The sequence below is a fragment of the Thunnus maccoyii genome, chromosome 17 (genome assembly GCF_910596095.1).
Source record: "Thunnus maccoyii chromosome 17, fThuMac1.1, whole genome shotgun sequence".
NCBI lineage: Eukaryota > Metazoa > Chordata > Actinopteri > Scombriformes > Scombridae > Thunnus > Thunnus maccoyii.
The window spans coordinates 12,577,271-12,649,359 of NC_056549.1; the positions used below are offsets into that span (position 1 = coordinate 12,577,271).

At 38.7% G+C, this 72,089-nt stretch overlaps 1 protein-coding gene and 1 long non-coding RNA gene across 4 annotated transcripts; one reads left to right on the top strand and one right to left on the bottom strand.

The window, feature by feature from the left end:
- Positions 1 to 500: 500 nt before the first annotated feature.
- syndig1l (synapse differentiation inducing 1-like) lies at positions 501 to 37,781 on the bottom strand. Of its 3 annotated transcripts, none has more exons than XM_042389630.1 (4): positions 37,754 to 37,781; positions 29,565 to 30,227; positions 11,441 to 11,578; positions 501 to 3,354 (listed from the first exon to the last, which is right to left on the bottom strand). In XM_042389630.1, the coding sequence occupies exons 2-4, from the start codon at positions 30,075 to 30,077 to the stop codon at positions 3,196 to 3,198; spliced, it is 810 nt and encodes a 269-aa protein (XP_042245564.1). In that variant the 5' UTR covers positions 30,078 to 30,227; positions 37,754 to 37,781; the 3' UTR covers positions 501 to 3,195. The 3 variants fall into 3 exon arrangements, with proteins under 3 accessions (XP_042245564.1, XP_042245562.1, XP_042245563.1); XM_042389628.1 differs by lacking the exon at positions 37,754 to 37,781 and adding an exon at positions 36,231 to 36,655; XM_042389629.1 differs by lacking the exon at positions 37,754 to 37,781 and adding an exon at positions 30,347 to 30,409.
- A 1,576-nt stretch (positions 37,782 to 39,357) lies between these two features.
- On the top strand, positions 39,358 to 47,010 carry LOC121882661. The gene is made up of 3 exons (XR_006092140.1): positions 39,358 to 39,397; positions 44,393 to 44,520; positions 46,200 to 47,010. It is a non-coding gene; the product is annotated as an uncharacterized LOC121882661 (long non-coding RNA).
- The last annotated feature ends 25,079 nt before the right edge of the window (positions 47,011 to 72,089 follow it).

The window sequence follows — 72,089 nt, forward strand, 5'->3', positions numbered from 1 at the left end:
AGTGTTTTGCAGATAATAGGCTGCATACCTGACAATCCGAGCACACTAAAACATAATCGCTGCTCTGTTAGACTGTGTGAATGCAGCTATCAGTATAATATTAAGGCACAGTGTGAAATGTCAGTTTGTCCTGTACTTTTATTGTTCAGTGTGACATGTAACATTGAGCAGAGTGCAGCTCTACATTTATGCTCAATGACCATGATGGTGACAGCACAAAGAAAGGTGTACTTTGCTGCACGCAGCTATGAGAGCACCGCAGCTACAAATTTCTGAGCTGCTCCTCCGACTTTTTCTGGCAAAACCACCTACACTCCATGACTCAGTCTGTTTGCCTTTGCTTTAAGGACAACTCAAGCATCTCAATTACTCAGCTCATTCTCTCAGGCTGTGGAGATTTTTTTTTTTTTCAGATTTGAACCGTCATGTTATATAAACCACAGAGAAAAACAAATTTTGCTTTTAAGAAAGGCCATCCTTCCTTTCTGATTTATTTGTCATTACATTTGAACATGTCTTTATTTGCATTATGTACATGTTGCCTTCACACACACAAAAAAAATAATCCCAAAACAGAAATGTAAATTAAAAAAACAGAAGTCTTCTTCTTTAATTTCGGCTTAAGAGCACGACACAGAGAGAACACTATCACCCTGGCATTGAGGAACGCATCAGCAAATGTCTTTGTCGCGTGGATGTGTACATCAGCTCATCACAGTGAGGAAAAAAAAAAAGCATTGAAAACCACATACTGTTGTGACACATCGCACAATACCAGGTTGCCAAAGAAGCCAGATAAAAATACATCATTTGAATGGCACGCTACATAACACAAAGCATGTTCATCATTATCAGCGATAAAACGTTCTCCAAGAGATGAAAGCAAACATACAGAGTCTTTTAGTTTAGTTACAGTGATGGTCATGATTTGTACGCACACTGTTGTGGAATCATGAGTTAACACTGGAACATGTGGTCAGAAGGGGTCAGCGTTTAAAAGGCCAAACATATACAGTGTAATAACCAGGAATAACGAGCTTTTCAGATGACCAGATACTCAATGAGGTGAATGCGATGGCTCCGAGCAAATGCCTAGAAATCAATCAGCGTTCAGCTCATCGAGGTCTTTATCTGACTGCCTTTAATCAAAAGACAACTGGATGTTTACTCACAAAGGCAGCAAAAAAAAAAAAAAGAAAGAAAAAAAGAAAAAAAAAAGCTTGAAGTCGTAGCTGCAGTTTTTATTTAAGCAAAGCACACTTTGAAATGTCCCCTCGTGGAGAATATGGGCAATATTCACTCTTCATTAGCACAAGAGAACTGACTTACATGTTTATTTTAAAATGTTCACAGAGCTGGGGATGTGTAAATGGATTGTTTACTTGCAGGGTCTGACTGCAAGCGGTGATGCCAAAAGTGGGCTTATTAGTGAAATTAATGTGGTTGTGCTATTTTAGGGCTATGCTCCAGACAGTACACATTCCTTCAGAAAAAGCCATTACGGGGAGCTAATTGTGCACCATAAATGTCAGGTATGACTAATGCGGGACGTGTGCAGGGAAACCAAGTGTATAATGTCACCTCTTGAGGCTTCACTGCTTGAACTAGCATCTGCCTGGCTTTAATTTTACATTATTTAAAAGAAACACAAACCAAAACATCGGTAATCAATAAGCCCTTCATAGAAAGATTCAATGAATTTGTCTGCATGAGTGTCTGTTTCCAAACTTGCGTGGGAATTCTTGAAAAAGTGTGAGGAAACAAATAGAAATGTCTCAGCATTTTATTACTGTAGAATGCTATTTGTGTTAATAGCTTAATTGAGGAATGTTGGTTAAAATACTGCCAAAAATATGACCCCCTTCACAGCCTGATCAATTTTAATTGAAACTTTTTTTTATGATCTGACAAAAACAAGTTCTAAATCCAATCAATCATGCGTAGCAGTATACTGCTGGCATAGCTAGAGTCATGCAAAGAATAACTGATCACAGCTAAATTCAAAGCTGTCAGATTGTAACACTTTTGTTTATATGTGCAGCCCCAGAGGATACGTAAGGCCTGCCTTTTAATGACATTATCTACCTGATTTATAACATTTATAACATCCTCGTTTGCTGCATCCAGAAACATGCAGCAAACGTGTGAGACGCTGGACACCGTTCCCCTGAATTTCTGACCATCTGGCCACTGCACATCTGTGCTTTACTTCAAAGGCTATAAATGAACATTACTTAAAGCGAGATTAATCAAGGTGCCTTTAGACAGCAGGGAGCGCAAAAAGACAAACGTAAAAACAAAACACATTTGTATTCATATAGGCAAACCCTGTCTGGTATGATTTTGTTAGATTTCAGGTCTTCAATGGTTGGATAGTAACGCCCTCTTAGAGGTAAAGCACAGGCTTGAGATTCTTGTAATTCATGCCACTGCATATTGTTCGATGAGAAAGAAACAGTCTCTGCAAATCTTATTTGATCATTTTTTTTCCACCTCTCAGAGTTTTATTCTTTAATGATAACATTATTGTCAGCACAGTAGTTCTGTACATTTTGAAAGTTTCTCTGGAAATGTAAGCACTCCTTTGTCAAGATGGATTAACGTGATACGTTAAATACTGTCCTGGGAGGCAAACTGAGATGACGGGAAACAGGAGGAGACAGGACTCCACAGAGACGCTCTGGGTTTTACTGCAGACAACATACACGTGGTTTGAGTGTGATACTGTGTTGATTTCTAACTCTCTTCGACCTCTGCTAATTGCTCAAAAGTTTAAGGAACTAATATTGTCTCAGTTTTTTCTCCTCAAAGTCTCTGCAGGGGTCTTGGAAGTTAAAAAACAGCCAACCATAAGAAGATGAAGCCAACAGGGATTTATGTCAATGGGATGCAAACTGGGCTCCAACATGGAATACTTCCATTACTCAAACCCACTCCCTGCCTCAAAAAAAAGAAAAAACTTAGTCTATCCCCAATTCCCCCTCTTCTCACCCTCCAGCTTGACCTCTCTCCAGTCACTGTGGCTAATCTCGGTTGACAGAGGGCCTGTGGGGAGAGAAGACTGGAAAGAAAGGAAGGTGGAGGGAAAAACTGTACATCTCCAAAAAACTTTCTTTGAAACCTGCAGGAGCAATGCTGTTCCCGAGAGGTTCTCTTCCTGGGCTCCCTGGAGTGTGTGGCGGGAAAGTGTGGCTGCTATATGTGTCCTGGTTTCGAAAGGTAGGCAATGAGAGCAACCACCACCCCCACATACACACCAGTGCCTATAGTGATGGAGAGGGCAGCTAGGAACAAAGCGCGTCGGGAGGCGATGTTGGCCAGTGGAAAGTCACCTTTGTGCACCGCCTTGGTGGTCTGGAAAAGAGAAAATACAAGAAAAGAAGAAAGTCAGATAGAGATTGGGGTCCTCAGGAGAAAGAACTCATTTCTCAAAAGAACCACAGTTTCAGAAGCTGTTTATTATTTCTGTGGCAGTGTGAAAAAAAAAGGAAATGGAATTGGAGGATGGGAATATTGAACAAGCAGCTCAGTGTAACCCAGGAGAGCTCATCATGCATGGCAGGACTAAAAAATGACAATTAGTGTGAAAATGTCAAGGACTTGAGGTTACGGTCATATGACCTGCTTGCACTGAATGATAAATGGCACATGATTAAAGCAGATTTATCAAAATTTGTCATAAAAAACTCAACAAAGAGCAGGAGAGATTATGCTACATCTTTCAAGACTCAAGTAAATGAGAAAAATTGTCAACAACTACTTTATATTCACAAGTAAAAGCTAAAAAAAAAAATCTTGAAGTTGGTTATTTAATAAGCAGGTTCATTGTGTACTAACATTGCTTTTTTGCATGGAGAGGTTTTATTCTTCAACAACCCTTTTATCAGCATGACCCAGTTACTGTGTATTTAAAGTTATAGTGCATTTTTACAGCCCACTATAGGCACATATAGATCCTCTCTGTGTTGTTGTGTTAACTGTTCTGCTTATATAAGAATTGCTTTCGAACACTAGTATAAAACTGAAAGTCCTTCTTGTCACTGGAACACAGTATCACACATGACTGACAATCTTGCAATCAAAATGTTGAAATTGTGAATAATTTATTTTGTCCTGTGAAATGACTTTGTCAGCATGAAGTGCATTGCTGATACAAATGTTTAACCTCTATTAAAACCATAACACTAAAACAAAACACTATCTGTTGTTTTTAATCACCTGCACCATCTAAACTAAAAATCCCATCTCTAGAGAAATTGAATTGAGATTATGAACAAGACCAGAGTCACTATGTTTTTCCTCTCGGTTTTTTATGGAATTGGTCCTTCCTCTGATGACTCTTAGAAATGGTTTGGTGATTCAAAAAGGCACAGAGCCACAGCTGCACAAGCTTTCACAACATAATCAACCAGCACACTAAAAAAAAACATTCACTAATAAATAATGAGATACTTATTATTTAATATTGTGTTACATCATGAAATGGTTAATTCAATATTTGCATAGTCTAAATAAAGTATTCATGATTAATAAACAAATTATTTTAAGTTTCACAGCCAGCACATCCAGCAGATACGAAGCAACATTAGCATTATTTTGGATTAATGTTTGTGTCCATCAGACAAATGTAATTCTAATATTCACTCTCATTATAGTTCTGTTTATCTCTCCACCAATTCTTGAGGGAACTATCCAGCTCACACATTAATTGGAATTTTCTTTTGCCAATATTCTGGAAATAGGGTTTGGGGTTAGGGGTTTAGGAGGTTTAGGGTTAGGGGAATTAGGGTTAGGGTTGCTTAAAACTTATGAGCGACACCTTTCACATTACATGTAGTAATTTGATCCATTGCTGATGTAAATATATTGATTTGATCAGCTTTAATAATTTGTTACTTGAGTTAAAAACAAATGATTAAGTTGGAACTGATGTTCACAATGCAAAACAAGCAATCTTAAACAGAAATGAACAAAGCTTGTGACTACATTAAACAGTCTATTTTCTAGTATTTAATACTATTAAGACAATTAAATACAGCATCACTGGATGTCTCTGTTAATGAGCTAGACAAAGTAAACACGATCCTCCTGGACTGATGTTTATTAATTAGCCAGATGGTAACATCAACTATTTAACTGGTTATAAAAAGGGTATTTGCTTCTTATATCATTCCATACTGCCTGGAAATAATACAACAATGAATAGTGGTCGAATAGTGGTTTATCTTGTTTATCCTGGCCATTGTTGATGTGTTTACAGTGTGGCTTCTGCTGTGTATCCTCTTGCTATATTACTATTTGAATGGACTTGTTTGCCAGGGGGGAAATGGAAAGAAGAGAGACACCTATTTTGATTTGCTGTTTTCATTCACATCGCCAAATGGAGGTCAGCACTGAAGCAGAAACAACACACATGCAGACAAAAGTAGAATGTGTTACAGTGGCTGTCTCCATTATCTTCACCCAAACTTATTTCTCTTCTGTTTTGTTACAAACGCTGCCACATATTAATCTATTAATTTGTTTTCTCTTGTTGATGATTCATCGGTGCCAACAGATCAGCAACAGTTGCTGAATTGCAACCACAATTTATTGTCAGATTATTGTGCTGCATCTCTGCCAGCACAGTTTGAAATGCAGCATGTGAGTGTGTGAAATGACCTTCATTGTTTTGTTTAATCAATTCTAATAATGATGGAACTGATCTGTGATGTGTGTGAGTGAGATGAAGTATGTATCAGGGTTAGTACTCCCTACTCTAAGACCACAGTTTTCTCATAATAAAAGTTTGGGAGTGAGCTGCTGCTCCAGGACGAGTTTATGGTTTTTTATTCATCACTGGGTCAAGAGGGATTGTGACACTGACTGCAAGTTAGGTGCACCATCTGCAATGATGCTGACTTTGTATGTAACTGTGTGTGAACAGAAAAATAAACACCAAAGCATGGCTCCTCACAAATCCATGAGAACATGGATTTCACCTTTGCTCACAAGCTCTCAGACTGTGGATAAAAAGAGTTTTCTTTTCCTTTTTCTTCATAAAAGAGTGAGAATCTCATAAATCTGGGAGGACTTAGGAATCAAGCTACTGCTTTTCCTCATTGAGAAGACCTGCTTGGGTTTGGCACCTGACCTCATGGCGCCTTTCTTTTTTAAGAGGGCTTTATATGGCTAACTGAAGGGAGAGCCTGAGGCAAAAATACGCACTGAGACTAAAACTCCCAGCTGAAGCACATGGACATTCCCCAAGAGGAGCTAGAGGATGTAACACTTTTGGCATTGTGATCCTGAGCCAAATAAGCAGCTACAAAATAACAGTTGGACTGATAAGGAGGTGAATTTTAATTAACCAAATGCTTTTGTATTTCACAAACCTAGTGATAGTCAAACAGAAGTATAATAGTCAGGTAACACTGCAGTAAAAATCAGGTAGATTTCACAATAGTAATATCAAACAGATCAAAGGCTGCATGTCAAAGTTTTCCCCCTTTAAAGTTTGCATCACGTAGGGCTACACCTAATTTAACCTTTTGTAATTTAAAAAAAAAAAATCTATATGCCAGCCGTACCCTTTTCTTGGTATTCATACAGATGTTTTTCCCCTTTTTTATAAATACTGAATGCTTACTGATGCCTTTTCATCTATACTTTGTATGTACAATTGTGAAAAATGCTCTATTATTCATAGTCTCTGCCTATTTATACCACATTCTAGTGGAATCAGCGTTGAAAAGTCAGTTCATTACGACAGATGCAAATGACAAAGTATGATGTGTTCAGTCTGTCATTAGCCTATAATATTGGAATAATAAGACATGCGGTGGCACATATATTATTGCTAAGCAAAGCGAATGATCTAATTAGTATCTGTCCTTCCTGCATTACCTTAGGAAGCATCATTGCATAATGGCTATTTACTCATTTCAAGTGGATTGTTATGTTCATTGTAGTGGAATGAAATGCAAGTTCTTGATTATGTTGTTTGTATTCCACCATATTAGAGTTGTCTTTAAGATGCTCTGAGTGCATCCAAAATGGAGATGTTTTTTAGCTAAAGATCTCTCAGCATCTGTAACTACAGTGCTTTCATCAACTGAATAATGAATAAATTCATAACCTAACTCCATTTACCTTTTATGAGTGACGGTTGTTACTACTGAAAGAAAACTATGAGTAGGGTCTTTCCGCTGTGCACAAAGTGTTTCATTAGTGCCAAAAAGGATTTTAGAAGACAATGTTTAATAGTCCAAGACAAAGACAGCCAGATGAGAGCCAGAAAGAAAGACTCCTTACACAAATGCCTCCAAAGGTCAAGAAGCAAATCTACAGTATACAAAGGACATGTATTCAAGACAGGGCCTTTAGCTTCCACGCTGTAATTATTGAAACAAAAGCACTGTTTTGAAGGCCTTATGGGAAATTAGGTTTGAGTTTTCTTTCAAAAAGAGACAGAGAACATTCTCTTTTTGAGGATGTATTACACCCCCCAGCAAGGTCTTTAAGTCTCTCTATAAACTGGCAGGAAACTGCAGTTGAAGGGCGTATGCTTGTCATTTCATTCCTCCAGTGAAAATAATGGTTAAACACACCTTGATTTATCCTTTTTTTTTCTCCACTTCACACAGATAATTAAATGAATGCATGTTTTGGGTCTCCCTGAGGAACAGGATTCTGAAAGACTAGATATAACTATGTGGAAAAACAGATGAGGGTAGTCGGTTGAAAGTGTGTGTGTGCTTATTCTCTCATTGAGCATCAGCTGTGTATAACCTATATGTCAATGTGTGGAAATTTTCCTTGAATATCCTTGAGAGGGAGATGGTTAGAAGCATTAAGGCATTATCTCTACAACCTTGACAAAATGATTGAAATGTGGTGTCATAGAAAAAAGATAACATCTCAGACTTAGCTACATTGAGGCTCATATTGCGATGCGCTATTGGAAGTCAATTCAGCACACCTCAACAGGTTTTTCTTCCAAATAAACGACACATAAAGCCCTAAATCGCTCCCTTTCTCTTTCTCGCTCTCTGTGTCTGTCTCTCAACCTCCCTCACGCCGACACACACACTAATACATAAACTGTTCCACAATAATTAGCTCATTCATTTTCATCCATTATGACGACGTGTACGCCGTAAGATAACTTCAGGGGAGTCCTATTTGCATAATCGTGAAAGGAATCGCTGCGGCTTCTCAACTCTCTGCACTTGCCAGCGCAGATGTCTCAGAGCAGAGAGAAACATTTATCAGCATCTCCAAACAAAACACTCACCCTATTAGTGGCAATAATTGAAACTCAATTCCGCTTCCCAATCAAATGTTCAAAGCTAATTTTCCCCAGACATTCATGGTATTCTAGTCATTACCAGTTGTGTGTGTGTATGTGGGCGGTTAAGGCTGAATTCTGTGCAGCACTGTTTACCATGAAGACATTACATTGAATGAAAGATGTAGTCTTTGGCAAATAGGATACACTCGATTTGAAGCAGTGCATGAATGCATGTCTGTTTTCTCTGTGTGTGTTCACTGACAATGATACACACATTCAACTCCTGTCCTTGAGAAGCCAGCAGCTCTCTGTTTGACTAGGCCTGACCTTCCAGTGGGACAAAAACACTATTGATCTGCCTTCCACAGACTCTGTTACAGTGGCTAACCTGTTTGCTTGTAAATGTCCTGGGAGTAAGTGGCGAAGTTGATGTGCTATCATTTCTAAACTCAGGGATGCCAAGTTAGGACTTCAGCTTGGAGTGAGATTTGTTCCCCTGGGGGTCAGTGTGGGGGATTTGTCTCCCCCAGAAAAAAGATTGTAATTTAAAACAAATTTCCTGCATTTCTACACTACCTCAACTCTTCGATTAAGCCAATAAACATGCACCTGCACTAGTCTAGATTAGTTAGATTGAGGGTGCTATGAAAACCAAGAATGCATCAAGAACAATATAGAAGAGCCGCTAACTGAGATTACTCTGAGCAGCATGCATAAATGCATAAATTACAATAAAATAGATTTTACTTTAAATTAAATAAATTTCACCTTCTGTTTTTTCACATTTTTACACATTCCTAAGGCATATTCATTTTTTATATGATAAAACAAATGTCAAAAAGTTAGAATCTGACAAAAGTTGACCAAATAAGTAAGCCAGTTACTGCATTTTGGCATTTTTGTTGGGCAGTACATATCCCACTCTTCTCAGAGCAGCATAGAAATTTATACAGATAATCAAATTACAGCCCATGTTCTGCTAAAAATGTACAATATCCTCGCACTAACTCCTACAGAATTCATTTGTTTAGTTTAGTGGCTTCCTGAACGACTGAATGAAATGAAGACCAGTGAAGTGGGTTATTGAGCTATAAAATGAAGCAATCCCAGACTCCCACCATATCTTTTCCTGACAGCTCTTCTGGACTGCACCTTCTAAAGGAGGGAGATTGGCAGAAAAGCCATCCATCCCTAAACACAACCATCACTTTCCCATAATTACCCAGGAAGAATCAAATTAGCTCCTGACAAGATAATTCACTGACTGCCTTCATGTGTCTCGGACTACTTGTGCCCACAGATAAGACAGCTAAATGCTCAAGCTTTTGATAAGAATTTATAGTAAAAGGCGGAGCAATTTACAGAAAAGCTTCACAGTTGCCTGTCTCTAGCATGTGTGTGCATACAATGTGCATGTGCTTTTAAACATACACTGTATGTCTGTGTGTGCTCCAATATGCTCCTTGTATTGATGGTGCATCTAAGAGAGACAGAATTGATTAGTGGCAAGACAAGCGGCAATCCCTGTGCTCTTTGCTTGACTGACACATCATCATCGAAATTGTTTCCTACAGAATTGAAAAGACAGTGGGAGTCCAGTTGGAATCCATTACACAACCATTATGTGCAGTTTGTCAATGTTACCGGCTAAAAACATAGCCTTGTCATACACTGACAGAACTTCAAAATCACATGGGCTTGTTTTCTTTGGAAATTGCTGCTGTCTCTACACTTCAACAAACACTATACACATTGATTCCTGTTGTAAAAAGACCTCTTAGGATTTCTTCTACTACACCTTGGTGATTGTTGTCTGACAGATTTAAGGTGAGCAGAAGCAACATACAGTATATGAACCAAAACATGATGTGAATTTCAAATGATCAACACATCTGAAATATATGTCTATATGTCTATATGTGTCTACATAATAATGTGACATCACCTTTACATCAAAGTAAATACTGTATCTCTGGAAAGATAGTTTCCAAGAGCCTTATCTCGATTAATATACAATGTTGAATGCCAATCTATTACCTATCAAGGAATTTAACATGCAAGCTCTGAATATAAGGAATGATACTTTTATCATTAAAGCACTACCTCTGTTTTACTTCTCTGAATTTGTGCATGGAAGCCAGAAAGATAACTGAACCAGAAAGACAGCTCCTTTTTAGACCTACAATAGGGGAATTAGGGGGAAAATGGTTTTCAGAAGGCATACGCCAGATATTTAATATTGCACTTCCATAAAGCTGAAGACTTATGAGAGACAGTTTAAAAAAAGAATAGTCAGAACTTGCGAAGCAGAGGCCCAAATATCCTGACTTGTAGCCCCTAGTGTGCTCCAAAAATGCTGGATCCTGCATTTCCCATAATGCAACTCAGAAGCCTCTTTCTTTAGACACTCCCCTGATAACATTGTCAAGGTTATTTTCTCAGAGATTTTTAGACAGCTTCCTCCAAAGCCAAAGGAAACATTATACAGATGTTTTTGCAGGCTGAGTAGAGCCCCTCACACTGAGTAAACTGAAATTCATGTGTAAAATCGGTGAAGTGGCCCTTTAAAACAATGTCTTTAGTGTGGTTTCATGCATCTCTTCCCACAAATCATGCGTTTCAAACATCAACTATATTGATCTGACAAAGCTGTTAAATGTTTCTGAGAGTTCATCACTTTTAATATGCCAGCACACCTGTAATTGGGTCCAAAATCATTTCCTCTGAAGACGCCACTAGTTCAAAGGCCCTCTCTCATCTTTGTATTTTGAACACTGAGCCTTGAAAGTGATTTATATAATCTTGAAAGCCGGCTTTCAACCTGTTTACAGAACATCAAGCAGCCATTACAGATTGGCCTTGAGTTATTGATGGGCAGCTCAGTAAAAAATGGCCTTGGATCGGCAGTAGGAGAGTCTGCTGACATTCCGTTTTTATGTGTGATAGCCCTTAATCTTCTGATGATGATGAGTCATACATACACCTGAGTGTGTTCAAGTGTGTTTGTGTGTTCCCATGTCTACTTATTTATGAAAATATGTGCGTATGTGTGGGTAGATGCACCTGTTTTATGTTACACCTCTACAAACAGATGCTGCATCATTCATGTGTGACAGACCACAACTTAGGAGGTATGTGCATTGCATGCTGTTGTGTTTGTGTCCTCACCCCCTGTGAGAAGTAAAATGCTGCGATTCCCAAGGGCCAGAAACAGCAGAGCATGGAGAAGATAGCCAGACCCAGGTGGTCTCGAGGAGGGACGACTATGAAGTTGTCCTCACTCTCACTGTCGCTGGAGCAGTCTGTCTGCACAGAGAACAACAACTCAGGTCAAAACATGCACACATTTTGTTTCCTGTACATGGACAAAAGGTATAATTCATGACTAGTAATGTAGCAGCGACTACATTTATACAATGAACAATTAGAACAATCAATTTCAGCTTTCACATCTGACCTGTTGTTTTTCAAACCTGTTGGGAACTGTTGGGTGTGCTTGTCCATTTGCTTCATTTAGGCTGGTGTGAAAGCTGTCAATCGAACTATGGTGTTTACTATACAACTGCACTGAGACCACCTGAAAAAGTTTGCTTGGAAGCAAACTTTGGTACGTTTGTGATATGAAAGCAAAACGGACCAACTACAGGACTGAGTGACAGTAGATACAGTATGTGATTTTAATATGAATTCAAAAGCTAAATTACTTAAGGAAGTGATCTTTTGACCAATCTGGTCGTCATTATTCATAAAATGAGGTTTAGTTGAAGTCTCATAATCACGTATTTCTTCATGAGCCCTTTGGTACGCCAGTGTACATATATACACATGTAAGGTTCAATAAAATGCAGCATGACCTGGTGTCAGTCATCATAGTTTAATTTTCCACACAGTGCTGATGATACAGGACAAAACTGCTTAAGGAATGAGTTACCTGTCAGTCTGTAAAACTTCAGTCATTCATATAAAGCCTGTGTAAATGTGAATTGGACCAGAACTAACAGCAATCAATATATAATTTTTTTTGTTGGTCTGGACCTACTGAAAAATCAAAAGTGACCTCAATGTCAAACACCCTCATCCTATATAGTTTGGCAATTTGAGAGAATCATTGTTCTCCACAACCCTGAAATGTCACATCTAAGACTGTGACTAACAATTATTTTTACTGACTAATTGATTCATAAACTAATTGTTTATGAGTCACCAGTCACATCCCAATGAATAATAATATAATATAATATTCGCAGCGCCTCTTTGAGTCAATCAGTAATGAGTAAATTAAAGACTGATCGGTGCATCCATCTCCTGAAAGTTTGGGTTGAATTTTATAATTAGTAAAGTATATGTGCAGTAGCAGTGTGCCATATTGTATTGTTCACGATAATATCGGTATAATTTTTAATATGACATAAAAAAGTCATATCATGATAATGGCAATATTTTGACTTGTTGACGTAATGACGTCATACGGTTACGCACAGCAACAACGAGCAGGGCTGAAAGTGAAAGTAACATTGTCTATTGGCTCCACGGTAGAGGAGTTAGTTCTAAAAAGGGGAGCGACTTCAGTAGTGTGGAAGTGGTTTAAGATCAGATAGACAACAAACCATGGTAATATGTAAGAAGTGCGATATCATTATCGCAGAAATACCTTGAAATATTGTGATATTTTACGGCCATATCATCCACCCTTAATGTGCAGACGGACTGGTAGGTTGGAGAAACTTTTAAAATAAAAGTTTTTCTTTGTACAGTAAACAACATGAACACAGGTAGAGGAGATTTTCAAGTCAACTGGGTGGGGAAAGAATCTGCATTCACCGAAAAAGAAAAAAAGGCATTTGTGTAATGGAAAACAAAACACTGACGAGTCACTGCATGCAGGATCATTTGCTTCCACGTAATGCCACAGCTCGTATTCATGGACTTTTTGTGATGGCCCATTAGTTTCTCATTAGTTTTGAGATATGCAGATTCATTTTGGCATCTAAACAACAGATGGCATTAAAAAAAAGCTATGGTTGAACGTACTCTTCATTTCAGATGTGAAATAGTTATGAATCAAACACTCCTCCTCCCAAAAGCTTTGTGAAACTATTTCACGCTCTGTGCAACATTCCTCACATAGAACAGCAAGACCTTCAGCAAAAGAGAACAGACATACATCTGCATACTGTTTAGTTGTTAACAGATTCTCAGTCCACACCAGAAAATACCAGTGTGCATTACAATTTCAAATTTGGGTTTGTTATGACCGCATCTGGCCTAATAACCTATAACATCAATACACATTTACAGTACTGCATACAGCATCTTCCCCACCAAAAAATAGTAAGACCAAGAACAGAGATTTATTTTCTACAGTGCCTGTAATAAAAAAGAAATCAAAGATTGAGGCCACGGTTTCTGTATGAGCCATTAAGCTGCATCCTTCACACATCATCCTGTTTGAAGGATGATCCAGCATGAGGGTGGAACACAATAAAATAAATGAAAAAAAAAATCAAGGCTAACAATATATCGTTGCGCCAAAGAAATTGTGTTCAATGTTACGATTAATATTTCAACCAAAGAGATAATACTAAAATGTCAAATCATCACATTTAAGATGGTAATATGAAAAATAAAATGCCTGTAACAACATAAGGCTTTTCCTACATTTCCATTGAACAACTGGACATCTTGTCATGATGTAATCCTTATTTTTGTAAGCATTTTTAGGGGGTTTATATCTCTTAATCCGTGTTTTTGTGGTTGTGGTGTACCCAATGAATTTGAATACAGCGTTTCTCCCACACCATAGTTTAATATCTTACCAAGGTAAGATGAAGCACCACTCTCTGTATTGTATTTTGAGTCAAGCTGCATCCCACCCTGATGTGTGCTGTGTTGGCCTCAGGCCTGCACTGGCCATGTCAATGTTAGATGGAGGTGCTGTTTTTTCTGGGGCTGGTGTTGTTGCTCTAAAAACAAGACACTTTCACCTGACTTGCATTGGGCTCAAGACTCCAGTTACTCATTTTTTTCAGACTTCTGTAGGTTAAATGTGTGCTGCAGAATCCCAACCAGCGAACAAGCTCAGTCACATGAAAGTACTAGTAGTCTGATCTTAAAATAAATCATCATTGTTCCAAACTGGTCTTGAATTTTGAGTGATACATTTGACTTGTTGAATTTAAAGGTGCATTTTAGGAAAAGTGCTACTAGAGGTAATTATAACTGGTCAGCTTCATACAAAGGCACAATTTTGTGAAGGACTATTTTGAATACAGACTACTCTCTTAAAAATGTAATTTTGTTGTATGAGTGTTTTATTACAATAAGTATGAGTTCAAATTACTGGTGTTTGCCTTGTATTACACATTAAATTACTGCAACTGAGACTGACTGAATATATTTGCTTTGTGGGGAGGGGTCGGGGGTGGGGGTGAAATGGTTTTCAATTCATTTTAATAACGTGCACCTCTTATAGTCATGTTGCCTGATTGATGATGGGGATTAGTAGGTGGGTGGTTGAGATTTGTGGGGCCCTGCCCACTAATGTTAGGCTGATTAATTTACTCCAAAAATAGACTCTATGGAAAACAAAACAAGTATATTAATCTCAAAAAGTGATAGAGCAAGCAAAACCTGCAAATGCAGACAATGCCGCTCTGTGTCATCAAGCTGTACTTATGAACCTGTTAAAAGCAGTGAACACAGGCCCCCGCTGCGATGATCGATATATTTTTCATTCTCTTCATAACACAATGCTGAGGCAAAGAAAAAAAAAAAAGGTCATAATACATTAGCATAATGCAGCCTACATTTTGCATAATGTTATTCTGCCTTCATGGCCTTAAGCAAGCACTATAGAGCAATCTCTGCAGAGCCAGCCCTGCTCTGCTGTGCCTTAGAGCTCACTGACAATATCTGCACAGCCTTCTGGCTGTTTGGAGAATGAAAACACACATCATCCAGGGATCCTGGCTGTTTGGTCGGCTTAGGTTACCAGGGAAGAGAGAAAGAGAAGTTCAAAAGGCAGAGGAGGTCAGTCAAACAAGCAAACAATGAGGTTGTTGCTAGAGTCAGTACAGATTTGCAGACAGGTCTACATGTACAGGAAGCCACAAGTAGGACTGGGCAATATACTGATATTATATCAACATGTGATATGAGACTAGATATCATCTTAGATATTGGATATTGTAATATCATGATATGTGTTGTCTTTTCCTGGTTTTAAAGGCTGTGTTACAGTAAAGTGATGTAATTTTCTGAACTTACCAGACTGTTCTAACTGTTCTATTATTTGCATTTACCCACTTGGTCGTTATATCCACATTACTGATGATTATTTATCAAAAATCTCATTGTGTAAATATTTTGTGAACCACCACCAATAATCAACCCTACAAAATTGTTGCATTATTGATATTGTTATATTTGATTTTGTCCGTAGCTGCAAGCAGACCTGTCTGGGTGTGCAGGCAGGTCATTATTCATGAGATCCAAAGCGGATGACAACAGGCCACCAATCCCTCTGCAAAGCTGTCTCATGGAGCAATTACCAGAGTGTGATTATACCATTATCTTTAATTTTTCCCATAAATCCATGTATGAATTCAAATGACACTCTCAATAACCTGTGAACTAAAAGTTACAGGTCATGAAACTGCTCAGTCACTGACAGGCTTTGAATTTCCTGAGCTGAATTTCATTTTAAGTAAACAGAATTTTGTTTACCAATTTTTTATCTGACTTTTAATGAGCATGTGTGTGTCTGTGTTTGTCATTCGTTCGCCACCATCCCTATAGTAGAGAGTCATAATGACTATGCATGCCTGTGCTGCTAGCTGCGCTCAGATATGTCATGTGGGGCGTAAATCCTGTCAACATGAGGCAACAGGATGACAGGTAACAAAGAGCTAATGGATGGTTTCACCACTCTGCCATGACAGCATAACCAGGACGAGGGCTTGTATAATTTATCTGTTGCCAAATTGCCTCCACAGCAGACAGGAAATGTGCCCCTGTCCACTTTCTTACCCCCTGTTCTCCATTCTCCCAACCTTTGTTTTTTAAATTTTTCTTAATTCAGATTTTATATCAGTTACTGTAAATGTTTCATACCATGACTCCTGTGTGTACTTGGAAAGCAGGTAATCATATGAGGATGGCACTGCATGAATTTTGATGTATCTTTTAATTGAACTACTTGGTACAAAGTGTCTCACGGGTTGTCACAGCATTTATTTAATTTTCTTTTTTGTGTGCGGTGCTAATACAGTATGTGGCATGTCTACAAATTTCAACTAAGCAGTATGAGCAGGAGATGATCCTTGCACATAACTCATGGTAGTAAAATAAATAATTTAAAAAAGGCTTTGCACTCAGTCCACATGTTGCGGCTGGAGAAATGACACTGAGCAAATCTGGCTAGAGGTCACAGAGCTGTCAGAGCACATTTACAGCACATTTTGTAATTTTTTAGGCTACATCCAGGTTTAGAAGAACCCTGCATACAATCCTGGGGCCTCAATTATAACCGTTGCGCATGCACAAAATGGGACTTGCCCATGTCCAAGTATGCCACATCCCACGAAAAAGTTGTGATTTATAAAGACAAACTTAACAGAAGAATGAGCACATTTGTTCGGAAACTCTGACCCAAGCGTATGAACATTTTGGAGACAGGAGAAATTGGCGATACAGATAGCAAGCTGGTGAATTGAATCTAGATTGTATTATGATTCCTCTCACACATTTCATTTCACTTCATATCAAACGTTAATTATAAATCCACTTTATCATAAACACCCAAGCCAGCAGTGTTACATGTGTTTGTGCTTGTAGTGATCCATAATTATTCCATAAACACCTTTCAGTTTTAAAAGATACAAGCCGACTCAGATCTTAACCAATTACATCTCTAATTTATTAACAAACCCCTAGAGCACAGAGGAGAGGATCGGACTGTAAGGTACTCACGCTTACACTCGGTCAGTCAGTTGTGGAGCAGCACAGCATTGCTGAAATGTCGGGATGATGCCAGGATGTGGTCGGTAGCAGGATTCTGGAAAGTCTGGCTTGCCTTTCCCTGATATTAATCCTGAATATACTGATTCCTTTTCACCTCAACCACAATAATTAACTAATGAATTTATCATCCAAGAAAAATACATCAAATATCTTTAAAGAACTGGAGAACAGAGTGGCAGCTTTTCAATAAAATCTTCTGACAGTGTGCATATATCAACAAGCACGATTTTAATGAGTTTTTATATACTTGTTGTGTGTAAAATCGCTTCAATGAACATGACTGTGCTGTTAGGCACACAGAGTGCACTAAACACACTTTGCCTTCGCCAGTCATCCCACCTGGCACATCTTCACCACCTGCACCGATATATGGACTAAGCAAATTAGAGAAACACCTGCATGCTGGATTTTGGAGTTAAATACAGTGTTTATTGTTTTTTATATACTGAGCATGTAGTCTCATCAGTCATGTACGTGTCTATATAGATGCCTAACAAATACCAAGCGGTGAGCTTCCATGTCCCACAAGTCAATTTGAAGTGAAGTTAATCCACTGACTGCATTAACAGCTGCTGCAACCATCAGCCTCTCAGACTTTCTTCTGTTTTCAACACTGCTGCCTCTCTCCACAGGAACAACAGGTACATCAATTTGTGAGGGCTTTTGCATTGAATCCATTTATGGTTAAATGTCAAGTTGATTTTGATTTATAAATGGGAAAAACGCATGCATTCATTCTTGCGCAGTTTTATAAATCGTTTATTTTTTGGCGTACGCCATTTTGGCTTTTGTGCACATGTACACTTTTGGTTTGGATCCTATACACTGTTTTATAAATGAAGCCCCTGGTGTCTTGACTTAATTCTGGATCTTTTTTTCTTTTCCTTCTTACATAAAACAGCAATGAAAATGTTTCTGAGGCTCACTGTCCTTGGCCACATATCAAAATGAAATATTCAGTTTTCTTTACACACATTTCTTTTATATGCTTTTGAATGCATTTCATGTTGTAAGAGCTGAATTTGGAAGTAACATGCCAAATCTCTACAAGAAAAAAGTGGCTATATTCTGTCCCATTGCCATGTTATACAATACATCCAACACAGTTGGTGAGTCCATAAACACGGTACAATAAAAGGTTGTACGCTGGGAAAAAACAGATCTGAGGAGTGGAATTGCTTCAATGTATACAAGAGGACTGTCGAGAAAGGAAATTATACACCACAAATACAGCACAAACAGAAGACAGAGACACTGACCAAACTGAATCAAATGAAAGCACCCACAGAAATTAATGTTGTCTTTTCAACCATTTTATAAAGCAAAAGTCAGCAGTTAAGATTACACAAATTAATTGCTTTACACAAAGGTAAAGTATAGTGAGAGGGTCTGGATGCAGAGAGACACTACTTCACAACCAAAGGGAATTCAATTACTTGGCTGAATGCATAAGGAAAGTTAATGAGCGAATGCCATTAAAGATGCTGCATAATGCCGCACAAAATCACATTTTCAGCACATTTCCAAACCTGATATAGAATATGTATTCATGAGAAATGACAAAAAATATGCATGATGTGATCTAATCTCAAGATCTCTTGCATTTGCAACTGTGTCCAAATCATGGGGAAAAACAGGCAGTTGAAGAGGGAGACGGCAGAAGTCATTAGGATTGGTGGCCCTTTAATAGTCTCTTCTCACTTAATTACATTTCAACAAAAGATGATGCATGTCACTTTGCATAAGAGTCATCAGCAGGTCATCTGGCCCCTTCCTGTCTGTCATAAGGCCAGTCAACATTCAGTCGCACCCTCTGCATCCTAATGCTGCATCACTGCAACACATACGCCTGGTCTTTACCCGTGCTCCAGATGGTCATGTTAAGTTATGCCGGGGCAGGAGCCTGTGGCCCCAGATGTGACTAGGGTGTCGTCTTAAGGGTTTATAATCTATCAGGCACTGTGATAGACTGCTACCGAAAGGGTTGGCTGGTAAAAAGAAATACAAGCTTTACCGTGCTGTTAATAAGACCTTGTGATTTATACAGTGACTGAGCTCAGCAGCCCTATGAGGTCCAACACACTCAGGAACCTCAGAGGGACACTCAGTCACAGAGTGTATGATCACAATGAGCAAGAATCACAAGAGCTTCATCATGATGCAGTCCTCTCAAACATGTATTAGAGTTGTTGGGGGAAAATGCTCTACCTGTGTTGAATTAATGAACAAAATATCTGTTTGTTTTGTTCTGTTTTTTTTTTCAATTACCCCGTGGCCTCTTGTTGACAGGTGTGCAATTTCAGATGGTGTAATGAGACTACAATGGAGAAACACTACAAATCACGTTCAGTATTCACATCGTGCTCTGTAAGCAGGTTGAGCTGCACTATAAAGACTGTGCCGAGAAGCAAAGAAATCAGTAATGTGATAGGACAAAAATTACAACAAATTCTCGCCATATGAGGCCACAATACCTTTTGTATATTCCATGTTATTTTAAAAACATGTGTTCTTTGAAAATGGTAAAAAAGCTTTTTGTCTCTTTTAATCCATATAAGGTCAACACAGAAATCAGGTTAAAAAAGTATTAAGCTCAATAAATTACAAATTCAAGTAAAACGTACTGGTTGCAGAATCAAATGCAGATAAAACACAGTAGACAAGGAGCAGCATGATGCAATATGCAATAAAAAAGCAGCTTAGCTAACACTTGACCTACAAGCTACAGTAAAGAATGGACTGGATTAAATGACTGGATCTAAATATTAGTAAAATCTACAATTTTGAGATGGAACATACTCATGCAATCATCCCTCCACACAGCAGATCCAAAGATCCAAAATCCAAAGATTTCAAAAACAGTATAACAGAAAACATTTTCTTTCTTGTTGTTTCTTTCCTGGACTGAGATTGCAGCTGCTTTAGAGTGAAGTGGCTGACATCTATAATTTAGCAGGTTTTTGATCGGCCTTTGCCTATAGCCGTTTAATATGGGATATGACAAGGCTGTATTTCATATTCACACTCAATGAGAAGGTGTCGAATCAGACCTGCTAGACTAACAGAGGGACAGAATGTACAGTATAAGGCTGAGAACACGGTATTGTAACTGACCACCAATTATACATTGCAAAAACAGCCTTGTTCTTAGTTTATTTTTGAATTTAAGAAAATCTAAATCCAACAGACTGGTGGACAATCATTACATGTCTGTCCCCTAAAAAACTGCTCAGATTTGTAACATGTAATGCCCCAAAGGGCTGATATTACTCAAAACTCAATGCATTACAGAAGCCTCTTTCTCATTATTCACTTTTTAATACTCTGAGCTGCCATTCAGGCAAGGATTAAAGAAACACCAGTGAAGTTTGGCAGGGAGATAATACTGTGCTGCTTTATTCCTCTTTCAGGAACTTTATTCCAAACCAAGAATAAGGAAATTCCTCTAGTTCCTACCAATAATTAAATGTCAGAAACATGTCTCACATACATCGTGTTCTCTCTGTAAACTATCGGGGCAGTTATTCAGATAGCTAGTTTGGCATTCAAATTTGAAACAAAGTTCATATATGGTTAAAAATATGCAGATAAAAAAAAACATAAGAATGTAGTTTCATAAATGTACAGCTAGAGAACCACATCCATGATTCGTGCTCCAAAATACAGAGTAAATGCAGATTTATTTTGGATTCAACAAACAGTGTGTATAGTATTGCGCATGGGCCAGCATTGCAACCAAGTGGCAAGCTCCTGAAGGTCCACAAGGTCTGAAAAGTTAAGCTAACGTGGAAGTGCCTTAAACCTGCATTCTTTCTAATGGCCAGCAGGGGGCGACTCCATTGGCTCCAAAAAGAAGTCCGATTGTATGGAGGTCTATGGGAAAATTACCCTACTTCTCACTTAATTTATTACCTCAGTAAACATTTTCCTAATGAGTTTATGGTCTCAATCACTAGTTTGAAGTCTTCATCAATACAGCATGATGTTCATTTAGTAAATTATGGTCCTATTTAGAGTAAAATAGATAAAGCAGGGTATGCTTTAGGGCACAGTTATGTTGTGATTGACAGGTCGCTACCATGGTGACTTGTCAATCATAACATAACGCTGGTTACGTACGTTACATATCATAACCCCAGATTAGAATAGGAGTATTGGCATGGCTGTTGCTGTTTTAGTGTGTTTTCAGTTCATGAAAGTTAATTGTAACATTTTGGTCATCTAAAAAAAGTTTTGTTCAGTGTTTGGTACATTTTACATTTTGTTTTAAGCCTGTCTTTCGCTATCCAAAATTAGCATTAGCATTATTAACTATAGACTGTAAATGCACCGTGCCAATCAAGCTAGCAGGGTCAGCTCCATCCTCTCGTCCAAATATAGTCACTTCTGGCTCAAAAAATCCAAGATGACAATGGTCAAAATGCCGAACTCGAGGCTTCAAAACAGGAGTGATGTCATGGTGACTACATTTTTTTTTTTTTTTTTACAGTCTATGATTGCAACACAACATTCTATATACACTGTGTCCAAATTTAGGGGTTGTATCCTCTGAAGGACACAACCTAGAGGACCTGAAGGCTGATTGTTCTAGACACAGAGACCAAAACTTGCTCATATGTGGACCTTAAACTGTCAGACACCTCTTTGCACCTTTATTGTGGACCAAATCTCAAGAGAATTTTCAAAAATTCCCCCACCACTAAAAAATGTGGTTTGCTTCTTGTTCCTACAGATGTTTGAGCTTCACTGTGCACAACTAGAAGGCTGTTGTCATCTGCCAAAAGGGAAAAATTAAAATCTGAGTTCAAGGGGTGGGCCCACAAACAGGATTTGTGACAATTAGTTTGGAGCCAGTCGTGGTCCAGTATGGAACTTAGACGAGTGTGGAAACTTGAAATCTCCAGTGCACAAACACTGAGAATGGACATTACAGTAAAGTGGGAGACATTTGTGCCTAGCACTTTTGAAATCAACAATATTTACATATTCTGAGATTTTATATGAGGGAGAACGAGGAGACGATGTTTGAAGGATTTTAAGGAGGTACTTGAACTTTTGTGGCGGAAAAAACATATCAGAAAACAATTTATTATTTAGAGTAGAGTATTTTTATATGCCTTACAACATGTCTGGGTTGGCTCTTTAAATAGAGTTCTTTGTGCTCAACCCATTTAGGGCTTAGGGAGAGAATGGACAAATGTGGTCATTTGAAGGACATATTTGCCAAAGATGCATTGTGTGTCTTTCATAATTTCCTCTGTGCAAGTAAAGAATGTCCAAGTAAACACTGTTTAAAGTTTAAGGACTTATTTATGAAAATAACTCTCAATTAATTACTTTTCTGAGTAGCTTTAATAATCATTTATTATTCTCAATTATCAGAACTCCTCAAGGGCAAGTCTGTTTCATTTTCTCCTTCCCTTGGACCCAGCCCCCTCGCTTTGCAAGAGGCCGCTTGCGTGACGTATGGTGCTATGTGTTACCACGTGCCAAGGAGAAGTGAAGGAGGGCACATCAAATGATTATTGAAATGCACTGACTCAGACTGAATGGCCCTTTCATTACTGTTCCATCCCAGTGAGCAATAGAGATATCAGCAGACTGCCAGCTGAGATGGTTGGCATACCTACACTGGGCGTGTCTTCATCTAGCGTTGGACAGCACATCACAGGCTGTTATAATGGTGTGATACTGTAGGACTTTTGGTATTAATGTAGTTGTGGGTGCACAACAACTGTCTACATTAGCAGCATTAGCATGGAGAAGAATTTCAGTGTTTGCTGAGCTTGCACAGAGATATCATCAGCTTTTGCAAGAATATTTTTGGTGCTTTATATCATATTTGACGTCTTTAACAACAAAGAGTGAAATTTTTTTAAGGAGGATAGTAGAATTTTAAGATCCTTTACATCATTTCATTTCATTTTTTTTTTTAAAGCAGCTGAAATTAAAATTTAGAGAATAATATGTAATTTTGGCTGGAGTTTCACTAAGGCTGCCTGTGGAAAATCTTTGACATTTCATACATGACTGAATATGTAAGAGTAGGTTAGCAGTATGAGCGCAAGTGTAATGTTGAGATTCCTCTGACAAAAAAATAATCTAATTATTCATTTTAATTAAGTTTTTTTCTGTTTTTGAGAAGAGTGACAGAATTGATTAAAGAGCGCTTACCTAATCTTCAATTAAAGGTATTTGTGCTTGTTTGATGCTTGTGCTTTAGTTTGATTAGATGTCTGAGTTTGTTTTGATGATCTCACATGATACTGATTTATGTGATCCAGACACGACAGTAAAGGACTTATTTCTTCTTTTTACAGCATTTATTCAGCAATAAAGTGATATCTTCTGACATGTCATCATTTCCATTACGTTTCCAGAGTCACAGAGTGCAGCTGACGATTTCTGTATCTCAGATAGACACACCAAACCATGGGACAAATATCCCCTGTTAACAGAGGGGAGCCAGCTTTCAAAATCCATTGGACAGACTCGCTTACTGCTGAATTGAAATGATCCAAGAGATCGGTTTGTCATTTACTGCTAAATGAGAAATGGGATGTCTCTGAAAGATTTCACTAGAATATATGACACAGGCTCATATTGAGTGCTGGACCCTTCAGAAAAGGAACAATATATGTGCACTGAACTGGAGCATGACTACATTTTAGATTTAATGAAGGCATAAGCGCTCATGTCCCCTTCCAATCAAACCTGGTTTGATCTAAAATGCTGCAGAGGTGAGGCAGCGGGCAGTTGGAAATATATTTATTTTAAAACTGATCTCTCTATTGATTTCACACCCACGGCCGTGATTTTAATGCTCCCGTGCTGGAAATGAGCATAAAATCAGAAAAGCTGAGAGGAAGCCATTTTTATTGAAATGTTGCACAGGGGCAAGACTACCACATGTTCAAATTATTTGCATATGAAATGTACTGATAAATGCAAATTTCATGCACTGGAGATGGTGTAACAGATGGCAGACAAATAGAAATGGTGGGTCTTATCCCTAGATCAAGTGTTATTTTTTATCCAGGTGAAAATACATGAAAGTTTTAATGGACCAAGATATCCAGGGACACCACAGCTGAGGAGCACTGTCCTTAATGTTATAATCCTTACATTTATTCTGCAATAGCCATTACATGTATTTACACACATTAGTTAACGTCTCTATATAGTAGTTTGGATTGTCAGTGGTGGAGTCTGCAAATGCCACGCTGGATTCAAATGATGTGCACATGCACAAGGGACTCAGTAAACGTTTCATGCACGTACTGGAAAGAATTTGAAAGACAAGAGCTGACGCTTGTGCATATTGAATGTAATTTGTGCACATGTGACTATATTACATAATTACATAATGATTTAATCCCAAAGAGTTGAACTGCTGGTCAGAAGCTGGAACATATTTGGGTTGGAAAAACTATACCTACAGCTATTTACAGTATAAAGAACACAAGTTGCCATCAAGTAGTCATCTTCTTCTGTTGTATTTCTGACAGAGTCAGACTCATCAATAAAAATGTCATTTCAAACAGAACTTTGGGACTTAGCATTACTACTAATAACCACAGGTGTCGCAAAATCAACCAGAAGTGAAATTGTAAGGATTGTCACTTTAAAGTGAGCTAACAACAAACATGTCTTCATGACACCGAAAAAACTGCACTGGAGCCAGGTTAAGAACAAGGTAAGCCAGTTCTTGCTGGTTCAACCACATCATTTTGATCTGAAGTCTGAGTGTGCCACCATTACTTGCAGGAATGAGTGTTTTAAACTAATATCCAGACCTTGGCCTGTCTTGTTCTACCACATTATATTTCCTGGAACAACACTTTTACAAATCAATGAATTAATCCATAAATAAATAGAATAAAAGTAATTCATTATTTGATATTTTAATGGACAATAAAAAGAGCCACTTACAGGGGTGGGGCCTCTGAGGGAGACTGATTTGCTTTGTTTTAGCATGAAAGCCTAAATGACTCAACAAATCCAATAGCTAATAGGAAAAGGAAAAGCAGCGGGGAAATGGAAATGCAAATGAATAAATAAATGCACAATTAAAAGCTACATTCTTAATTCAGTTCAGTTTGCGAATTCACTTCTTTATTTTTCTTTTTAAAACTGCATTTTCAAATAGATTTTGAAATTCCATTATTTATATAGGAATTAATTAATGTATTTTTAAATGATGTACTGATGTATTGACTATTTTAAAGTTGTTTTTGTTAATCCCTTTGTAATTTGAACAATTTATTGATGGATAATTACTTCATTTGTAAATTCATTTTATAATTTCTCTTTTTATTGCCCATGAAAATATCAAAAAATGAATTACTTTGTAATCTAGTCTATTTATTTAAAGATTAATTAATTGATTTGTAAACTAATTTATTTATTCCTGTTTTTGATTGTACAATTAATCATTAATTATAGAAATGCTTTATTACTATTTCCGTGACCCTTGTGGTCCTCCACAAGTTTCAGGCCAATGCCACACAAAGTGGTAATAAATCTGAAAACACTGTATATTATGAAAATCTCCACACTAGCATGTTTAGGTTAGGCTTCTGTTGTCAGACAACTAAACAAGAATAAAGTGGTGATTTGACCATGGCTCATACCTGTTAGCCAACAATACTTCCAGCACCGAGAATATTGATCAAATCACTATTTCATGCTTGCAAAAGTCTGGCAGCATAAATTTAAACACAGGTTTACTTCAGATCTGCTATGCTGGCATTTAAAATGATGGATCACAGTGGAGACGAGAGCCGGCTTATGTAATTTGGTTAAAACATGGATGCTTTTTCAAATATTCACCTGCCAGTGAGCAGAGAGACCAGGAGGGAGCCGGAGACACAGGGAGGTCATCTTGGCAAACCTCCAGTACTTACTGTACACTTGTTAGGGTTGGAGTTGATAAGGAGACGGATGTGATTTTCATGGTTGTCCAGCAACAGAGGCCTCGATCATGGACAAACTCTGCTTTCGTGTGTGCTTTGTTGACCTCTGAAGGCAAAATTCTCTTTTCTTTAATCTTCTACATGGATATTAGAGTGCAGAACTGCGACCTTGCAGCTGGGAGCAATTCAATGCTCTCTTTAAGGGCACTTCAGCAGGGCTTCTACATGTCTGCTAACTAACAGCACCATTGTATTTCCAATACTTTGCTCAAAGAGAATAAAAATAAGGTAATAAAAAAGAGGAAGTGAGAGGCTAAAGGTGGTTGAGAATATACAGATATTGTAAGTCTCTTGTGATTTAAGGAAATCAGAGGAAAAACTAATAAAGGGAACAGCTGCGGTGATGTAAGACACTTGACACCAAGAATACATCTAGTAGACACAATTTTGCTGTCTCTTAACAGGAACTGATAATTGGATGTTTTGGTTTGTTTATTTTGAATATACAGCTAGTCCTGAGCTCTAAATGTGTTTTGGAGAAACAATGCGAGGTTAAATCACAATGGGAATGCACATTTTTTCAAGTAATATCATTAACCATTATAGTACATTAGAAGTTGGGTTGAAGGTGGGGAAATCAAAACAAGAGAAATTTGAATTTAAATCTATCTAATGAAATTTCTTTCCCACTTTACTGATCCTCCTCAGAGGCTACCTGATATTTATCCATACACTTCAATAATTCGAGAGTTTGTGCTTTATTTAATAAAGCTGCTTAAAAATAAAATACAAAACTTTATTCCATGGCAGTAGTTTCTCTCTTTTCTCTTTGTATTACGAGTTCTTTAAACACCTTGCTTTTGATAACTGCAAGTTAAAGGGAAACCAAAATGAGCACATTTTGTGCTGTCTGGAGTTAATGACCTTTTTATGAATTGGTGAGGATTTGCGGTTAATTACACGATTTCCCATATTGTCTGCAACACCTGGTGAGCAGTGGCATTTCCCACAATACTAAAAATTTTTATGTCACTTCCTCAAGCTGAGTCTTCCTCCAGTTCTTAACTGATCTCTTCAATCACAGAAAGCATCTTTGTATCACAGGTATTGTTATGTGATTAGTAATATTGTACTGAATTGACATATTTGCTGCTCTATCAGCATGTGAGGGAAATATTTGCTTTAGTTGTTTACTGAGCTTCTGGAAAGCTACCGTACATAATCAGATTTATTTTCACTATTTTCTCTCATCTAACTGCAAAGTGCTGATTTTCAGATAGGATGCAATAATATGCATTTGCAACAGCTATATTGTTGCACATCGCAGGATTATGATGCTTATGGATTAGACATTATATAAGATGCAGATTCAGTTGAGCAACGTGATTGGTGAAAGACATCATTTTTAGGGACACTAAGTCTTCTCTTGCTCAATACCGTTGAGCTGAATCAGGCAAAAGCAATTACACCTTTCTGATTCTTTTATTAAATCAATACAACTCACTGAGCAGGAGCTGCATATAAAGAGAAACAGACAAGAAAATGTCTACACAGTTGAGATGTAGATTGTGAAGAAGGAGCAGGGCTTAAATCTCTGAGAGAATTCCCAATTATTTTGTATATTGCTACAGTATTTTGACAAAAACAGCAGTGTACATGCAATGATAACAACATACAATCTTTAACATTTGTGATTCGTCACCACCACACACACAATACTAGCAAATGTCGCCATCTCGGGTATCATTGCTCTCAAGCTGACACTGAATCATGATGTTGCACCAACCCAAATTACTGTCATACTGTACCTAATAATCAAAGCAAAAGCATGAAGTATCACTGCTGTGCAACAACCACCTTTTTCTTCAAAAGCAGAACTTCCTCCACACAACCGTACAGAACTGAGACTGTACTAGAAAACCACTTTTTCTCTATATGGAAAAAAAAAACTCACTTGACTTTTCAAGTGAAGGTTTCTCGGGAGGTAAATATAGTATTCTGCACAGATGTATTTTAAACATTTCATAGGAACAATTATGGTGAAATACAGTATGTTAACTAAACAAATCCATCTCTGAGTCTGCACACAGGGGTGATGGTTTTTCTGAAAACTACTGAACTACTGAAAACTATACTTCATCCTCAACCCCTCAGGAGTAAAAAACAAAAAACAAAAACAAAATACATGATGAACTGGTAAATAAGGAAAAATGAATAATGACTCAGACTCAGGTTACAAAATACATGTACATCTTGTATGGTACTGTCTTGTTAAATGTTGAACAGTTAGAACACCAACAAGTCTGTGCATGTCAGTGGATGGCATTTCTTCTCTCAGGTCTTTACATTGTATCAGACTGTTGGCAGGGCGGTAGAGACCACACTTTGTGGCATCAGTGGTCTACTGCTGGGAGGCTACATAATGAGTCCCACTGTGTATTTTTCTCTTTACATCTTGAAACTGTCTGTGAAGCCTGATGATGCTTTTTTTTGTGCCTGTTCATTTTGGAACAGGAATCGTGTGGAGAAATATGAACAATATGGTAATGTGATGACTTAACCTGTGAACACCTAAGAGGAGCTTCCAGTCTAACTCTTGTTTTCTTTTGAATGCAGCTTAGTTTACAAGTGAAAAAGATTTTAACAAAACTTCAATTTTTCTGAGTGGAGCTGAGGAAGTTCTTTTCACCCATGACTATTTCTGTATCCGCAATATGAAATGCACTGTCTTTCTGCAGAGTGAGCCCCCTAGCTATGTGTACCCGTGTCACGTTGCATTTCAGCAGCTACATGTTTATCACAGGAATCCAGGTTAATTCTAGTGGACTCGCGGGCCTGTGGCTCTCAGTCCATTAGCTCCTGCGGGACACTGGTCAAACTCAACACCCTATTCTGCCTGTCCAATTCCCTAAATCCTTTGGAGGGCTTTGTGCTATTGGCCGTGCTGGTTGAGAGTGAAAATACTGTAGTTAATGCTGTAGTGCTGTAGCACCTAATATCCCTGGGCGAGGCAGGCATGGCTGATTTATTATTATCTAACAATGTATTTTAGTTGGGAATTGAGGCCAAGGTCAGTGGATCTAACGGGATTTGTGTTTGGTAAAATGTCACTCTGATCCAGGCATTGAGCCCAATCCTTTGGTGTGACGATACAAGTGTACACACACCACAGGAATACAAGCGTGCTGCCTCTTTCTCTTGTTTAACACAAACACACTACAGGTGGCTTGTGTTAGATGGATATATCAGCCTGACTAAATATCACAAAATCTGGCTGTCTGCAGCTGATCTCAATTAAAAATCCATTCAGGCCACAAGTTTCTTCCTTTATTCTACACATGCATTTTCTTTCTTACCTCGTACTCCACATACTCTTCCTCCTCCACCTCATAGGAAACTGTTTGGATCTTGATGTGTTCGCCATCCTCCAGCAGCTTCGCCTGGGGGTCCTCCGTGCCAGGCGCATCCGGCCCCGCTGTGTTCGACGCTTCCTTCACCTTCTTCTCTGTGAAGGTGGTCTCGCAACACTCACTTTTGTATTCCTTAGCCTTGATGCTGCCGCTGTCCTCCTTGTACAGGATGAAGTTGGGCCTGTAGAAGGCCTCCACTGCCAGATGCAGTGAGGTGGCATCCAAAAGCTGCTGAGACTTCATCTTTCCGTTGGTATTGTAACCTCCTCCACTCACAACATTGCCATTACTCACCTTTCCACCTCCTCCTCCGCCCTCACCTCCACCTCCGCCTCCGGCAAAGTAATTAATAATGTTCTCCTGGTACTGGTTATTAGGGAAGTCTCCCCCATAACCGTTGACCATGTGCTTACTGTTTTTGTCCAACAGCGGGTTCTGGAGCTCACTGAGATTCTCCATAGCAGCAGGGGTCAAAAGGTGAGCGGGTGGAGCTTCTCAGTGATTTTTAGCTCTAGCGAGGAATTGGAAGAGTGACTGGTGAAACAGGATCCTCAATGTACAGATGTCAGTGAAGATGGTAATGGCATTCAGCATTCAGCACTCTTAGATCTACAGAGGAAAGAAAAGCAATGCAAAGAGGGAGAGTTTTTAGGTTCAGTTTAAAAACTAGAAGGAAATTTTTATTTGATATCTACCATCAGGTAAGAGCTTCCCAAACACTTTCTCACATCAGATCAAAGTTCAGCTGTCATTCCCTCAGCAGCAACAACTTTTATGGCATCCCGCTTGTCAAGAGCTGCACCCTGCAGATGATTCAATTAAGTTTAATTTGCTTCCTCGCTCCAGACACATAATGTAACGCACACACGCATATACACATCCCAGAGTAGTAACAGTTACTACTCTACATCAAAGCATTGCCATCCAGCTTAGCATATTATCCTTCACCATCTCCATGTGTGTGTGTGTGTGTGTGCGTGTGTGTGTGTTTTGTGCCCTTAATGTGATCGTTATCGCTCCATTGTTTGGGTCTTATTAGATGTCATCAAGGTGGCATCAGCCTCACTGTCTGAAATGGATCAACTGAGGCCTCCTACACATGCTATAAAACTCAGAGGGCTGTAATCGTCCACATCTGAGTAAATCAATGGCTGTCATTTATGCTTAAATTAGTTTGACACCGGTTGCAAATATTCTTTACAATATAAATATATGATAAAAGTTCAAAAAGATTAAGAGATTAAAAAATCTTTGCAAATAAACATCAAAGGTGCAGTGTGTGATTTAGTGGCATCTAGCTGTGAGGTTGCAGATTGCAATAAACTGAATACCTCTTCCGCTCCCCTCCCAACCTTCCAAGCATGTATGGAGAATCTATGGTGGCTGCAAAAATCACGAAAAGCCCTCTCTAGAGCTAGTGTTTGGTTTGTCCATTCTGGGCAACTGTACAAACATGGCGGTGCAACATGGTGGGCTCCATGTTAGAGGACCCGCTCCCTATGTAGATATTAAAGGGCTCATTCTAAGCTAACGGAAACATAACAATATCTTCAGGTGATTATACACTAACTAAAACATATTTATGAATATTATATTCCATTTCTGCCAAGTCTGTTCTGCTAGATGCCACTAAATTCTACACACTGCACCTTAAATTATGTTGAGTCTGCCCTGTGTACCCCTCCAAAACATAATAAATATACAAACATCATAAATATGGCTGGTTACAGCTTTTACAAGCTGCATCAGTAAGCTGTTATCGATCGACATGTTTATAATACTGATGCCATCAATACAGTAGAGTGCTAATATTTTCTTTGGGTGTTGCTACCACAGAGGACAGACCGAGCGCTCGCCACCAGATTAATAGGCCTCAACTGTCAATGTAAGATGAAGCATGTACTCTGCATTTAACTATCAAAAGTATCAAAATCAAATTATACACGTCTTGCCTTCCTGGCTATTTCAACTCTGCAAAAATAACCCAGAATCCTCTGCTTCTCAGATGTCACCCTTAACCTTTGTCTGATTAATCTGCTTTTAAAGTAGAAATGCCAAAAGCAGATTAATTCTTGGGGTCCTGATCCCAATTGTGTATGGCTGGCTTACTGCAGCATTTCCAAATGTGTAAAGAGAAGGTATTTCCAATTGAAAACAAGATTACACATGAATCAAATTGGCATTGCAGCAATGGGATATGGATAATAGCCTGCTGATTCACCATTTAATAACTTGCACACTAGTGGCTCATGTATTTACCTCTCATAATTCACAATCAGCAAACAAAATATTAATATTTATTTTTGCTTAACCTTTACATTCTGTGACATGCATTTATTTGAAACAAATAAACATTCGGTATACATTAAGGATGTACAGAGAGCCCAGTATTTGTATTTGTATCTGTATTTGTTGAGGCAGTACATTTATTTGTATTTGTATTTGAATAAAAGTGGAAATAGGTGTAACAATCCTGTTTTTGTTTTTACAACACTTCTAATTTTACGATATTAGAGTGTTAAAATAAATGTTCTTCAATAAACTATTTGGCAAAGGAGCGTTCCCACTCTGGGTCTCCCAGACCACGGACGACCGTGCTGGCCACTCAGCCATAGCTCAGCTCCACCAGCCATACAGACCTGCAGCTATAAATACATCCATGATACAGAGATGAACAGCAGAGCGGAGCAGAGGAGAGAGACGGAGACAGCAATGTAACCTTGCTACGCTACAAGTCCCGACTTGCGCATCGTTATTTGACATGTTTTTTTTTCTTCCTGAAAACAATTTAAAATATTTGTACAAAATAAATATTCGTAAAAACCCACTATTTGCGCTATCATATTCGGATTTGGCTCCACCCCTAGTATACATGGCCTTCCACAGGAGGCTTAAGAGTGTATTGTAACTTTTTATTTATGCACTAATACTCTGTCCTATAAAAGACCTCAGTGTTAATCTTTCTTTTACAAACATATCGTTTCTTACTCTATTTAGGTTGCAGTTTTTTGAGTCTCTCTAAATCTTTCTTTCCCTCATTTACCTCAATGTAGATTTTTTTGTTTGCATAACTCTATGTTTTCTGCCCCATGAATAAAATACAAGCCCCGCGCTCCCAGGCTTCCTGAAGCTCAGTAAGCACCGGACAGCCGACAAAGTTTTCATGGTTCCTCCCTCTTGGACATCCTCCGTCTGAATACGCTGACATTGTTGTTACACACCAGCTCACCCTTTGGTCCGTGTATAGCTCCGGGGATCATAGACTCATGCAGTTCTTCAGTAAAACTGTGAGTATTTTGATTATGATCAAATTCTCATGAAAAACAAAAAATGAGCTGCTGTGCTGTGGTTGTTATCTGTTTAAGATACTACTGCAATGTGTTTATACACTGCTGCTATCCTGGGTCAGGACAATTGCTGACCCAGGTTCAAGCCCCATGGCACGCCCATAGTGTCCTTCAGCAAAAAACTGCACCTCTGCCAACTCCAGGGGTGACCATTCGAAGCTGAAAATTAGCAGTGACCTCACTAGTGAGGGTGAATGAATAATCCTGATTATTGAAAACTGATTTAAATGTGGACATGTACATCTATTTTTTTCAAATTTGTACTGCTCTCTACAGTATTTGTTCCAATTGGTGTCAAAGACAACTTTTACATAACACATGCTTGTGTCCTTGAGTTTTTAAAATGTCAGAAAGAATTTACTTTCAAAGGATATCCACTTAAAGTAATTAAAGGGGCTACAAATAGCATTTTAACATCAATAAATCACTGCTGCATTAATACTGAAGCAGCGCTTTGATTGCCATAATCATGTGAGACAGACTGTAAGAGGATAAGCAACTTCTACAACTTCTTAGATTTGATGATGTAGGTTTGCAGGAAATCTGCTGAGTTGCTTTTAAAGTTTTAAGGGATATTGGTTAACAACACAAAAAAGGATGATAATCTTCCAAAAAGCTAAAAGAAGCTTAAGATTTCAGAGTTTCTCTTAATGTCAGAGCCTGAGGTTTTTCAAAAACACTAATGCATCAGGTATTGCAAACAGATCAATGCTAATGAACTGAAATTCACTCCGACATCGTTTGAGGAAGCTGATACAGTGGCTATCATGCATATAGGCATAATAAGTATCCTTCTAAGTGCTTCTCTGCTTTTACCAATGTAACACTCCTACTCTGTACATAATGCTACAAGCTGACAGTGGATTACTTTTCGTGTCATTTCTTGGGGACACACTGAGAAATCTTTTTGGTGTTGACATGCTCCCAAATACATTGCAGCTGTGTTGTGCTGTGCAGTGCAGAGTAGGCTTTTTTTGGCAAATGGGAGTTTAAGTGTGAATAAGCTATTTCAGTGCAAGCTGAGCAATGTAGGACACCTCAGAATCAGTGGTGATGAATGTCATAGAAATAACCATGGTTCTGTGTTTTTGTACACATTTGTTTGTGGGCGTTTGTGTTTTAAGCATGAACAGCTGCAAGTAACTATACATGTATGAGTGGGTGGATGTGTTTAGAGGAGTAAGGGAGAGTAACAAAGAGACAGAAGGAGAAAAAGGGGAAAGAAAGAGAGAGATCATACTTATATGTGATTCTTTGGCTGAGTGCATTTGGGCATGTTGGTTGACAGCAGCAGCTGGGAGGTATAAAGAGCTGGGAGGTACGGCTGAAAGCGAATGAGGCAGAGCAACGCTGTGGTGAGGAAAACAATTCAGTAAGACAGAGATGGCACCGGTACAGGCCTGTGTGCCGTGCTGCAGTGCTGCTTTGTAAGAGAGCCCAGAGGTGTCAGACAAGGGGCTAATAGATTAGTGAACAACCTGTAAGCATCCAGGTGCGGGAGGGTAAGAATGAGAGCATGGCATTGCTAACATGCCAGCCACGCTGATATGTCTGTGTGCTTCAACCCCATTAGACTCCAGTCAGCACACTCTATTTCCCTGTGTCAGCCCATTGCCAATCAACCTCAGACCTCTGACCCTGAAGCTGAGAGCTGGTATTATCAGCCAGGCCCCGAGGCCAGCGTGGCGAGATGCAGCTGAATACCAATGTGTCTTATCTGTCGCCCATGTTTACCAACCCATTCCATCCAGGTTGTGTCTCTCACAGCTTTTCCTGGATACCACATGTGGAGATTTGTTCACTGGATTCGACAACAACAACTTCATCTTTCTGTAATTTAATTTTGGGAGCAGTGGCTGGCGTATAATATGCATAATAAGGTAACAGCAGGTAGTTATTGATGATCACAGGTCGGGATAATGCATGAGGACTCATAGCAGAAAATGCAAATAGATCCCAAACCACATTTGTCAGTGAACCTTACCCCTGGCCTCAGCACATGAAAGTCCACTGACAGATTAAGCAACAGAAAAGGATGAAGTGAGTAATGGGCTTAACACTGTATTGACTGATCCTTTTATGAACTATTATCATCAAAGCAGACTGTGTAAAATGTCATAATCCACTTGAAATTAATCTGAATCCTATTCCTGTGTCAGCAGCCACCACTGATAGTCTGTCCCTTCTGTCTAAACGTCTATCTGTGGAGCTGATAAAACATTAAACCCTTAGCAAGGAACCTTCCACAGGAGTCAGGACTCCTCTGGAGTCTTGTCTCCTCTCGTGTAGCACTGCACTCTTATCACTTGGCTTAGTGTTTTCCACACCTCCGTCAGATGATTTAAAGTGTTCCTTGATGTGTAAATCCTCCATTGAAAATCCCAGCCATGTGTGTTTGAATAATTCAGTGGGAGGGTGCTGTCAATAGCAGCCATGTACACCACCGCTGGAGTGGCGAGAGACAGGCTCTGGCTAACTTGTCTTCATTGCCAATTGATTATGGTAGCTGATGGCAAGACACCAGAATTTTGATTATGTTTTGTCTCTTGCATTCATTTCTGAAAGTGCTTGTTATTCTGTTTGGAGAGAGGGTAGAAGAGGTATAAGGTCTGTGCTGCATGCCTCTTTATTTTGCCCGAGCTACTTAATCTTTAATGAAACAATTATCTTTGATATCACTTTAAACAATTACTTATTTCATGCCTATAAGATAAATTAAAGGAGATAATATAATATCCTGAATGCAGACGCTAAACCAATCCAGTTTTTATGCTCTTTCCTCATATTATTTTTAAAAAAAAATTTATTTAGTGGGTAAAAATATTCTTGAATGCACTCTTTGCTCAAGTGGTTTGCCTTTTCTACACACAGAAAAAGGTACAATTTCAGAGCCCAAAGAGCGACTTGATGACTACCTCAGTCATAACACACACAAAGACAAGGGATGAGATTCATGCTCCAGCAGTCGCAGGTGGAAACTGTGTGCAGAGTTCTTTATCAACAACATCCTCCACCTCCTCCATCACCACAGACACATTGCAATGCGACACTTTAACACTTATTTCTATTTATCACGGCATTACAACATTACTGTAGCACCCCACAAAAACATGGTAATTTAGTAGCCAGTATGTGACAATTATCAAATGTTTTGCAGCTTTAAAACAGAGCAAACACGCGCTGTTAAACTGTGAACAAACATAACAATTCAAAACGACTCAGGTAAAATGCAGTTTTACCTCTATTGGATAAATTATTTCCCTACCTTTGAGTTCTTGGCAATCCAAGTATTGTTTTGAGGATGCAAACACTCGCTTGTTTCCGCCTGTACATTATGGCTGGGTTGCTGACGGTGTCGCCCAGAGAAAAATACATTTCTCAGACTTTCTCATTTGTGGAAATAGCCAATCATTTCGGGCGAACAGGTTTCCGCTCGGCATTACCACCGCCGTCACAGTATCGTAATCTCTCTCCTCTGTAAAAATGAAGGTCTCTCTACCCAATAAACCGTTTGCCTTGAAAGTCGGTTGAAATGTTGTCGCCTTTCGGAAAGTTAAAACAGCTTCTTGTGAGAGGGGGAGATGAGTCCTGGTGTGGGGAGGTTTCAGAGAGACAGACGCGGAGGGTGAGGATGAGGAGGAGGATGATGAGGAGGAGAGGAGTCCAAGGGGCTTCGCAGTGCGCGCAGAGCGAGAAAACAGCGTCCACCCCCCACCCATGAATGCATGCGTTTACTTTCAGTGTACTTCAATGTGTGAAAGAGATTAATCTTCTCCTAGAGCTGCTGGTTATAATGATCAACAGACAGCATCAGCATCATGAAAAACAGGACAATTATAGGCTATATTTACATCATTTATTGAAAGCTTAGGATATGAGTACCCTTTGTCTACCTGGTGCCAAGTCTGTGAATTATTTAATGTTGTGCAAGTGATCGTAAAGTAAGCAAGTACCATATAGTTGACATTAAACTGCATCATCTGGCATGTTGAAGTGTTTCAGGGCCGATATAGTGGCTACTAAAGCACCTTTCTTAAACAGCCATTACCATACTGTGAGTGGACCAGTGATGTCTGCGGCGAGCCTCGTGATTCAAGTAGTTTAAGTGGATTACAATAATGTCAGAGATGGCACACTCAAATCACTTTAACTTTCTTCAGTTTCAAAATAGATCTGAGTCAAAATATATAGTCCATTTTAAAGACCCTTATTTTCTCACTGGTTTGAAGTGGGCGAGGCCCAGTTGGATAAAGGTGATGTCACATACTTCCATGCCACAATTAGACATTTGAATCGAAATCTGTTCACAGTTTTGGAGTTGTTTGCTGATGTTGCTAGGCAACTGTCAAGCAAATCTGATGAAATCACAATTGTACAGTCCTGTGAGATGAGGATTAGCTGTTTTTTTGTTTGAGTGTTTATGAGTAGGTCTACATCCTTGTCACTTGTACCCTATTCCAGTCACTTGAAGCACATTAATGCCCCTTTAAGAGATTCACTGTGTAGGTGCCTGTGTTGTTGCTGGCAAGGCTGCTGATTTTTGACTTTGACCTTTGATGATGAGAATAAGAATAATAAAAATGAGAATGAGAATAATAAAATGTTCATAATAAAATTAACATTATTCCTAGTAAATTGACCCACTTGACTTCTCCCTGGCCTTATGAACCAACACGTTTTTCAGAAAGACTTTTTCTTTGTTTATTGGGTAGCATTTTTGATATACACTTCAGATATTACACATATTTTTATTCAAAGCATAGGATAAGAGAGATCTGTGCTCCTCACCAAGTCACTCCCATCATCCGACACGCTCCACTTCAGTCATTCAGGTCTATCCAAACAGAAATAATATCTGAATAAATTATCAGCCTAATACAGACTCAGAACCAGTTTAGCGGATCTCTGACAAACCACAGCCACTCAATCTGAATGAAGAATTAATGGTGTAGATAAAAATCAATTTATAATCCAACCAGATGTGATCAGGTTTTAAATGTGTAGTTCAACATTAGCCATATGTCCTAATCAATCAGTGTGTTTACATCAGTGGAGGCTGGTGCATAGAGGCAGAGGAGGTTGCTCCTCCTCTATTTTTTGAGAGGCACGAGGGATATCAAAATATAAAAAAGAATATTTGGTTGAAATAAACCATTACCAAGTCTCAGTATTATTTGTAAAATATTTTTTCTTTCTTTTTTTTTTTCATTATTGAAATTCTGATTAAAATGCTTCAAGAGCGACACCTGCAGGGCAGGAGGGCAGCGTGTGTGAAGCGTTGGTGGGGGGCAGTGGGGGAAAATGAGGGTGAGTGGAGGGCAGAGGAGGACCATAGACTGTATAAAAATATGGTCGTAGTTACCGTGACGTCACTCGTTGGTTTCTGAAGAGCGATTTTGAAGCTCAAAGTGAGCCACTCCGGCTGCCGCCATCTTGGCAGTACATGACTCTACCTAACCCCCAGCCAATTAAAAATGGGCAAAGAGGCGGGCCGAATGGCTGAAACAAGCCACCTAGCAGCTGGCGGACCTGTCACTCAAAGCAGCCATGTCCTTCATTATGCATAACTTTACAGCTTAATAAAATTTAAACGGGTGACTTATAAAAAAATTCACTCCCGTACAGTTGTAACGAAAGGGGAATATAGCTATAGAGACCAAAACCGTTGTTTGTACCAGGCTGTAAACCTGTTTATTTCTGCTGTAAAGTTGGGCATTTTAACATGGAGGTCTATGGGGATTGACTCGCTTTTGGAGCCAGCCTCAAGTGGCCATTCAAGGAACTGCAGTTTTTGGCACTTCCGCATTGGCTTCATTTTTCAGCCCCAGAGGTTGCCGCTTGAGGAGGACGGGTGCCTGCTGTCTTCCGCAGGGTGGGCTCTCTTACATCAATTTAATGTACTTCATTTTTTTCATGCTTATCTATGATTGGCCAAGACACGTAAAATGACGCTCCAAGGGAGGCTGTCCTCTCTTACCAATCAACAACCAGAATACAATATTGACATCATGTTGGTCCAATGACAGTTTTCAGATTTCATCTTCAATTCTCTCCTCTGTAAGGCAGAGTAGCAGCAGTAGATAGCTCCTTGCGTTAGCCAACGCAATAGTTAGCTTGTTGTAGCAGCCTGAAGGACTCTTTATACATCCATGGAAGGACTGTTAAGGACTGTTGTCAAGCTAACAGGAGAATGGATTTGCACTGGGCAGCGCAGCAGCGGCAGGACGCCACCGGGGAGGCTGGAGAGAGAAGCAACCGGAGAAACAACCAGGTGAGTTAGCTTGTTTGTCATTGATGCTGATGATATCAGACTGATTAACCAACAGCCATAAAGTTCTGTTTACTATCAAACAAGATGACCAACAGCCACAAATGATCATTATGACATGGATACTTAATCTCCATGATAGAAAGAAGAAGACATCAGATAACGTGAGTCAGATACAGCCTCTCTCTCTCTGTCTCTTTGGTCACTAATTTCATCTCTGATGGATATCTCCTTATCAAGAATGCAGCAGAGGTCATATAATGTGCTGTAGGTAGTTTGCTTGTTGAAGTTACAGTGAGCTGTCTGGACTCACTCATGCATTTGGAATTGATCCCGTTTTTAATTGAGTGGTTATTCAGTCACCTGTTGATGTTGTGTGATTTGTGAATGAATGTGCAGGTCTGGCTGCTTGTTGTGACATTTTCTTCAGTTCATTTTTAAGCTGAGTCGTATATTGAGTAATAAGCTTAAGGTAACTTGAATAAGAAGTGTTAATATGTCAGCTTTGTAGACTATAGGCCTATTTTTTATATAGATAAGAGTGTGTAAGTCATGTATTTGAAACATGCATTAATACTTTCTGATGTCAAGCTACACTTTTAGATCTATGAATGTTTTTAGTGTTCAATCTTTTTATTATTCAGCACTGATCTGTGCCTGTATCAGATTGTAAGCTTTGTGGTACTTTATATTATTTCTGTATACTAAGAAACACATGTAAATCATGCGATATCCTGTCTGTTTTTGATGAGAACATAAATCTGTTGTCACAATAGAACAATACTATAAATTTGAATTTAACTTTATTGGTAAAATGACACATTCTGAACCACTCCACGGCTAAAATTAGCACTTCTTCTTCTTATGTATATGCTAAATGTCTTTACAGCAGCAGCCTTTTCACCACTCAGGTTTTTTGTTTTTGAAAGCAAATTGTTTTATTGGCATATAAAATTGTCTCCCACCCCTCCAATTTCACCAGGAGGGGGACAATGATATAGTTTGATGCGGTTTGTTGTAAGATTCCATGTTGGTTTTCCTCCTGTCCTCCCCAATTTTTTGAGTCACCAGCGGCCACTGGTTTACATTCACAGTAGTAACCTGGTTACTGTAAATCCTTGTGTATACATGCAGCAGGTCAGTAATCAGATTTCTCCACTAAACCCAACCTTATTCTGAAAGAGTGGCTCACTGATTTGAACTGTGTTAATGATAGAAGATGCTGCTTACTGACTTTTTGTTTTGTGTTTTTGGTGTGAGAGTTTGTGTTGGAGCAGACTGGCAGCACAGTGAACAGAGCACGGCTTTTCCTCACAATGTGAAAGTGTCTAAATTTAACAAATATTTAAATCTTCAGCGCTGGAAACCAACTTATTTAGACTTCTACAGGCGGCTTTGTGTTAGCTTCAGTGTTAGTCAGACTTTAGATGGAATTATGGAAATACGAGGCTGCATTGCTTCATGTTATGATCTCTGCTTTCATCCAGCTGCTCCGCTGTTTCTTTCTGTCTACAGTCTTTTATCCTGCACATGCTCAAATGCAAGCCGATACATGACAGAGAAATCAGAGTTCTCTGGGAGGAAAGTGCTGTTTTAACCTTGTTACACTCTGCACCTCAGCACATCTGAAGCTCAAAAAATACTGCTGTTTGCCTTTTCTCTTGCTAACGAAAAGTTAGCATGAGAAAAGGCATGTATGTCAATTGCACGAGTCTCATACTCAATGCGTGAGAGTTGGCAGCCCTGGTAACTGGGCTAGCGGCTCTACCACAAGAGGCTTTCCTATTGTGTGTGTGTCTTTGGAAAGTGCCAGTACGTAGTCATAACCCTGCTGTTTATCGTGGTTAAGTTAATATTACTGTTGGTCAAGAATCTTGTTGAGCTCTGTACAGTTGGGGGGAGGGGGCAGGTTGGACACAATATATGTGTATTGTGGGAAAAATCACCTGTTTTAAGATAATATCCTAACAAGAATCTCTGTGATAATATGTACATTGCAAAATAAATAAATAAATAGTGTGGAGATCCTCTTTAAGGTCTCAATAAATATACAGAGAATGCATTATTTTCCAAACTTTAACTTTGACCGTTGCATTTACTTTTATCAAGAAAACCTTTTTCCTCCTAGGCATATAATGTGAGATATTATAAATAAGGCAAGACACAATGATTAACTGTTGAAAAGAACAAAAATCCACAAATGTCACAGAAACAATTTAGACTGACAGGGAATTCTATTAATATTGTGTGGAAATGAAAACTAAGAGGGCAGCAGTTTCCTGCTGTTGACTCACGGCTGTGTTGAAGGACTCTTTTCCATAAATGTTGTGTCATCCTCACTGGTGTAATTTTACTTGTATTTCTATATTTAGAAATGTGATATGATTATAAAAAGCTACTTCAGTCATCAATGCAGTGTTATGAAGATAAAGTCAATGTATATGAACGCATACGTCTTAATATGTTGAAAATGTATGTTAATACACATGTAAAATATATATATAGTTTATGATATACATATTATAACTCTTTTTAGGTATGGTTTATGTTCCTGCTGTTTAATAAAGATTGTTATTTAAAGTTCAAGACAGCTTCAGTGGGGTTAATGCAAAGTTCAAGTAGCTCATTTAAGTGAGTGAACTTCAAAGGTAGTCAGGCACCAGGTCTGAAATCCCATATGATTATCTGGGATCTAAATCTTCCTTAACAGCACATAAGTGGAGTCCTGACTACAATCTTGTCATTTTGATCTTTAAAGAAAAAGCTCCTCCGTTTGCAGCGAGGGATTTTCGCTATTGACACCTCCTTCCTTTCATGTACATTTTATTGTGAGTTTGGCATTTGAACCTGTGCACAGCAGAGCTAGGCAAAAAAAGGTCACAAAATAGCCAGAAAGTGAGAGGATCAAATACTGTCTTGTAACTGCACTGATCATTGCCGAGGATGACTAGGAGACGGACAACAGGGGGAGAGAAAAGAGGGCAAGCGCAAAGGGAGGTGGCTCTGACAGGCTGTGTAATAGCCTCAGTGTTCTGAAACACTGATCACACCGCTATTTCAACATTTTTCCTAAACCACCCTCTGTTCTTAGTCTGCACAGTTATTTCTCTTTCATATTGTCATCCACTATCTTCTTTTTTCCCCTTAGCTCAATATCACTGCAATCATACCTGACAAAAAGATTCAGATCCACTGGCCATCTGCACTTAAGACCTCATCAGAAACCTATCAGTCATAGATATCATACACAGCTTTTCTCCCTTTATTCACTCTTCTTATTTTGAACCCAGTTTGACCACTAGACCACTTGCACATCAGAGAATTCAGCCATATCCTCCTCTGCTCTTTGGAGATGGTCATTCAGCTCACTGCCATACCTGCAGGCATGCCTTGCATTGCAGATGAGCTGCAAGATCCAATTTGTTTGTGTTGAGATGACTCCAATTTCTTTGCCACAGAACATTAGGGCTGCAAATTAATATCCCTGGGCTCAGCGGCTCACAGTTCTGTTTCGAGACAGGAGACAGGCACACTGGGATAATGGCAGGTGCATGGAGAGAATTCTTTAAGACCTGAGGTACCTTGTCTTTATAAACCCTTGTTCTCGCCACCCATCTTTTTCTTTCTTTTCCCTCATGGTTTCATCTGTCACCTTTAGAGACCTTTTCCTAAATGAGTTTAGAAGGTACAGGGCTCATCTACACTGGCGTGCTCAGAGTTACAACATATACAGTCACTCTTACCTCTCAGCAGACATTCACAGAGAGAAGCAGCAGGGAATACAAATGAGCAACAATGTGAAAAAAAAGTTTTGAGAAGCCCTATACTTCTACACAGGTGATCTTGATGTTTACATATGTTGGCTGCTCACTGCTGTATATCATCATACATTATACATATTCTATGTATTGTATGTTTAATATGTATGCATGGTATTCCTGCTTGTCATTTCTTCACTGTAAAATCCATACATTTGTGTTGACACATATCACTTAAGATTACGAAATAGATGTATTATATTTGTCATAATCAAGTTAAGTCTCAGAACTTTCCTGCTGGCATTACTGGTGAGATCTGCCATCCGTTCCTGAATCTTAAAATTGATAATACATTCTTACCATAAGGTGCTTGTATTGAATAGAGGCACTGTTGGGCTTGGGGGGGAGCAATCGCCCCTCCTAGTGCCCCCGAGGACAAAATAATTACATGAAAGTGCCCTCTAAGGTGCCCACACAAAGGAGAAAATATACCAAAATTCTGTAATCGCTGTCTTAGTTATGGGTAAATCAGGATGAAGTGCCCTCATGGGTGCCCTTTCAGTGGAAGAAAATGTAATAGTGCCCTTTAAAGAACCCCCACTAGATGTAATGCAGTGCCCTATGAGTTGTTGTTGTAATGGGGTGAGCTGGAGGTTCTGTATGGCTGCCCTTCTAGTGAAAAAAAAGTGGAAAAAGAGCAATTTAGGGTTCCCCTAAGTCTAACATACAGAAGTGCAGAATTGGGTGCCCTCTCAGTGAAAGAAAAAACATGGTGAAGTGCCCTTCCAGTGAAGAACATGAGATATTGTGCCCTATAAGATGCCTTTACAATGGAGTTAACTGGCCATTATAATAGAAATGAAAGCATCCTTTATGTAGGCTGACCATTAGGAAAATAAAGCACCCATAAAAACATTAGTTGTTGTAGCTGACATTATTCCATTGCGTTGATTTTAGTACAGTACTGCTCACTAGTTTGCTCAGTCACACCCCCTTTAGATTGTGTGGGTCAGTGCACTGTAAGCTATAACCTTGATTCTATGACAATTTGTGAGGTATAGGTCACATATCAAGGCTTTTTTGCAATTAAAACAAGTGTATGGATTACATTTTATTAAGGATGCATTACTCATGTATGTAAACCCTATGTTCTAAGTTGGTTTTATATGTATGACTGTCCAAGGCCTACATATAAACGTGCTATAACATGCTAAACAATAAGCTAGATTCATAGTAGCCAGCTAGCTAGATATGTACTTAGCCATCTCTATATTAAATATTTGGCACAAACTGGAAATCAGCCTTGTAGTGTAGTAAAACCTTAAAAGGAAGTATTCTTTATTCAAAATGTATTTACAAAGATTTAGCTTGGATTAACTTGTACTTCTTGGCAAATTACAGAATGCCAAGAAGAGACAGAAAATTGGCGACAATACAAAGGGATCTGCAAAATGCAGCTGGAGGCAGTTCTTCATTCAAAGATTGGATCCACAGCTGCAAAAGCAAGGGAGGAGATGAGAGAGATAAAGGTACATTTGCATTAGCCATTAGCAATTAGATGGGATGCCCAGTAGAACTTAAACCTCTGGCTAGGCATGTTAAAAAGTATAAATTATCCTATCATGAAACTGTCTGGAAGAGAACCTTTTGAGTAGACCTGCTAACAGACAAAACTCCTCAAAATATATGCACAGCATGTATTCTCCTCTCTTTCCAATCTTGTTTCTCACTTCCCTGAAAAGACTGCTCAAAACAGCTAATTCTCAAAATGTTAATAGTTCATGTTTTTACTACAGATGTGTTTGAGAAATAAACATATAAAATGTTTCCCATTCCCTGTACTTTGTTACAGAGAGTGTACTAGAGCTTTTTATAATACTTCAGCTACATACATAAAAGTACATTAAAAGAGGTGTTTGATATTTTTGGGGGAATACATTAATTCCCCTTCTTGTCAAGACTTAGATCAGAAGATCAATACCACTCTCATATCTTTACAAAAAATATAGCTGAAGCCAGCAGATGGTTAGCTTAGCTTAGCACAAAGACTGGAAACTGTAGAGAAACAGCTTGCCTGGCTCTGTCCAAAGGTAACAAATTACTCCTACTGCCTACCAACATCTTCTACCAGTACCAATATAACATAATTACAAGTCTCAACTCTAAATTAAACGACCAAATATGTTGTTTGACCATGCTCTCCAAAACGACATAATGGTGCATTTTCTAAAAGCGCTTTTCTAAGAGCACTTTCCAAAACTGTTACAAATCACTGTTAAAAAATAATGATGTTCTATGACGTGATGGTTAAGGTCTGGTTAGGTTTAGGCACAAAAACCATGATTGCTTTGTTAAGTTTAGAGAAACATGTGGTGTCGGTTAAAGTTATTACTTCCTTAAAGTGAGGTGACCTTTGTCATCATGGCTACAATAATAACCATGGGGTTAAGGTTAGGGGATGATCGTAGTTCTGATTTTTAAAAAACTGTCCTGACTCATGATTGGAAATATAACAAACAGCGATCTCCTGTGGCAAAGTCCACTGTTGGTTTGTAGCCTACATCCAACCCACCTCCACTACTACATCATATTATATTCACCCAACATTTTTGGCTATCTTGTCTGAGTCAAGCTGGTTCCCTGGGATACACTTCATTGATCTGTCGTGTGACCAATAAATCACTGTAAATACCACGTAGCAACTGCCCCCAACCGAGAAATAGTCAGGCACATAAGAGGCACATACGGTGGGTGGAATTACCTTATGACAGAGTCAAGCTAGCTGGTTCCCCCATTTCTTTATGCTAAGCTAAGCTCACTCTAGCTCCATATTTATTGTATAGATATGAGAATAGTATTGATCTTCATCTCATCTAACTCTTGACAAGGAAGCATTCCAAAATGCCAAACTATTCCTTTAACACACAACACACAAAGGAGACCCTATAGTGGAGCAACTAACAACAGTAATATTCAGCAATAATCTCTCTGTGTTACATTCATGTGATATATTAATTTTGCACTGTGCACATATAAGCATCAAGAACAATTCTTTGTGGTAAGAGTTACACAAAATATACTGAAAAAGTTATGTGAAATTTTACAAGAATGTATTCACGAGCCTCAGGCCAAAGTGTTGTCTCGTGATAATAGCTGCAAGGTGGGTAAAGTCTAACCTTTGTTTGTGTGTTCAATGTGCCCATTTCAGAAAAGCTGGAGGTTTGCATGCGGCATACTAAACACAACCACCTCGAGGTAAACAAAAAAGGTGTTTTTGTGGGCTTCTTATACTTTTAAGCCCTCTGCTGACAGTAAGATCAGAAGGTAAGAACATCAGTCACATATACTAAACGATACAGCATAGAGCCTACACACTGGTGCACTCTAAGAGACAATTTTACGCCTTGAAGAGAGACCGAACTGTTGCCTACTTGCTATCAACACACAATTGTCATCACTCTGAACACAGCGCACAAAGAAAGTGTTGAGTATTTTTTAATTGCTGTTTAATCCTTTGACTTCAAGTCAGTTTCATTGTAAGGCCCTTTCTTCAGGGCTTCAAATAAAATCCCAATTATTTTTTGAGGTTTTTCTAACTTCGTTTACACATTCATGGGATTTTGCAATTGGAATGAGAGCAGATCACAGTACGCTTCTCAGACAAAGCTTTGTGCTCGTCACCAAACAAAACAGAGAACAAAAAAGGTCCGGAAATAATCAAGCCAGAAGTGGACCCCTCCTTGGTGCTGAACACACACTGGTCTAAAAGGACTTTGAAGATCTTTCATAAATTTTGTTTTTGTCTGAATATGAAGAGAGCAGTCATACCAGATTATTGAAGAAAGCACTGAGGCTGTCAAGCCAGGCAGTGTCTAGACATATCTCTCCACTCCAGCTATGTCTTTAATGTACATTCACAGCCACAGTTTGATTTAGAGGCAAGTCTTCAATAACGCTCCTCAAATGTGCTTTCTTTGCCCACCCCCATGTCAAACATTAATTGTTTTTATGCTTGTAATCACCGTTCTGTTTATAGCAGCTGGCCTTTTCCTAATAGGCTTCACTGGGAATCCATCAAGCCTCTCATTTTAATAGTTTCTTGGTTCCTTGTTGAGACTGACATTTTGCCCACTTGCTGCCTTTAAAAATCATTCAGCAATAATTCATTTTTCTACCAGGGATCAATTTGTTCTATTAGATTGCTGTTGAAAATGAAAGAAAAAAAAACTCTTCATTGTTCTGTCTGCAGAGTAAAATAACACATTAACATATTTAATCTTTATTGTTCATATAAAAAGGGTTAACACTCAATAATGTGCTTCAACACTAGCTTCCTATGTTAGCCACAAACACAGTATAAGTAGGTTATTCAAATTTTGATGTCTTTTTTCAGAACTGTTGAGATTAATGAATTCTGGTGCAAGTATAAAACAAGAAAAAGGAGTTAATTCAACCATATACTGCAGACCGACTCAGACTGAGATTAATTCCTCACCACAAAGTCACTTGTCAGAGCCAAGTGAACATGTGTTACACTACGTTCAACTGTGCATAGTAATTTTTCACTCACTTGTTATAATGAGTAGTTTTTTTTAAGAAAAAAGGATTAAGTAATCACAGATTTCTTCAGTCGATGGATGGGGCTAATAGTGTTATGACTGATTAGTGCCAAGTAGACAGTCATTTGAAACCATGGCCATTATGTTTGCTCAGGAAGATGAACAGTTGGCATAAAGGAAGTCCCTTGATAGAAAACAAGAGGAAAAATAGGGTGGGGTTGGCTTTTAGGTGAACCTATGAAGCTCCGGGCATGGCTCGAGGCTTTCCCTGACGTGTATGCGTGCATATATGTGTTGGCACATATGCACCTCTGAAAAAGATATATAATAATGTATTTAAAAGCACCTCAGATCTCCTCCTGCGTGGAGACTTAACTGTATGCATGAGTACCACTGAATGGTATTTTGCGTTCATTTTGCATTCATACACCAGATCCAGTGTAAAATATTACGACGGTTCTTTGGGACTGATGACTGCTCTCAGCTCATCCTCCTCTTTGATCAGGGCCCTCTCCATCTCTGTTGCATCATTGCCAGCCTTTGGGTGTCCTTTTAAGCATCTCTCTCTCTCTGTCTGATTCTGTGATTCCACCACCTGCCTGTGCTTGTTATGCTGTGCCTGGCCTTGACTGTTTTAGCCACCTAGCCATGAGCATATCTGCTGTGTGTGACCACAGATAACTCCTAATGACTGTTTTACAATAACACGACCCACCCGCCAGTGAATACTGAACAACAAACTGAGCCATCGATGTTTGAAAAGGAATCTCAGCAAAATGCTCTAGTGTGCATTATAATGATGTAGCAGCAGAGGCTCCTTGGCAATTAATTAAACTGTAAATTTAATTATCTTAATGGAAGTATATTGCAGAAACAGTTGCGCAGCTAGGTAGATCGTGCCTCTATTATTATTACTTTGTAAGGACTCTTTCATCCACAGATTACTGATATATATTAGCTTTCAACTTCTTTTGAGGGAAGGAAAACCTGCCTCTTGAGGGATTAAGAAACAGCACAGAAGCAAAATTAAACTCAAACCATATATATTTGCATCTCTCAGCCGGTATCATAAAAGAAGGGTGCCTATCAGAAAACCAGGCCTAATTTCACCGTCCCTCATGCTCAGCCAAGCCTCCTGTGGCTGTCTCTGGCTTGTGTGAAGATCCTGGATATGTGATTGGCAACTGTTTAATGAGGGCCTGTGTACCTTTGATTACTCAGCCCCACTAATGAACAGCATGTCAGTTTTGCCCTATTAGCAGGGAATACTGTCCTGGCTATCCTGGGTAGAGCAGCGCATCCAAATGCCAGTCAAAGGGCACAATTGATATTTAATGCAGCTCCCTGTGGAAAATTCTAATAGTCATCGATTCAAACTTTTAGATATTATTTTTCTGGGCTGATGTCATCTGCTCTGAATTAGTGTTTGGAACATAAATTTACAGACACTCTGATACTATGACTGTATTTACTGATGCTCTCCCGATATCCATCCCACAGTACAACGACCATGATGACTTTATTGGTTTTATTTTCTCTTCTCAGGAGTGACATGCACATATGTTCTCAGCTTGCATTGGGAAACAGGGAGAGACTGCAGCTCTGGCAGAGTTGGGAACATCATTCCAATGGAAGTCATGAGGGAGAATAGTCTGAGTGGTCTGGGCAGGGTAATTGCAAGGTTGCTATAGGGAACAGTTGCAAGAATTTTAGCGGGGTAGGAGAAACGGATGTCAAGAATCTCACACACATTTTCGTAGATGACACAGGTGTTGCTGTGGTTTTGTCAAAGTGTTTTATTTGTATTTATTTTCCATCCTTTCCCCCATCCGCACTTGGAACTCCACCCAATATTCTGCCCTAGTCAAGTAAGAGTATTTAAATTCAGGGTACTTTTTGCCTCTAAAATTGCTGTTATGAAACAACTCATTTAATAAGCTAACTCCAGATTCAGACTATCTTGCCAACAGTTAGTAGCTTACCAATTACTTGATAACCTTGCTTCTATTAGCCTTTCTGAGTCTTTTCAGAGGGGTCAAACCAAAACTGCCTGGAACTGCAATAATCATCAAATATCAGTATTTTCCTTAATCAACTTGAATTTAATAAGCATCTGCAACCTAACATTCTTGTGATTTCAGTCCCACCTGACAGTACTTTCCCACACTGATGTGCAGTAATTTCATTTGCATCTTTGGCATACATTTCCACTCACATGCTATGTTGCCATTGGTCCTAATGATCTCTTAGAGCTGTGTGACCTGCATGCTCTGGTTTGTCCCTCCGTGCTTCAAGGACTTTGTGCTACTTTTCTCTCTTTGGCTGCTTAATGGCTAAAGCACAAAATGTTTTTTTTCACATTTTAATACAATTTGCAGTGCAAACACATAATAGGTTGACCACACAATTGTTTTATTTATGTATTTATTTAGAGAGACTCTGGTGTATAATCACAGACTCATTTGCATTTCTTTCCCATTTTGTTCTCTCCCTTTTCTTCTACTGCATAAGCCTTTTTGGGCTGTCAACATTCAATTACTAAAAAGCTATGGTAAAAGTCTCCTTTTGTAGTAGGAAACAAAACATTTTGGCAATGAAAACAAAAAATCCAGGGGAGTTTGGGAGTTGGGAGTTTGTTTCAGGGAATATTAGTTAAGATTTACAGCCACAAGTCTTCATTGTATGTCATTTGAGCTTACAATGACAACTGGTATTGAGTTGACATCAACAAAATCATCAAATTTGTGGGGTTTGGTACAAACAAGCAAGAGCCTCCTAACTGGCAATGTAAACCTGCCTTGTGCAGAAAGGTGGTTATTTCAGTCACCTTCATTGTGGCCAGACATCTGAAGAAATCTCTAGATGAGTCAGAATGCACAATGAGGGACTGCAGAAGAAATATTCACAGCTGAGTGCTGAAGGAGGCAAGGGAGTCTAATCACCAGCCAAAGCTCACTTCTCAATCATACACAAAGACACACAGACACACACACCTGGAGAGAACAAAATTACTACAAAACAAGGCACAGAATAAGAACCATGCTTCACTGGTTTCTAACTCAAGCTGTCTCTGGCTCTGAGCTTATTTTGACATTAATACAAAATTTGTGAAACTTAACTTTACTTGTGTAACATTTTTGTTATTTAAGAAAAAAGAATATTTTCCATAGGGAACATCTGAGGGAACATCTGCAATTATTGATTTGTGTGATTGTCATCTGTAGTTCATAATGAGGATTTGCTGACAAAAAATAAATTTGGTGTTTTCTTTAATAGAAAATGACTTTTTCCATAGCAGAGGGGGGGTATAACAGTATTTGCATGTTAATTGTGAGTTATCACTGTGATTCTTATTCAAATATAGGCACCCATTCATTTATATTGTGGCACATTTACATCTCTTTACTGCACTGTGATTTTTTGGTCCACAGAGCACCCACAGTTATAACAGCACGTAATCGTGACTGAATTACATCAAATATGGGGTTGATAGGAACGACTACATTTGTGGACATATGCGTCTCGTTAATGCCTCAATTCAATTACAGCCTCATTTAGCATGTCTTATATAGCCTAATCTCTTTGTAAAAGATATGGACGACCAAAGGAGGTTATGTATGGAGCAATAAATCTCCTCTCACTTTGAAGAAAGTGATGACACCCTCCAGCCACTGAAATTATGACTGAATGACTCAGTCGGAGGTGGATATTGGAAATAAAACTTAACTTGGAGTTACTATACCATGTTCGGAGAATCTGGCTGTCAAGGGTTTTTCTCTGTAAATTAAATTAAAATGTCAGACTTTGTGTTGGTCCATGCATAACGCTGGGGAGTATTATATATTTTCTGAGATAGGGTAGTACAGAGAGCTGCTAGGGAGGTCGGGCAGTCGAGTGGTTGCCTTGTGAGCACAGTAAATCATATTTTCCTATAAAACAGTTTGCAACAAGTCACTCAGAAATATGGAAAAGCTGCCAGGAAGTTCAGTGAAAGTTTGCTTGACTTCACAATGTGCTGAACCTTTACAATGTAACAGTTGTCCTTTGGAGAGTGCATTCAAAAATGTGCACAAGACACACCCTAGTATTCTGATTGTCTTTGTTGTAGGTTATTCCATCTGTTATTTACTGTAAAGTCAGTATACGTTTGTCATTTGCTGCAGTCAGTAAGATAACTGCATATAAAATTATCTGTGTAATTCTAAGCAATAATATAGTCATAAATTCTGATGAGAGAGAGATGACACACGGATTGTAACTCACAGCATGCTTACTTACTTAGCTTTATTATTTTCACGCTGCCTGGTGGTAGGTCAATATCATGACTAAGTAGACAACACATGAAAGTGAATTTATACAAGGTAACTAATCAATAATGAGGAAGTCTGCAAGTTGTGTACAAAACCAAATCAATTGCAATTTTTTACATATCATCTTCGCTTCAGCAGACAGAGAGAGGCAAAGCGCAGCTCCGTGTGAATATTATGAATCTTCCATTTTTTACAGATGAGGATTGATTAATTCAACTGCTGAACCATTAGTCCTGTCATGGGGGAGATTTATTCATCCATATTGTTTTTTTCATGTTTCATAACTGTCAGAGGTTATCAGTATTCCAGCACCACCTTTTTCCAGGTATGTCTTAGATAATCACTGAAATGATGTTGAGTGCTCCAACATCATTTCTGACAACAAGTACAGGGCTGGCTCAGATTCAGATTCATTTGGTGTATGAGAGAGCAGGATATAAAAGGTCTAAAACCCCTCTGTGGGTCCTAGAGGCAGTGCATTGGATACATGTCTTATTCATTACAAAAACGTATTGACAATTTTGCTATTATTTGAGCCTTCCCAGCATATTGGAGATAAAAGGTCTAATTTGTCTCAGGTTTGAGGCAATGGGGTCATTAAAAACAAAACTGTTTATCACCTTGAGCATGAATATGCTACACAAATTTCATGGCACGCTGCCAATTCCATTATGATGAATATGAAGCTGCCATTTTGATCTGAGGAGGTCAAAAATGCCAAAATGGAAAGGGTTCATCCTCTAGGAAGCATGGATGTGTGCAGTAAATTTACATTAGATTTTTAGATTTTATATTACATGTCATGTAAAATTTAAATGCACCCTTCCAAACAGACAACTAAAATTCTGCACAGTGCTACAGTACAAATGCTTAGAGGTATTTCTTCTTCCTTTTCTTATTTTAGGAAATAATAAATTAGTAATTGCTGATGTAGCATATTTCTTGCGTGCAACTGGAAATTTTGACCAGGTCATTGCTGAAAACATTAGGATTTATTCTCCAAGGAACAGAAGTATCTACAACAACAGATTTCATGAAAATCCAACAATCCACTTCTGAGATATGTTGTCATTGGTGACATTTTAGACAAAAGGTCATGGAGTCATATTGAGATTCATCATCTGGGGACCATGAACACCAAATCGCATGTTAGTCTGGCCAGTAGTAGGGAAAATACAATATCTTGCTTTTGACCAGTGCGGTCAGATTGACAGACAGTGGATGGCAGACTTTAGAGAGAAAAAAGCATGCATTTAAACATGAGAAGCAACACCGCCGGAGCTACAAATTCATGTAATTTCCAATATTTTCTTTCCAGTGGTTGAGACTGTGGCAGCGAGGAAGATTTTTTGATGCCACATGTACTACACGTGACCTCCATTTACAGTGTCTCTTGGCATCTTGAGTAAAACGATTTGGGATCAGTTGCCAAAAAAGTGAGCCAGGCTTTTCATCTACACGCAGTGCTGCATATCATATACAGCTGTTTTACCACACTGAGCTGTTTTTGTGCAATGCTTGCGATATGCTTGGGCTTAAGCTTTAGTGTGTGTATGTGTATGTGGAGGTTCATATTTTTCAGACACCAGAGTTTTCTGTAGTATTTTCCCTAATCAGCACAATATTGATATTGAGAAATATGGCCAAAAATAGCATGATGTTTGTTTGTCTATGTCAACACCCAGTCTGCTCCTGCCTTCCAAAAATCCTCATCCCTGAGCAGGGACAGGCAATTTTCGATCCATTATGTTCTGAAAAGCTGAACAGGCTAAATGAACAAGCCCAGAACAAGCCAAGCCAAGCCATTTAAATGGCTTTCCATGTAAGGCTATTTTTAAAACAGCAGAACATTGTCAACCAAATTGGGTGTTTAAATCTGCTTGTTGTCTTTTCACTCTGTATTTCACCAGTGGCTGCAAATGCACACAAGGATAAGAGACCACCTTTAGCTCAAATGCTTTTTTCTTGCTCTCACTCAAATAATCACAATAAAGCCTGTAAAAAGCACATGCATTTTAGTATTTCTGGGTGATAGATAGAGATTGACAGTGTCTTTTAGAATCTGGTTTGAATAGGCTGAAGAGGCAGCATTTTTTTTTTGGCATAAGAGTTTGATTTGTTTTGTTTTCTTGTCTATCTTTCCGGTCTGGGTCCTTGTGTCTTTGCAGAGTCTGCTTTTTCTTGAGATGCTTTTTCATTACAAACAGACATTTCTCAGAGGAATTGCTACAGATGCAAGCTATGCGCACAGTCATTCACCTGACAGTTATGTCACGTCTTCTTTGTCTTTGCCTTTGCCTTGTTCTCAACAGTAATCTGCATCATTGCATGCTTATTGTAGATACATGATGCAGGGCAAGTATAAGTACATAAAGGAATCAATGAGTTAAAATGGTGTTAAATGATTTTGTTGGGGTTTTTTTTACTGAAAACTTTTGGTGCACTGATACCAATAGAGTATATCAACTATTGAACAATATAGATTTGTTGGCATGAAACAAGAGTGTTGAATGCACAGTAATCAGGAGAAATTTTGTAATTCTTGCATTAAATCAACGGATAATTGCTGACATAAAACCTCTATTTCACTGCAAATACGTTTAGTTGTCAAATGACTGAAAATGGATGCAGAGTGCGTATGATCTGTCATCTTAAAGGAAACACCATTCATTCTAATTACCACATTTACTTTCCTATAAAACACATGTTCTGTTTACTTTGAATATGATTCAGAAAATCACCAGTCTTTCATTGGATCATTTTACTGTAGATTCATTTGCATTATATTTGCCTTGTATGCTAAACCATATTTTTGCTTCTCAAAGGAAACATTTTCCAGTCAAGTCCTTCACAGTCTGGTTGGACACAGGATGACTGAGGAAGTGTTTAAGTTCCATTTTAATTTTCTTCTCCTGACAAGTCTATGATTAAAACAACGGAGGCGTTTCAACAATACCTTTGCCATTACTTGACATTTCAACTAAGTCATAGGGGGCATGTTATAGGAACTGACAGACTTCTGCAGAAATGAATGAGCCTCCAGTGTTCTGTGTCTGGAACAAGAGGCGGGAGTCTCTGTGCTGAGAGATAAATTTAGGAGAGAAAATGTCAACTTCTGTTGTGTGCTAGATTTGAAATGCACCGGAGATGTGAAGGTGAGGTTGGAGCAACGTCTCTTGGTTAAGCATGCACATATACACCCACGCACGCACGCACACAACACACAACACATACACACACACACACATACACACAAGATGTGTCTAAGACACACAAGCAACCATCTAAAGTTTTTTCAGTGTTAAACTCTTCCAGCAGTGTTGTAAAAAAGAACCACACTCAGATTAATTTTTCAGACCATTTATCCCAAATCCATTCCCATTCCTTTAAGAGATTTGACCTATTAAATTAATTATTTTTTTTAGAGAATTGTTAATCTAAAAGGTTTTTTTTTTAATTAACTGCACTTTCTGTGAGGTGACGATAAAGACTATTGGATGACAACTAACTAATTTAATTGGTAACACCTCACAATACGGTACACAAAATTGTGCGTAGTTACTAAGGAACAAGTAAGGAATGAATCAGGAACAATCGTTAACTTCCCTAATAAGATACTGATGACCTCATACTGATACTGATATCATGCTGCCTTGCGGTTTGTAACTGGTTCAAGTGTATGTACACACATCAGTGTAACTTATATGAAATGGTTCAATGGACTTCACAGTGTTTAAGGAGAAAAACCCATATGTTATTTTTTATCGCAAAAGCTTTACGGGGTAAACTACCGCAGTACATATCCAGTTTACTGAAATATTACTCCAGTAGCTATAACACTAAATCATCAGAGAAAATTCTACTCATGGTCCCAAACACTCGAACAGAGCTGAGTAAATCTGCCTTTTCCTTTCACACCCCGCAACCTTGGAATAAGCTGCAAGGCGTACTTAACTTGGAATCTTTACCCTCTCTTGACATGTTTAAAAATATGTTAAAATAAGTTTTTACAGAACAATGTTATTGCTTTTAACAACTGCCATTATTTGCTATGAAAATTCATAGCTCCTGATCACTGTATGGTTTGTATCTGTTTGTTTTGTTTTGGTATGTTTTTTTGTGATGTTATTTGTCCTGGTATGTACTTCTATACAAAACCTTTTTATTTTTTCTGCTGCCATCTTGACCAGGACTCCCTGGCAGAAGAGATATTGTATCTCAATGGGACCTTTCTGGTTAAATAAATGAAAATAAAAAAATACAATGATCTTACGATTACTTAGCCTTTTTGTGCCCCCTCAACTAAAGTGGCACATAATACTTAGTTACTAGGTAGTCCTTACTTCAAGCCATCACTTACCCCCAATGTAAAGTATAAAAATTAGCAAGAAGCTACTGGGTTTTTAATGGGGGATTCACAATTAGTTTAGTAACTGACCAGAGACCAGCAGGATTCTCATAAAAAAGATTTTAATCATCATATTCAGGGTGCATAGCCTACATTAATATTCACATCCACATGTCATATCACATCCACATGGCTTATACTAGCGGCTATATTTACACTAAATGCTAAGCTTACTTGTAGGCGTATTATGATATATTAATACACATATTTCTTATTTATGATCGGATGAGAATGTTCAATAGATCTTATTCCCTATCGGTGACAACATGGGCAGCTACTGGTCCTTCAGTCAGTCCTCCCTCCTTGACCACTAGTTCAGCATATAACCTCTGTGTACCATTTCTCTATGAGTCAAAATGCATTTTAAACTATTTATTATTTTGCTGGATGTTCTTTTTAAATATATAAATACTAAACACAGTGAAAGAAGTTTGTGTTGAGTGTTATTGCCTTTCCACACAGCTCCATGATAAAATCTTTTAGCCTAGCCTAATTAAACCGTTACACATTCTGTTTATTATAATAATTTTAAGGCATCATCTTCACCAATGCTACAGAATATGACTTGGATGTGGATATTAATGTATAATAAAACACTTGTTAAGAATCCTGCTCTTTCTGTTTTTTCTGTTGAGGAACTATTTGTAAAGATAATTATGAAATAATGAGGGACTACCATGTATTATGTACCACTTTACTTGAGGGGGCACAAAAAGGGCAAGTAATGGTACTGATGAAGCAATGAGGGATTCTAATCAGTATTATGTACCACTTTACATGGGAGTGCACAAAAACAGTGACTGATATTTAAGTAATTAGTAATGAACAAGTTTTTATTAGTTTTGTGCCAGTCAGCAGCTGTTTCAGAGTTAATCAGGAATGACTCTTGTAGAAAGTGGTCAGTATGATCAATTCACAGATATTCATGAACTTATCATTACCTTATGATTCATTAATATAGGATATCTCAGTCGGTTCTCTATTAACCCATCAGTATCTACTATACAGCCCTCCGTTAGGAATTATTGGGGAAGTGCTTGTTAACGATTCATCAATTATTTCGTTCCCTAATAAATATGCACAATTTTGTGCACCATATTGTAAAGTGTTACCAATGATTTAATTGAATTTAAATGATGAGGGATACTGATTAGCTTATCAATCAATTAGCACGTTGTATAACACTTTATGCTAATTGTTACGACAAAGGGACAGGGAGTTACATCTAACATATTAGAAACATATCTATATTAGCCACAAATGAGGTGAGATATGCGAGTCACTATAGCAACATGGTGTGACAGGAGTTATTTTCATACCAGCAGTCAGCGTGCACATAATACAGCACACTGATTAGTTTAATGGTATATTAGCATACAGATGGTGGCAATGTCCCTGGATGAAATTACTGGCGTGACACACTGGCCAAATATGTTTTCCTCAATGAAACGGTAAGAGTCTCACTGGTGGCATAAAGCTATTAAAGGCAAGTATTATGATTAACATTTGTTTTAGCATAGCACAAAAGGATTATTTATGAGAGACTGGGCTGAAGATCAAGGAATACCATTCCTTTTGATGGTCATGCGCTTGCACAGCTCCCAAGAATGGACATTGTTGTATCTCTGCATGTACTCCAGCCTTTCATATCATGGGCAGGCAGGGGTATATTAAAAGTGATTATAGATTGGTGGTGCTCCCCTGTCTATCTGTTTGTCCATCTGTAGATCCATTGGACAGGGCATCCAATATATCACAACCTCCCACTGCGTCTGTAATATACCCAGAGGCATTTCATGTCTGCCGGGGCAGATAGCACGGAATTTGACTAAGCTGACAAATCATTTTTAATGAATCGCTGTGCAACCCTTCCACCCCAAAAGCCTTCTTTCACTCTTCTCCTCTTCTGAGGCTTTTCAAAAATAAATGCAAGAGATGAGTTGCCTACATGCTTCTATGCTACTATTTAGCCCCCCTCTACCACCACCACCACCAACCCCTTTATCAACATCATCAGATATGAGAGGAAATTTAGAAGCAAGAACAACAAGTGTGACATTTGCTTAATGATTTCAAGCAAATTATGAAGGAGACACTCACTCTGAAAGCGTTTTTGAAGCCTATTCTTTGATGAAACATTTCCTCGCACACTCACACACATAAACACACACACACACACACACACACACACACACACACACACACACACACACACACACAGATTCCAAAAAAGTTTATTACATGTATTGGTTTCATTTGCCTCTGAGGCAGTTTGCATTATTGTTGGCATGATAATACAGAGCCTCTGGCTGATATTAGACTGCCTTGGAGATGAAAGCATGCAACTTCCTTTTTATGTCTTTTCACAAATGTTCGTTACAATATGGGAAAGGAAAACAAATCAAAGCACAAATGAAACCCAGAGGATGAACAAGTATAAGAGTGAAAGGGGAAGGGGAGAATAGTGGTGATATGTGGTTTAACGCAAGTGAATAAAGCACTTTAGAGCCCCTCCCTGAGCATGGACCAGGGGAGTTGGACAATTCATCATACACAACAAATGCATTGACACATGCTTGGTGCACTTGCAGTGGCCCAGAAACCCACAAACAGTAACAAAAAGGACACCCGTTTAAAATGGATACAATATACAGCATGGCCTACCATTCAACTCAACATACTGGGGACATGCTCAACACAATATTCTCATGGGGAGATGTAACACATTTTACTTTTCTCTCCACAGACTTGTTATCAGGGGGACTATAAATAAAAAGACAAGATTGACAGTTTTAGAATTGGGCTATTGTGCTTATAAAGCAGGATTAACGGTGACACGCTCTGCGTTAGATTTTGTTATCTTAACTTTTGGCCTGCCTTCTTTCACGAGGCATATGGAAGGAAATTGCACTCGCTTCTCTGCCCCTAATGAGGTCTATTGGATGCTATACCGATGCACCATCAAAGAGAATGATCATCAGTGGCGGACACTTCATTTACTTCCTCATTTCTCTTTCTTATATTCCCTTTGCCTTCCTCTCCCAGTTGCTTGCTCACTCTCTGTTGCTCTCACCCTCTTGTTCCTTTCTCACTCTCCCTCTCTTTCCACTTGTGCATGAGTAGCATACCTTATTTCAGCTGCATTAGGACCACTCTAATCTGTGTGGCAGGGTGGAATGGGATGTTCAATGGCTTTTTCTCGTTTCCTGGCTGAGAGGGCCGTGTAATGTGCTAATGGACTCCGCGGATGCTGCCTGACCCCCATGGTAGAGCATGCAGAGTCATGGCTCACAGCTTTGACTCCCCCTTGCTACTATCTTAGCCAATGTAGCTTCGTGGAATTCTTTTTATAGTTGTAGAGAGACTGGCCATCCACTCCTACGTCATTAGAGCTTCCCAGGTGAGGGATCTGAACTCTCTATGCTGCATGTCCATGTGCAGTACCCATAATAGGTTTAGATAGACATGCACTCTGACATAAAACTGTTAAGTACTGGTGCATTATAAGCAGCTACATGAGTCTATAATATATTTTTATTCTAGACTGATATTTTAGAGAGGAAAAGATTGTGCCGCAAGAGTTACTTACAGCAAATAGGATTGGTTTATATGCAAAGCACTTTATGGATCCAGAAAATAACCCTTCAGTCATTCATTCATTCACCCTTAACATATCTGCTCCAAGTGGTCATTACTATGGCATGGCGAAGACGACAACCCGGCATATTTACTAACCCTAACCCTAACCCTGTTTTCATTAAAGCTAAAACAGAGTTGACAGCAGAAAAGTGTTCAACTTTTCGAAACATATTTGATTCTGAGAGGTGTTGGGAATGAAAACAAAGGTAGCAAACACATGACCGGAAGGGTTTTTACTGTGAAGCAGCTGGGGGTTCTAATTATTGACTGAGGTATGCGGCAGAGGGCTAACTTACTTCATAAAAGCTGGTCTAATGTTAGATGTAAAGACTTTTGTACTCTTTTTTTGTGTGCACATCAGTTGCAAGGGAGTATTGCTTTCATTATACCTCTGCAGGGGCAAAGCAAAGCAGAGGCACAAATCTGTGAGACAAAGGTAAGACAATGAATGCTAAAAAAGTATATGACAGCAGCTCCTCTGCTCTGCAGGAGCTAATGTTGTTCATGACATGTTCATGACATTGTGGATTCTGACTGGATTCTCAATTATGAAGCTTGCAGCGCAGAGGGTGGTGTCATGATATTTCTCTACTAAAAGTAATGAGACAGGTCTTACTTCAGACCACAAGCAATTCTGATCTCAGTATGAGCTTGGCACCTCATCAAGTGGTTCAGCAGTTTGCATCAAGTGTGAGCTGAATCTGATCCGTGCACATACAGACCTTCCACCTAATGTGGCCTAGTGTCACATACTCAGTCAGAAGTCTCATTTAAGTGCCCAATGTAATTCTAGCTATAGTGACCAATTTTCAACGTCAGTAGAGCATAAACATACAACTTGATGAATCTTATATCTCTCCTATATATAACTGAAAAGTGACTGGAAGAGGTTCCCATTCTGGGAAATATAGCAGTTCACTAAATGATGTTACATTTTCTTTAACATAAATAGGAGAAGACATGTTTCTGACCTCATGAGTTGATGGCCGTGCTGCAGGAAGACTTAAAATTATATGCAGTGAGTAGTTCATAGGAAAATACTGATCTTGTATTCTTGAGAAATCCCATAAAAAATTTCTGTATCTGCACTTGGATCTTAATCCGCAGGAATCAAAGGAATCATTTATTTTTTTGGCCCATGGCCTAGCTTTCTACAAATGCCATTGCAATCTGTAAACTTCAGATGTCCTGGTAAACAACAGACAAACAAACAGAATTGAAAACATCTCCTGCCTGGCAGAGATAATAACTGGAATCAACTTGGACCTCTCATACAGTACTGTGTGATGTGGCCTTTGTCATCGCTATAATAGGGGAAAAAAATCATATCTATACAGAAAGCAATGATGGATGATCACTATGACCTGGACCCTGTTAACGTTTTATTGTTGTAAAATGCTTGCAGAAGGGAAATGTAGGTGTTCTTTTACCTCAACAGCTCCCTTTAATGTCCATCATCACCTTTAAAGAGCTCGAGGCAACCATCATCACACTTTAGAGCCGGTTTTCTGCCTGACTCTGTGTAACTTTGGAACATCCTATCAGAGGGCTTAAAAGCACCAGTACCAGCAGTGATGCATGTATAACATAGTTTGTATAGTTCTTTGACCACTCTGGAAAGTGTCCACACCATTTTAGATTGTCCCTAAAGCCACTCTTGTACCACATGCAGTGCATAGAGCGAAATGGGATGCTGGCAGCCAGAGGCAGTGTGACATTTTGAATCAAGATACACCCAGAAACACTCAATCAATAGTTATTCTTCCCTTTGGACTTGGACTTTTCATTTTCACAGGCAACCACAAATTGAAGCACTGGATCATAAGTGGCATCCAGTGGCAAAATTTTTTCGCTTTTCAACTTCTTGCATTGACCTTGGAAGAAAAACACATCCAGGACTTACAAGTATGACAAATAACGCCACAATTAAAATACAGAATCTAAGCTACCAATTATATATATTTATAATATACTTATACAACATATTTTTTATGTATCTTTTTTTAAATATCGTGAGTGAATATCATATACTACTTCAGGATAATGGACAATACAGCTAAAATGTGCTTCCAATGAAAATTATTTTAAAAAAGAAGCATTAATGACTTATGCTGTACTATAAATACCCTGCAGAAAATATTCATCTGCTCTCAAGAATGTATGAATTACAAATGTATGAATATGAATATCTTGACAAAATTGCAACATGTAATGGTATGTTTTCAAACTATCATGGCAAGTAGGGAGAAGGGAGCCTGCATAATGTTAGATGATGCTCCCATGAAAATTTAATGGTATACCACCATGTGATGTTTCAAGCGTTATATCTATAATAGATCTATCTATAATAGATTGGATAGATAAATACATATTTATTAAGATAGAGCCATCATACAAAACTTCAAATAAGTGCAGGCAATCTAATGATAATATACTCAGCACATTAGTAAACATAATAACTGTGTGACTGCGTATATAAACAAAATATATTGCATAGCAAAAATGCACAATGAAGTCCCTAGAAAATACACCATATATACACACAAGATATGCACAAAGCTCCAGAGTACACTTCAAACAGATGCACTTGTATGTCAGGTCAAAGACCTTGTACAGTACCTAGACCTTAATCAGAACTTGAATATTACATCACTATAGCACCAGGTATAAACCATCATAATGTCATGGGATAACAAGAAGAAAAAAGGAAAATAGCACCTCTAACATATTTAGAGGTGCCTCTGCTAATCTAAAAAGCTGGTAATATCAAATGGCAATGAACAATACCACAGCAATGGAGAGATAGAGCTGTAAAAGTTATATAACCCACAAGCTGAGGATATAATGTCAACATTAGAGCAATCAAAAAGACAAAGCGTATATCATAAATACACACACACACACACACACACACACACACACACACACAACTAGTGAATAGAGGAGACTGACCAGAGAGCGCCTACACAAGAGAGTCACTACAGAAATGGCTGCAAGTAAAATTTCTCATCTAACTCTTTTGGAGCCAGCATGTCCAAGGTGTAGATCCAAAACGCTTTTCTTTTGAATGACAATGACTTTATATCACCTCCACAATGGGGATGTTTGACCAGTTCAACGCCCAAGCATTTCAGAGAAGAAAAGTTGAAGTGCTTGTGTGAAATGCACTGCCACTGGGCTTCTAACATCATGGTTTTGAATGGTGGATCTGTGCTCTGAAATTCTTGTTTTCAGTGGTCTGGTAGTTTTTCTGATGTGGGCCAGGCCACATGGGCATTTGAGCATTGGTGTTATTGGTGTTGCATGTTATGACACCCTTGATGTTGAAAGGTTTTCCTGTTCATGGGTGATTGAAGGTAGTGGCTTTGTGTGTGTAATTGCATTGTGGGAAGTTACCACATCTGTAATGGAATAGTCTGTAAAAAATGGGGCTGGGTCAGTGGTGGAAGGTCAGCTCTCACCAGTAGGCTTCTCAGATTGGGTGGTCTCTTGTAGACAATACGAGGTTGTGTAGTTAAATATTTGTTGAGTGCTGGATCAGATTCTATGATGTGCCAGTGTTTTCAAATGATGGATTGAAATTCCCTGCCAAGGGGCGAATACTGGATTATACAATTGTCTCTAGACTCTCTGGTCTGGTTAAGACATTCTGCTTGTGATACATTTTCAAAGCGGCTATGTACCTGTGCAACCCGTTCATGTTCATACTGTCTCTGTGGAAAACATTTCTTTAGGTCAGCAGTCTGGGCTTGGAGATCTACATCAGAACTACAGATGTGGCAAATGCAACTAAACTTGGATATAGGCAGAGTCCTCTTGAGTGGAATGGGATGGAAGGATTGTCCATGTAGCACAGAGATTCTGTCAGTGCTTTTTACAGTATAGATTAGAACCAAGTCTCTCTGAGTCCCTATAAACAAGGATGTCTAAGAAGTTCATCTTGTGCTCTTCATATGCAATAGTGAATTTCAGATGGCGACTGTTAGTGTTGATGAGGTTATGGAACTCCTTCAGTTGGGTTGCAGATACTTTCCAAATAAAGAAACTATCATCAATCTACCTCATCCAGTTGGAAATGAAGGGTAGGTAAAGGTTGTGTTGGTGATTGAAGATGATTTTGTGTTCGAAGAAACCACAGTACAGAGTACCTGGTGGTAGAAAACAGAACAATGTGAGGACAATCTCAATCAGGTCCACAATGCAGCGAGTAGTGGGGATGCAGTTACTGCACTGATTTAAGAAAAAACTGCAGCCTGTAGACCCCTTCAACGGGTACGTTTGTATAAAGATATTTGATGTCCATGGTCACTAGAAAACACTGTTCATATGGTATTTGAATAGACTGAATCACCTTCATGAACTCCATTTAGTCTTTTACATAGGATGGAAGGGAAGTGACATGTGGTTGGAGGAAGTAATGAATAAATGCTGAAATGTTCTCTGTCAGAGACGCAACAGCTGCTGCAATTGGTCTGCCTGGGTGTACATCTATGTAGGTTTTGTGGATCTTGGGGAGGGTACACAAAACTGGTGTGACAGGGAAGTCTACTGCCATGAAAGTATGTTCTGGTTTTGTGGTTTCTCCCATCTCCAGGAGCAGGTCTAATTTTTTCATGATCTGCTGTTGGAAATCCAGTGTGGTATTATGGCTTAATTTTCTGTAGAAGATGGTATTGCCTAATTGTCTATGAATTTCAACATCATATGCTACATGGTCCATGGTTTCTATTTTCATGGGGGACAAAGGTGCTTTTACCTGTAAAAGGAGTAAGTGGTCCAGCAGAAAGTCTTGGGCTGGGGCTTATTTCATCCAACTGTTCAGCAACCACTTGTCCCCTGGGGCCTTGCTGCCTTGAATGACAGCAACAGTAGACCCTGGGGCCTCAGTACCTTGAAAGACAGCAACAGTAGAGTTGGAAAAAGGCATTGCCAATCATTGCCACGGAAAAACTCTTTTAAGCTCAGAGTCTGAAGAAAATTATGAAAATTAACAATGGTATCAAAGTCTTGGCAATGTGTAGTGGGAACAAAGGACAGTCCTTTGCTTAAAGCAGTCAAGCAAGTGTCAGACAGTGGTTTACTAAATAGATTGATTGGTTTTTGGAAGCAGTGATTTCCTTTACCAGTTCATTTTTATGATGTTCACATTCATCTAAGCATTGTTTCCATTTTCCCAGATCTGTGAGTTCACTAGATAGTTGTTGTTTGACTTGTGATATCTCCTCATGTACTTGAGTGAGATTGGTGGACCCTTCCTAGATTGTTAAAGCCGTCCAATCAAACGCATATTTGTTGAGTATTTTACACCAGCAATCATAGAATGTGTCATTGTCCTTACCAATGATTAGACTTTTGATGATTCGTAGACCACACCACCCAATTTTCTTGACCTGCATGTTATCACTGAGCATCAGAGCATGTAGAAACAATCATGTTTCTCTCTCCTGTAATTTCTCCAAAGTTCTGGATGAAACTCCAGTGTTTGTTTCCACCAGAACTTTGGAGAAATTACAGGAGAGAGAAATATGATTGTTTCTACATGTGTTTACTACAGGCGTAAACCCTGGAGTTCAAACAACATGTTACATATATACATATACATATATTTTAAATACTATCTGCTTTGTGTCTGGGCCCCTATTCTCAAGCTTCAGATAGCTTATCAGGGTGTCCCATCTCACATATCTCCATTGTCTTATATGACTTGTATGACTTGTATCTTATATGACTTGTGCTTGTATTTTAACTGATTTGTGAATAATCTGAAACTGAACTGAAACTATATTATCATTAGACTGTCTGCACTGATGTAAAGTTTTGTATGGATCTATCTAATATGTATGTATTTATCTATCCAATCTACTGTAGCCTATGCATCCAATCCAAGAAAGCCCATTAGGACCAGGTGACCTGTCAGATGACCTGGCCTGTAGGTATTTAAAGGTGTGCCTCTGTATGGTTCTTCATCTGAAGAAGAGATTAACGCTCAAAACGTCATATGGTGGTTTACCAATAAATGTTCATGGGAGCATTATCTAGTGTGCGGACTGTCACGTTCTTCTGTCCAGCACCTAGTATTTATCGTTTGGATGTGTGTGCTTCTGTAAAATTTTTGGAAGCTTTTTGCATAATGTTAACATCAGGAACAACTCCTTGCTAAATATATGTAAAAAAGATGCTGTTTTCAATCAAGCTAAAAATCAAGCTAAAATCAAACTAAAAAATCACATGGCAATGGAGGAATGAGGAGGCAGGAGGGTTCATTCTGACATTTTCCAATGTGACTTCCAGATAATCCACAACAACTGTGTGACTATTTCACAGTTGTTGAGAGACCATTGTCACTGTAACATGTCCCAATTAAAGGATGACTCCATCTGCCATCTTTTTCCGGGTTGTTAAAATGGAAATGCCAACTCAGCCGTTAGCAAAAAGTAGTGACATGGGTTAGAGTGCTCATGCCCCCCTCCCCCCGCACACACACACACACACACACACACACACATACACACACCATATACACACAGTTCGCTGACAGTGTCTTCCTGACATACTTGCTCACTGTATGTTAGAGTATGAAAAACAGCGCTGAGTCACAGTGTGTGAGTTTTGGGAGCTCTGGAGGAGAGCTGGAGCTTCAGAACGAATAACACCCGCGAGTCACACCGGATTCTGCTCTGATCTGGAGCTGTTTACTATTACTATTTTTTAAAATTTGAGCAGCAGCAACAGTGAGTGGTCTGTCTGTGTGTCTGTTAGCACTTTTAGCAGAGCATCAGCAACAGTGAGCGCTCAGTCCGTCTCTGTGGCTTTTTTAGTTAGTTTTTAGAATGGCTTGGGAAAATGGCATTTTGACGCTAAAACATATGTCCTTCGACCAAAATTTGAATTTCCAGATTTGAACACATATGGAACACTACTGGGAAGCTACAGAATGACATATAAAAAATAAATAAATAAATAAATAATGGACCCACCCTTTAGAGAATTACCTTTTGCCAGTAATACTTTCAAGTGGTGCCTCTTGGGGACCAGCACACCACCATACACGTACCTTTCACTCCTTGAAGCTGTCATGTCAAGTACCCCCAGAGACGTTCCCTAAGGCCCGCCTGCCCACAAAATCCCCCCACTCCCATGGGGGAAGAAGCAGAGCTGATGCACAAGAAGAAAGGAATCTGATCTTTTTCTGTCGCTGTCTTTGTCCTCTTTTCATAGCCCACAAATTCTGATTTTTGGTTGTTAGCCGAGCTTCATCAGTGATATAGACCCTGGTTTGTATTTCAAAGCCTCCCAACAATGTGATGGCTGGTAGCTGTGGGACTGTTGAAGAACATGCATTCATTTCCTGCTTTTGATCATAGCCCTCAGCATTTCACTGCCCTAACAGCCAAAATACACCGTCAACACGTCTGTCGCAGCATGGCCGTAGCTGAGCGCGTCCATTATAATCAACTGAAGTTGCTACGCTGACCATCTCTCTATATTTGCACGGCTGTTTTTTTTTCTCTACACATGGCTATGCGGCCCTCCAACAGGTAAAAACTACATAGAACTATGTAAAAAATTAGTACAATTTGATATAAATAAATAGCTCATTGTACCAGAGGCAATGCAATGCAGCAGTACAACGTTCCAAGGTTTTTTTTACATTGCACATTAATATAAATCAATCAATCCAATATGTATCCATGATCCTGTAATTAAAATTATTAATTAATTCGGTACCAGTTCATATTGCCTATGCTTCCAAACCCTGCATAACCAACTGCATTACCACTTAGCAAAATTCAATATGCATGCAGTGACGGAGATGGTGTAGCAGGTAGAAAACCCCACTCTACCCTGCCTACGTGACGTGTCACATCTGTGCCTGGTGTATTTCAACTGATTCACAACTTTTTTTTTTTTTTTTTACATTTTTAATGTGCTCATTGATAGACACTAACATAGATGATCAGTTAGCTCAACATGTTTTGAGTGAAGCTGTGATGTTGTGTGTGCATTATACTGTGTGTCTAACCTTAAGACTATACACTTTACGTGGTGTAAACACAATGTGCTCCTGACTTGCTAGATAAACTACACATTTAAAACTCTAGCTGACCCATTGATGGCTCCATCTTTACAAACCCATGTGGTGTGCAGCCAATTATTCTTCAAACCCACAAAACTTAATACTAATTCTAGCAGAGATTTCAGGTGATGTGTGGAAATGAGGAAATGTGTAAAAAAAATAATGCTTGAGACGAGCAATAAAAAAAACATGACATGTCAAGTATATTTCCCTCAGTGTACTGCAGGCATTGCATCATACAGTATACAGTAGCTTATTTTTAAATTTTGGAGGACATAACTGTCAAACAATATGGAAGAGTTCTGCCTTTATTCAAAGAATTCAAAGAAAATCAACTGAAGAGTGAAAGGTTTAAGCTGAAACCTACAGTACATAACACAACCCTGATGTTTTCGGGTCCATGTTGAGAGAAACAGTTGTTAAATATACCTCCTGTATTCATTTTTCTGTCACTTTTAAAACACACCCTTTCCACTCAGTTTAGATGGTGCATCATCAGCCCTCTCAGATGTTTCCTATCTGTGCTGTCCCACTGTGCACATTTTAAGTGATGCCACAGGGAGAGGCTAGAGGTGTAAACTGGTAATTTTGGAGGAGAAAATGGAATTCACACAAACCAGCTGACATTTAAATTCTCTAAGGATCAGAGCAAAGTACTTTCAGAGAAAAACTTTTAGATTAGAACTTTTATTAGAAGAAAACTTTTTTTATTATCCTCCCTGAGGATTCATTCTCTACATGATTTGGTATTAATCTCTTACACATGAAGATCAGTTTGCCCATCATGGGAGCACTGTACCACTCAACCTGTGAAAATAGTTGTATAATCTCTTCTGTGGCTCTGAGGAGGGCTTTTTAAAGTCCTGATAATGCAACAAGTCTTATCTCAGCTTGGGAATGGACAACCTGCATTACAAACTGGTTGTGTGCAGTTTGACAAGCGTTGCATACTGGAAATTGTAGGATCCAGTGTTTTTGGAACATGAAAATCAGAATATCTCAGCCTTTGCATTAATTGGTCGGTCTTTATTTATCTCTCTCTCAACTTTATGGATGCACAATACTAAAACTTCAGAGCATCTCTTTAATATGATACCTTTGGGTCTGATAGGTTAATCGATTATTGAGACCACATGTGCAAAATACTGTAGTATTTCTTACCAGTTACAGTATGTGATGTAAATTTTCTAATCATATTGCTGAGACTTGTTGTTATGCTGTAACCAGTCCTCTGTGTTTTCAACCATCAAAATATTGTGTGCTAAGAACGATTTCAACACCAAGCTTGTCCTTTACAGCTACATAGGTAATGCTCCAGATTTCCTTGAAACTGTCTAGAAGCAACATGTAAACCCTTAGAGGACATTTTCTTTGCCAGACACCTGTGGCATTAAAAGGGAAAAGTTCCACATCTGCCCTTTGAGTTTCTAATTTCAGTGCCCTTAAAGTTTCTTGAGGACATGAACAAGGAGACTTAAAATGAAAAAAAAAAATCAAAACTGTTGTATTCGTTTAACTGATTTGTTTGAAAGTTGCTGTCTTGGTCTCATGATGAGTTAATATTCCTTTGAGTCTTTCACATATTTCTTGAGAGATAATATTTGAAATTGAAATAGCACCTTTGGAATTTTCTTATTTGCACTGACAATTTTCATTATCAAACCTGCAATGCATTTTGTGTTCTCTTGGCTTTGTCATGAAGGCTTTTATTAAGTTAATGCTGCCTGGTCTGTCAGTGATAAAGTGTGAGTTGAGAAACATCACAAGTCCATTTTTTAGGTGGGTATGTGGTCCATCATAATGGGAATACAAAGCATTTCAATGAGCTGCTTAGACCTATTTGGAGACATGTGAAAATAAATGTCCGCTGCTTTCAAAGGAGTAATCCTGCAACACTACCTCATAGGCTTTTTTGTCTATGCTTCAAAATACAAAGCTGATTTCTGGAATTGGATTTAGGCAAATGAAAGTGTCTGGGTGGACAGACATTTTGTTCAGCTCTTCGACAGTTTCATTTTGGGTGCATTTGGAGGAAATACGATTCTCAAAAAAATAAAAAACTTTTTCTGTCAGTTTTGACTTAATTATTCTGAGCAGGTTTCTCTCTTTGACAAGTGACATGTTTTTTTCCACTCTTCTTTCTTCCTTTGAAGGTTTCTCACTTCCTGTCCTCCATCTTTAAAACCTTTTTGCTCATATTTTCTTTTCGTGTCAAACCTGCTCCTTTTAAACCTCGATTCATTTTGTAATGGCTGGTGTTATTTATAAAACATATTTTCTCTTACAACCTTGTGAACACCTTGTTTTATCTCTTTACTCCATCACACTGCTTTTTAGAATTATTTTTGCCCTTTGTATGTTCTTGCAGGCCAGATCCCCCTTAAAGAACTTTTGTTCTACCATATCTGACACTACACCACATACTTTGACAGTGCAATATGTGTACAAGAGTACAAGAGATCTACATATTTTACTGTCTCATACTAACAAAACCATTAGGCATTCACCAAAACACATCAATCAAACTGCAATGACGACTACTGCCAATTTCGTTTTTGAAAACTTCCTCAAAATTTAGGACAATGTTAATATTTTTTCTTTCTGTTTTCTGAGTTTTCATACTACTGAGCATATTTTTTTCAACCTGGGAGTAGCTATTTTTGTTTTGCTTTGCACTGTGGGAAAACATTGTCAACATCACTCAATATGAACACCAATCAAAAATCCAAATGATCATTGTCATTTAGCCACTGTGTGTGGCTCACATGGTAACAATTAGAATAGCTTGTTATAGAGACACAGCTGTAGATTTTAAATGTGTGCGTGCTTTCGTGGTGTAGATGTATAGGGCTTGCATGTAACACAGTTGGTGTGTTGAACTGTTTTGATCCTGACTGAAATGTCTCAACTATTTGACGGATAAACATGAAATGTTTTGCACCACCAGCAAGTTTTCATTTAGGCCTATCCTGTTAATTATTTTGACATCTACTGAATGGATTGGCACAAAATTTTGTGGAGACATTCATGGAAATGTCTTCAGCTATTCAGCTATTAGATGGATTGCCATGAAATGTGGTATATTCATCTGCTTGGGATGAATTGTAATAACTTTGGTGATCCCTTGACTGTTCATCTGTCGTCACTATCAGGTCAAAATTGTAATTTGTTTGGTTCATCAGCCCCAGCTCTACTTTATGTTTTGTGCTAATTAGCAAATGTTGCCATGCTAACATGCTAAACTAGGATGGTAAACATTATACCTGTCAACATCAGCATGTTAGCATTGTCACTGTGAGCATGTTAGTATGCTGATATTATCAGTTAACTCAAAGCACCATTACGCCGAAATACAGCCTCAAAGAGCTGTCAGCTTGATTGTAGACTCTTACTGTTGCTACATCCACACTAATACATTTTCATTTTAAAATGTATTGCTACGTTTATGTCTAACGTCCACACTACTCTGGCATTTTGAACCCCTGAAATGGAGACTTTTGAAAACACTGCTGACTCCGTTTTAGTTTGAAAACTCCAGGATTGTGTTTTTGTCTGGACGGGCAATGATGCAGACACCCACGTTTGCTTACTGATTGGGTTTTATCAGTCACGACATGTCTGCTTTATACTCATGTGTTTCTTTCAGTAACAGTTCCACCTTGTCATTGGTCCAAGCAAAATAATCTCTGGTCTTACTTTTCACCATTGCTGTTCATCCTCTGTAGTATTTTCTGCAACTAAGCAACCAACTGCAAAGTAAACAATCTGCTTCCTGTTTACACCTGCTCGTGCATACTCAGTACACATGAATGGTCATGTGATATGCATTTTCAGGCGTGTTAGTATGGACTGAGATAATTTCTGAAATGGTGCTGAAATGCTTGTGTGGACAGAGATTGTTGAAAACGTATTAGTGTGGATGTAACCTGTGTGTTCAGACAGAGCGCAAAGCAAATTTAAGAGGTGGCGTGATTGCATAAAAAGTCAAAGATGAAAATTTGCTAGAGCTGGCATGAATTGTTGCGAATACACGTCCACAAGAGTTTCAACATGAGCGAAAAATTTGCACATATCCTGGGGCTCTGCTGCATAAAATCAGAGATTA

Bases quoted from the DNA above. Each gene is read 5' to 3' on its own strand.
- syndig1l (XM_042389630.1), bottom strand. From the start codon at position 30,077: ATGGAGAATCTCAGTGAGCTCCAGAACCCGCTGTTGGACAAAAACAGT. The intron at 11,579-29,564 runs GTAAGAAAGAAA...TTCTCTGTGCAG, and splicing joins AAGAGTATGTGGAGTACGAG to ACAGACTGCTCCAGCGACAG. The intron at 3,355-11,440 runs GTGAGGACACAA...TCTCTTTTCCAG, and splicing joins CATTTTACTTCTCACAGGGG to ACCACCAAGGCGGTGCACAA.